Genomic DNA, 72,089 nt, shown 5'->3' on the forward strand with positions numbered 1-72,089 from the left:
GAGGTCATAGTCTGAATTTAATGGTGGAGATAAGTTTAGGTGATAATGGATCATCTATCTCTGGGGTAAGAAAGAGACAGTTTGTATTGTAGGTGAGTGAATGCTGGAAACAGACATAAACACCCTTTACATTCAGTAGGAAAGCTTGTGGCTATGATCCATTATGAGAAAGATGATGAAATAGTGGCTATGATTTTGCAGATATTAATTTAAAGTTTCCAAGCAAAGAATGAACCTGTAATTTGGAGGAGAAAGAAAACTCCTCTCTCATATCAGTGAAAAAGATGGATTAGAGGGAAAGGAAATTAAAAGCCAGTTTGAAGGTTATTAGAATAATGTCAATATGCAATGCTACAGTATGAGTTGAAATTGTGATAGAGAAATTGGGAAGGAAGGAGGCATTGAAAAACATTATATCAGTGTAATGAACATTTGGTGATTGATTAGCTGTGGAGATTAAAAAAGAAAGAAATGACCAAGACATTAACCTAGCATCTAGTTTGGGGATTTGGGTGGTTGTTAAGTCAATCATTTACTACTGTGTATTAAACAACTGAAAAATTCAATGACTTAATAGTCATTTGATAACCTTGTGAATCTGTGGGTCCACTGGAGTTCTGATGGAGGCTGGGCTTGTGTATGTGGTGCTGCTTCTGGTTGGGGCTCATTCCATCACTGCAGACTCATGGGTAGCTGTGAAAACTTCCCCTTACATCTCTTGTCTTCCTTGCACTCTGTTTTGGACAAGTGTTATGATTTAGATCTAAAATTGCCTTGCAAACCACATATGTTTGGATTATGATCAAGCAATGGTTGACTTGCTGTTAGGAGGTGGGTTCTGGGCATTGGAGGCCAGTCCCTAGGTGGGTGACCTTGAAGAGTGTGTCTTCCTCCCTGGCTCCTCCTTTCATTCCCCTCTTCCTGGTCACCATGATGTGAGCAGCTTTCCTCCACCCCTGCCCTTCCACCATGCTGCTGCTGACCATTTGAGGACTGAAACTGCTAAAATGTGAGCCAAAATAAATCTAGGTTATAGGTGTTAGGTATTGTGTCTCAATGATGAAGAAAGTGACTAAGACACTAGGACTTGGTCATCTCATAGCAATGACATGGGTCTGAGCATTAAGTCCTTTGGCTGCAATAGGGTAAAAGGGACAATGTGAAGCTTTGTATATTCTAGCTTCAGAAATGATACTGTGTTTTTTTCTTGCCACTTGCCACTATTACATAAAGTCACATGGCCAAATACAAAATTAAAGGATGAGAAAATTCACTTCATCCATGATAAAACCATGGCAAGAGCGTGGGCATCAGGATAGTCAAAAATGGAGACAATCTATCACAATGTGGTGTCAACATACTTTTAAATGAAAAACTAGCTTTGGAAATAAATCTTTCAGAAACAGAAAATGTTTTGTTTTATTGTATTTTATCTGTGGGTACTGATGAATGAGTTTGGAGCCTGGAGGATCAGCCAAAGGATAATTAAACTTAAATAGCCCATTTTAAATGAAGAACTATAGCTCTCTAGGTTGTTTGCCCTGGACCACTTCCAGGAAGCCCCTCTGCAAATTATTTTCAGCCACTAATACCAGGAAAGGAGGCATGGGAATTTTGCCTGGAGTGAAAAAGCTATCAAGAGGAAATTATTAAGTTCTCCAAATGAAAATTTTATTTATTTGGTGAAATAACAGTAAAGTCATGGTTAATTTACATAGTTGCAAATTCTATCTTACACTTATTGAAATTCCAAGCTCTGTGTTTTTTAGAAAACATTGAAAACACTTAGAATTTCTAAAATATAATAGGTGATAATTTGAGAAAATGGAAAAACAGGAACAATGAAAATAAAATACATAGAGCTTATGTTGTATCTAATTGGATGACAAATAAACATTGTGACACTCCCTCTAAGAAGAACAAGATAAATTCCTGAACTTTAAGAACTTTATATTTGTCACTGGTTGTTGACCAATTTACTTTCTACAAGGATAGCTTTTGTGGCTGGTTAATGAGCTTCCTCAAAGGGAATCTATATTATAGTAGAGTAGATAAAAGGGCACAGAGCACATATACTGCAGATGAAAATGCCACTAAATTCCTTAACATTATCTATCTATCTATCTGTCATCTTTGATAATGATAGAATATATGATAAGTAATGTACAAACCTATGTGAGGAAAAATATACAATACAAAAGGAGATATGAAATAACAGGAAGGTTCTATATCTTTGGTTTTGTGTTTAAAGACTACTGCTCTATAAAAATATTAAATCTTATGGGCTCATATAATAATTTGATTATAAAATTTATTTGGAAGGCAAGAACATTCAAGAAAATTCTGAAAAATAAGAGCAATGTAGTAGAACCAACTCTATCAGATTGAAATGTATTTTAGGCCCTCCATAATTAAAGTAATATATATTGTCTTATGAATGAAGATAGCTAGATTAATATAATACATTGTAAAATTTGGAAATAGTTCCAATTTTATATATAGAAAGTTGGTCTATAATAAAGCACTATCTGAATCAAGAAAAGATGAAATTTTTATTAGCTGATGGTAAGATAACTAGATATCCATATAAGAAAATAAAATTAGATCTAATTCATATCTTCATTATGCTAAATTCTATGTAAGTTAAGAGATGCAAATGTAAATGATTAACTCTCATACATACTAAAAGAGAAAAATAATTTTTTCTGCACTCAGACTCAAAATCCAAAGGAAATAAGAAAAAAAGATTGATACATATTATTATATAAGAATCTATCTAAGAAAATTTTTGTATGGCATAAAAAATAAAAACTAAATAATCTATAAAGACCAATAACAAGGCTGGGCACAGTGGTACATGTTTGTAATCTTAGCACTTGGGAGGCTGAGGCCAGCCTGAGTTATACAGTGAGGTCAAGGCCAGTCTGAACTAAACAGAGAAACCCTGTCTCAAAAACAAAAAACAAACGAGGAAAAAAGACCAATGACAAGCTGGAAAAAAACAATTTGAAATTCACTTAATAGTCAGAAGTTTAATATTCCTAACATAATAAAAAGAGGAAAAAAACCTCAAGGAAAATAAACAAGAAAACTTAAAACTTTATAGAGAAATGGCCTTGAATTAGGAACAAACAGTACACAGGAGTAAGAATAACCCTTAAACATGGGCAAACATGTTCAGCTTTACTCATCGTAAGAAAAATGTAAGTTAATTTCACTGATATATCATTTTAACTGGCTACTTAGAAAAAATCCAGAAATTGACAACAAAATCTGTGCATGGGGGGCAGTAAAGGTTGAAGAACTCAGATGTTATTGATGGGAATTTGAAAGTATCTAGGAAACTCTAATATGCATTTATTTTGTGGCTCAAATATCCTTTTCCTAGAACATACTCTAAAGACAGTAGCAAAAATATACAAGATAAGGGCTGGGGATTTAGCTCAGCGGTTCCAGCACCTGCCTCACAAGTGCAAGGTCCTGAGTTCGATCTCCAGTACCAAAAACCAAAACCAAAACAAAAACAAGATAAAATGTAACTATTGATTTTAGCACATTTGTAATAGCGATGTAAATAACTTTAATGCCTGTGACAACTGGGATCAGTGGAATCAATCATGGCTTATCTACACAATAAAGTACTAGGCATCTATTAAAAAATAAAGAATATCTTTATACATTATTAGCAAGTGATGTTTAAGATATGGTAAGTGAAAAAGGCAACTAGAGAAAGAAATATATCAGTATGTATGTATTTTATTAAAGTTGTAAGGATAAGCCCTGAGAGCAAGCCAAACAGTTTCTGAGGGGAGGGAGATAACATGGATGAGTGGACCGGGATAGAAGCTAGACTTCTCAGAATGAGCTTTATTTGGTTGGTTTGATTTTGGAACTGTGAGTTATGTGAATATACAATAAAGTCATATTAAAATGAAAACAAAATGGTGTGCCTGAAAGCTAGAATTGAGATTAAATTAATAAGCCAAACTATATGTTGAGCTCATGACTTAATGGAGATCTGATACATTTTTTGAAGTCAAATTCAGTTATTTACCTATCCATTCTTATTCCTGGTAGGATATATTCTAAAGCTATCCTAAGGGGAAAAATTAAATGGTTTTCAGTAATACTATGGTTGTTATTGTGAAATTATTGTATATGTACTATAACACACAAATATCCACATATATGTGACATATAAACCAATTGAGCAATTAAAAATTTTTTTTGAAATATTGGGCTTGAACCCAGGGCCTCTGCACTAAGCTCCAACCGAGCCCTTTTCCAATTTTTTTTTTTTTTGAGACATGATCTTGTTAAGATGTTAAAATGGCCAGGCTGGGGTTGAACTTGTGGTCTTACTGCCTCAGCATCCCAGATTAAAAAAAACATGAACCAAGATTCTTCTAAAGTGTTGTGTACTAAAAAGAAGTAACTTCCAGCCTAGAAACGATGAGTATCCCCCCCCACTAAATTGTGGGCTATAAATACTACTTTCCATGTCAAAACAGACTTGAACAACTAGCTGATTCTGGCCGCTGACAGTTTTAGGATGAACCTGAAACATTTTGTTCCAAAAGATATGGGAGACCAGAAGAGCCATGTGACAAGGGCTCACTCCGGAGCCTTAGGGGTTCACGCTTCATGGATGCAGAAGGGAAAACTCAATACATAAAGAAGGAGAAGAAACACAACCAAACATTCTTCTCTTATGAAGTGTGGAACAAAATAACCCTTGAAAGAAACATCAAGTGAGCAGGTCATGTGCCTAGATTGATCTACCAGTTTAGAGGAAATATGAAGAATTTGATAAGTAATGCTATGGGGATGCCATCAGCAGTCTACAATGAATGAAATGTTACAGGATAACAGACTAAGTTTTTAATTGCAAGGAAAAAAAGAGTGATATATAGATTAAAAGAGACTTAAGGCTACAATGAAGTGAGTGAAAATTTTGGATCTTGTTAAATTTCAATTAGAATATAAAAAGCAACTATATATGCATGTATGTATATATATGTATATATGTTTGTGAGGAATACTGAATAAGTTTGAACATTGAATAATGTCAGTAAGAAGTTACTGTTAGTTTTGTAGGTGTAGATAATAGTATTTTAAGAGAGTTAATAGTGTATTGTGAACTGTGTATGAGTGAAATGATATACCTAAGGTTCACCTCAACGTAATCCAATGGTGGGCCAAATGGGAAGTTTACTACAGGTGAAGTTACTATAAGTTACTACAGGTGAAGTAAGAATGGATGATTGTTACAGCCTGGAGATAAAGCATGGGGGTTTGTGGTTCTCTTTACTTTTGTAGACATTTGAAATCATCACTGCAATACTCAAGCTGCCAGATCAATTAAAATGGTGGTTATATTTTAGGGTTTCTTTCAATATAATCAGCAGACAGTAAGTTGACAAGATGGCTTTAAAGTCAAAATAACTACTACAGAATGGTGAAATAATTTGAATGTTGGTAAAGCTCCAACAAATTTTTGTTGTTGTTGTTGTTTTGAGACAGGGTCTTGCTATGTAGCCCAGGGTGGCCTAGAACTCACATCGATCCTCTTGCCTCAGCCTCCTACAGTGCTGAGATTACAAGCATGCACCACCATGCCCAGCTTTAACAAAAGATTCTGCAAAATATCTTGTGTGTCTTATATGTGCCCTGGTTGGTAGTAAAAGTCAGTATAATATAATTTTCAAAAAGTTCTCAGAAAGTCTCTGTGTCTCTGGCATCAAAATAAAAGTGAGACTGGGTGTGGCAGCACACGGCAATAATCTTGGTACTGTGGGAGGCTGAAGCAAGAGGATAGCAAGTGTGAGCCCAGCCTGCAAAAGAAAAAAAAAAGACAAAATTGACTACAGATATGTATTTACTTAGGGAGATAAATAGTTGTTGATTCAGAGAAGCAGCATTGCCCGTGAGCTTGGGAAAAAAGGTTTTGAAGTCAGTGATCCTACTCACAATTCATTCACTATTTCCTATTTTCTAGGGAAGTTAATTCCCTATCAGCTTCATCATCTGTAAATTAGGCCTAAGAATGCTGACCTAATAGGATTGTTGTGATGATTATAGTATTTACACAGTACTTGATGCCTATGAAGGTACAGTAACATGGGTACCTCGGTTCACAAACGCCTCTGTTCCTGAACAATTTGGTTTACAAACAAGCGTTCAGCAAAAATTCGCTTCAGTTGGGATCTGGTGAGGAACATGATCACAGCCAACTTCCCCAGAATCTGAAAGGCATAAAGTTCATGAACCAAGGCACCACTGTCATCAATCATTATAATACAATTATTATTGGTGTTATTAGTTGGTGATGACTATTGTCTAAGAAGCTGAAGTAGAATCCCAAATTCAAAAGAGGAAAGCCAAAAAAACCCATCCAAATTTCCCTGTGGGAGACATAACTTCTGTGTCATCTCTAATAAATGACACTTTGTATTTTTTTTCCTTGCTAGAGAAACTCCAAATGCCTTCTCCTCTAAGCAGTTTTTACTGTCCAAATAGGACACGTTGGAACCCGAGCTGATGACTTTCTGCAGGAGACTTAATTCCGATGAAAATAGCTTGCAGTGCAGTGCAATGAGTTCAATACTACGCTGACTGAGAAGGACCAGTCATATTGCCAGATCTCTGTGTATTCTTTGATTAAAAATGCCACTGGTAAAAAAAGTCTGGCAACCTTGTATTTGTGTCCCTTCATTTGCCTTGTAAATGGAAACACAGAGATGCAGAAAAAGAAGTGCACAGAAAGGAAGGAAAGATCTAAAATGATCAGGGAACGTTTCAAGAAACAATGACTTTGAACCTGGCCAGGAGGCTGAGTGGGAGTTGTCAGAAGACAAGTGGGGAGAGCTCCTCTAGGCAGAGGCAGAGGAACAATGAGAAGATCTGGGGACAGGACCCTAGGGTCGGCTTCCCTAGCTCTCCAGGCATGAGCAGAGGCCCAGGGTGTTGTTGGAAAGTGAGAGTGTGTAGCTGTTATAGGACTTTATTTCCTACGCAACACTGGATGTATTTTAAAGGTGAAAATTACTCATGATATAGTGGTGATTGAGGAGGTACCCAGTGCATGTTTGTGGTAAAAAATACAAGTTGTAGGAGAATAAAATCAGAGAGGCAAGTTAGAAAATTTTAAAAAGACATTCTAAAAAAAGATTTTCTGAGCCTCTGATGAGTGAATAGTAGCTGTGTGGAGGTAGTGACAAATTCAAATTCTAGAGATTCTTGGGAAGGAGGATTGATAGGACTTGGGTACAATTCATAAGAGAACAAAGCTTGTAATTTGGAGGTGTGAACATCCTCTTACTGATCATGATAGACCAGGACTGGGTCAAGCATGCTTTGATAGTGGACATGTTGAATGTGAGTCACCGATACTTCTATTGGCCAGAGGCATGGCCTCACTCACAGGTAAACTGGACATGGGAAATAATGAGGAGGATTAGGTTGGAGACTTTTTTATTGTTTTCAAATAAGGGTCGGGAAAAATAAACTAGGGAAGAGCAACAGAAGGGTGGGATCTGAAGCATAGAGTGTCATATCCAAGAGGACAAACCTAATTCTAGGGATCAAACTTAAACCTGATCCAGGCTGGAGTATTAAGTGTTTTGAGAAAAGCATATTCTCTATTATAAGATACATTCTGAATTCATGAGAGGGTATATGTGAAGAAGTTTATGATATTCTTAGAAGAAACTTAAGAAAATAAAATTCCAAGTAGAAAGAAGGAGGCATATGAGCAAGGAGGCTGTGTCTATTTCTTGAGGTTTCTACTAGTGTTTCATCTCCCAAGAATGCAGATGGAAGCACTAAGATCAAGGGACTGAAAAAGGAGCCAGTTTGTTACCTGGTCTGATCTAAGGAAATACAGGGCAGGGATAATTCAGAGCACATTATACACAATGCTTCTCAGGCCTTGCTCTACCCACAGGCTCTAGATACAAATATTGCTTACTTCCCAACTTTGCTGGCCAGTGTGAGTGAGCCACTAATATATCCTGGTAGGCTCTGCTTATACCAATTTTTATTTTATTATTACTATTTTAAAGGAATAAGGAATCCTGTTTGATTGAAGGTGAGAAATGGAGGTATGAAAAATTGGAGCTGTAACTGGAAAGGGAGGTGGTTTCCAAGTCCTGGAGAATATCTAATGCTAGATTCAGGGGTACTGATAATGTATTGTAGTCAATGGATGCTGTTGAAGCATCCATCATAGGTTGCTTTGGTATTTCTTAGATCTATAGAGAAGTATCTGCAGCAATGCAGCATACCAGTAGACTGTTGAGAGATCTATGTAACTGCAAATCAAGCTGGCAACAAAAGATTGGAACAAAGCTGTTTGTGGAGCCAAGGGCAAAGTTGCAATCAATGACAAACCTTGGAAGCAGAGGCCAAGGGGTAGAAATACTACTGGTTGTAGTCTGATATTCTCAGTTCATTGAAAATCATTGCCTGGAGCTTCTAAATACAACACAAACTTGAGAGCATGCACCATGAGACCATTCTTTGGTGTAAGTATGTCATAAAAAACATTTTTTGATATTTAACCACATAATCCTCTTAGAACTGGTCCAGGATTTCAGGAGAATTTTTCAGTAGAGTGAGCAATATTACAGTGAGACAGAAATGTGTCTACTTAAACAGGTGATAAGTGCTAAATACGCTTTTTGCATATTCCAGTCTTGCAGAGACCTTCTTAATAGAGGATACACCATTTGATTGCCTCAGTTTATAGATAATAGGATAAAAGAAGATATAGTTAATCCATAGACCTTATTTCCCATCAATGTTTTCAGCATTTTAAATCTTTGCTATAACATTAATTCTTGGCTATTTGATGCAGTTTTTGCATCTACATCCTCTTGAATATTAATAATCAGAGAAACAGAGCAGAAAGCAGCGAACACAAAGAACTCAAATTATTTAGAAGCCAGAGCATAAACCAAATGATCAATATGTTGCTCCATGTGGATAGCTATGGAAAAAGTAACTTTGGTGGAAACTCACTACCTTTACATCATTTATTCTTTTGTAGATTTGGCATCTGTCCATGTAACAATCAAATCCAATTGTAAAAACAAGGCTTTAAATAACAAGGGATGATTGCCAGAAAGTTTTAGACTTGATATTAGAATCAACCTTTTGACTTGGATGACCAAGCCCCTACATAAATGTCTAAATAGCATTGCAGTTTAAATACACTTATAATCCAAAGATGGTAACCTGTATGAGGAAAGGTGAGAAGGACGTACTCTAAGAAACCAGCATAGCAAAGATGCAAGAGAGCAACATGGGCAGTCTGCCAATATTGTACAATAAAGAAAATGGTTATGAGATGTGTATAGTTTTTAAAATTAGTGAATAACTGTCCATGAAGGAAGAACATTATGCAGTCAATAAATAATTGAAATTGTACTTCCTCTGTGCTTCTACTGACCTTTCAGTCAGGAAAATGAAAATACTTTAATTAAGTTTATGATCTTCATCAGTTTGTTTAATTGTTTTATAAGAACTTCTTGGGACTAATGTGTCTAAAGTTCTCATCATCACTGGTAAAATATCTGCCAGTTTCAGGAAAGAAAAAAAATAGGATATGTAATTAGAGACAAACTTTATTGTAGGAAATTATACCAAAATGTGTAATTATCTCTTTAAGGATTTATATACAATGATGTGCTTCCAAAGTCAAAAAGCCCAACATCCTAATGTGTCTCTACCACTCTCTTAAATAGGGCAAGATGTTTGATTTCAGTGCCTCAGCTTATCTGTAAGAGGGATTAATGTTTTCCTCACAGGATAGCTGTGAGGATTAAGTGATACAGTACACGCGACATACTTAGGATCATGCCTGGCATTTATGATAGTTACTATATTTATTGGATGATGATAATATTAAATTGAAATTGTAGTGGGCATGGGGAGAAGAATAAGTGAACAGGGTGGACCACAAGATGTACCTGGCACAGTGTTCACCAGCAGTGGCCAATAAGGCATTTTTCTTTTATGTATGAGTAACCAAAGAGTACCAGTTGATTTCACCAGATTTATTAAGCACAGATCTTCCAGTGTCATAAGCAGTAAAAAATAAATCAAGAGCCCGCCGCAGACAGGCAGGTCTGCAGAATCCCTACCAAGGTCGCCACTCACGTGGAACATGCTGAATCAGCCCATGCCCCGGCAGCAATCCACTGGACAACCCCCCCCGCCCCGCCCCCACACCTCTGTACAGCAACCTGATTCCACACTACAAAGATGCAAAGGACACCGGATCCCCAGACCAGGGTACTGGATCCCGCCGCTCCCGGTCCAGAGGTAGGGGCTTCTGAGCCACCATCCCACTGCTCCTGGTAAAGAGAAAGGTGCTTCCTGGCCACCATCCCTCCTGCCGCTCCTGATCCAGCAATAGGGGCTTCTGAGCCACTGTCCTACTGCTCCTGGTCCAGAGGAAGGGACTTCCTGGCCACCATCCCTCCCACTGCCCCCAGCCCAGAGGAAAGAGCTTTCGGGCTGCCTTCTGTCCCACTGCTCCTGGCCTAGAGGAAGGGGATTCTGGGCCACCATCCGTACCACCACTCCTGGCCCCTGTCCCACCTCTCCCAGATCAGAGGAGGTGATCCTTGAAGGCACCAACAGCATCACCCACCACCCACCCCCAGTCGAAATGAGAAAACATGTAAATAAGTCTCAAAACCAGACTTCCAGATCACCTACAGCAACCCCAAAGGGAAATGAGATGGAACACTCTGATAGTCAACCACCTGGACCCACTGAACTGGCAACAAAAGGGGATCTGGAAAAAATGAAATCAGAAATAATTTCTCAGATAACAGGAGAAGTTGTGCCCCTAGAGCAAGACATGATTAATAAATCTAGAGAGGAGCTCAGGAACATGATGGAATCCCAACACAGGAAAAAAATGGAATTCATAAAACAGATGCAAATAGATTTCCAGGAGTTGAAAAGCTCTGTTGAAAGTCTACACAGCAGAATGAGCCAATGTGAGGACAGAATTTCAGATATAGAAGATAAGACTGCAATTAATGACGAGGAAAAGAAAAATTGCTTCAAAATTATAAGGGAACATGAGAAATCAATCCAGCAGCTACTAGATGATGCAAAGAAGAATAACATAAGACAGATTGGAGTCAATGAAGAAACAGGAGAGAGTGCAGATGACATAAAAAACTCTTCACAGAAATAATGGCAGAAAACTTCCCAAGCAGGGGAAAAGAGCTTGACATACAGATAAGTGAGGCATATAGGACTCCAAATAGCCTTGATCAAAACAAATCTACACATAGGCATATAATTGTTAAGATTCCAGAAACTCAACAGAAGAACAAAGTTCTCCAAGCAGTCAGAGAAAAGAAACAAATCACATACAAAGGAAAGCCCATCAGAATCACAACAGACTTCTCAACACAAACCATCAAGGCAAGAAGAGCTTGGAGTGACATATTCCAAGCCCTAAAAGAAAACACCCTCCAACCTAGATTGATGTACCCTGCAAAACTATTTTTTAAAATTGATGGAGAAATAAGATACTTTCATGACAAAGAGCACCTTAGGAACTTCGGGAATACCAAACCAGCACTCCAAAGAATTTTAGACAATATCCTAGGAACAGATATTGAGGATCACAACCCCAGGAAGCAAAGCAGAATGAACCCATCTGGCATGACAAGAAATTAAATGGAAAGGGGGAGAACCCAACAAAAAGAAAAAGTCATGGCAATGACCAGTCAATATGTTTCAGTTAGAACCATCAATGTTAATGGTCTCAATTCACCAATCAAAAGAAACAGACTGGCAGAATGGGTCAAGAAGCAAAATCCAACAATATGCTGCATACAAGAAACACACTTAATTCAAAAGGAAACTCATAGACTGAAAGTTAAAGGGAAACAATGCTCCATGCAATGGGAAGTCGAAAAAAAGCAGGAGTAGCTATCCTCTTGGCAGATCAAGTAGATATTAAACCAACAGTGATAAAGAGAGATGAAGAAGGACACTACATCCTTGTAAAGGGAAGAATCCAAGAGGAAGAGATGACAATCATAAATATCTATGCACCAAATGCTAGTGTGCCCAACTATATAAAACAAATACTAACAGACATGAAAAGTCATATATGCACTAATACAATTGTAGTGGGGGACCTCAACACCCCACTGTCACAAATAGATAGATCAACTAGACTAAAAATAAGTAATGAAATACTAGAACTCAATTGAACTCTCAAACAAATGAACTTAACAGATGTTTACAGAATCTTCCACCCCACAAAATCAGAATACACATTCTTCTCAGCTGCACATGGGTCATTCTCCAAAATAAAACACATACTCACACATAGAACATGTTTAAGTAAGTGCAAAGGAATTGAAGTTATCCCCTGCATATTGTCAGACCATAGTGGGATGAAATTGGAGATCCATAGCAAAAGAAACTCAAAAAATTTCATAAACACATGGAAATTGAACAACACACTTCTGAATAGCCAATGGGTCACAGAGGAAATTAAAGAAGAAATCAGACAGTTCCTTCAATTAAATGACAATGACAATACAACATATGGGAATCTATGGGACACAATGAAAACAGTCTTATGGGGGAAATTCATAGCAGTGAATACGCATATTAGGAAAACAGAAGAAGCCCAATTAAACAACCTGATGCTGAACCTCAAGCTTCTAGAAAAAGAAGAGCAGGACAACACCAGAGCTCATAATTTTCTTATAAGGGAGGAAATTATAAAGATCAGAGGAGAAATCAATGCAATGGAGACTAAGGGAATGATACAAAAAATCAATGAAGCCAAGAGTTGGTTCTTTGAAAGAATCAAAAAAATTGACAAACCTTTGGCCAAGGAAAAAAAAAAAAGGCCCAAATCCATATAATTAAGACTGAAAAAGGTGAAATTACAACAGACCCAGCAGAAATCCAGAGGATCATCAATACCTACTTCAAGAACCTATACACCAATAAGATGGACAACACGGAAGAAACGGACAGATTCCTAGATATATATGAATTACCAAAGTTGAACAAAGAAGACCTAAATATTTTAAACAACCCAATATCAACCAATGAAATTGAAAATGTAATTAAAAAACTATCAACTAAGAAAATCCCAGCCCTGATGGCTTCACTGCTGAATTCTACAAGACATTTAGAGAGGAACTGCTGCCACTACTGTTTAAACTCTTCAATGAAATTGAAAGGGAAGCAATACTCCCAAATTCATTCCTGGAAGCAAGCATCACCTTGATCCCCAAAGCAGAGAAAGACCCAATCAAAAAGAAAACTATAGGCCAATCTCACTAATGAACATAGAGTCAAAAATCCTTAATAAGATACTGGCAAACAGAATGTAGAAGATTATCAAGAAGATCATACACCCTGATCAAGTGGGATTCAACCCAGGGATGCAGGGATGGTTCAACATATGCAAATCAATCAATGTAATACACTATATCAATAGAGCCAAGGACAAAAACCATATGATTATCTCCATAGATGCAGAAAAAGCATTTGACAAAATCCAACATGCATTTATGATAAAAACCCTACAACATATTGGAATAGATGGTCTCTACCTCAAACTGATAGAAGCCATCTATGAAAAACCAACAACCAATATCATACTAAATGGTCAAAAACTGAAATCCTTCACACTAAAATTAGGAACAAGACAAGGATGTCCACTGTCACCACTCTTGTTCAATATAGTTCTGGAAACATTAGCCAAGGCAATTAGATGAGAAAGAAATGAAAGGAATAAGATAGGAAATGAAGAAGTCAAATTGTCATTATTTGCAGATGACATAATACTCTATATAGAAGACCCCAAGAACTCCACCAAAAGTCTTCTAGACTTAATAACCAAATTCAGTCAAATAGCTGGTCACAAGGTCCACATACAAAAATCAATAGCTTTCCTCTGCACGAATGACAGACTCACTGAGAGAGAAATAGGGCAAAGAATTCCTTTCACAATAGCATCCAAAAAACTGAAATACCTAGGAATCAACCTAACAAAAGAAATCAAAGAGCTCTTCTCTGAAAACTATAGCACTCTGAAAAGAGAGATTGAAGATGATATCAGAAAATGGACAGACATCCCCTGCTCCTGGGTAGGAAGGATTAATAGAGTGAAAATGGTCATACTTCTAAAACTGCTATATAGATTTAATGCAATTCCAGTTGAGAACCCAGCAGCATACTTCATAGACATTGAGAAAACAATCCAAAAATTCATTTGGAACAAGAAGAGACCCAGAATAGCAAAAGTAATTCTAGATAACAGAGACATGGCAGGGGGTATCATGATCCCCAACCTCTAACTATACTACAAAGCTACTGTGATAAAAACAGCATGGTCCTGGCAAAGAAACAGACCTGAGGACCAGTGGAACAGATTAGAAGATGCAGAAACAATGCCAGACCTACTCAGCCATCTCATCTTCAAAAAAGGATGCAAACAACCTCACTTGAGGAAAGATAGCCTCTTTAATAAATGGTGCTGGAAAAATTGAGCTTCAACTTGTCAAAGATTAAAACTAGACCTATATCTCTCACCATGCACTAAACTAAAATCAAAATGAATTAAAGATCTAAATATTAAAATCGAAACTCTGAACCAGTTGGAACAGAGGTTAGGTAGAACCCTTGAAGACATCAGTGTACAAAAAGATTTTATGAACAAAACCTCAGTTGCCTGTGAACTAGCACAAACAATCAACAAATGGGATCTCTTCTTATTAAAAGGCTTCTGCACAGCAAGAGAAATCACCAGCAGTGTGAAGAGACAACCCACAATGTGGGAAAAAATCTTCACCTGCTCTTCCTCAGACAAAGGTCTACTATCTCGAATCTATAAAGAATTTAAAAAGATCAGTCTCCCAAATTTAAAGACCCAATCCAAAAATGGGCATCTGAAATGAACAGACATTTCTCACACAAAGAAGTAGAAATAGCAAATAAATACATGAAAATACATTCCACATCACTGGTCATTCGAGAGATGCCAATGAAAATAACACTGAGATTCCACCTCACTCCAGAAAGAATGGCTGCTATTATGAAATCAACCAATAATAAATGCTGGCGTGTCTATGGGGAAAGAGGAACCCTGCTCCACTGCTGGTGGGAGTGTAGACTGGTGCAACCACTGTGGAAATCAGTATGGAGATACTTCAAAGAACTAGGACTGGAAATTCCATTTGACCCTGCTATTCCACTGCTGGGGATTATCCCCAAAGAATTAAAAGAATCATACCACAGTGATATATGTACACCCCTATTCATAGCAGCACAGTTTGTGATATCTAAAACTTGGAAACAGCCCAAATGCCCATCAACTGGAGATTGGATAAAGAAAATGTGATTTTTTTTTAATAAAATGAAGTACTACTCAGCCATAAAAAATGAGAAATTAGAGACATTTATAGCTAAGTGGATGCACATTGAGGTGATACTCTTAAGTGAAATAAATAGGATACACATGTATCAATACCAGATAGTTTTTCTGGTGTGAGAAACTGAAAGTGTAAATAAGGACTAAATGTATATAGGTAATGTGAAATATGAAGAAAAGGGGCAAAGGGGAAGGAAGTGGGAGGGCTAGGGGAAAGGATAGAAGGGAATGGGATTAATATGAGAAAATGGAAAAATAGGAACAAAATCTTTGTAAATAGGTAGGAATGGAGGGGTTGAAGGGAGGGCTGGGCAAGGGTGAAAAATCAGAACCAAGAGAGATTATGTAAAGATGCAAATTTCCAATGATGAATGTCATTATATTGTATACCTTAAATGTACCAATGATTAAAATGAATAATCGATAATGCAAAATAGGAAGAAAAGGTCCAAAGGTGTAGGGGTAGTGGGAGGGGCAGGGGAAAGGAAAGAAGGGAAAGGAAAAATGCTGAGGAATGGAAAAAATGGAAATAAAGTCTTTGTAAATAGGGAAGGGTGGAGGGGGTGAAGGGAGGGCTAGGAATGGGGAAAAAATAAGAACCAAGATGCATTATGTAAAGGTACAATTCCCAATGAGAAATGTAATTGTGTTGTATACCTACAATGTACCAATAAAAGAATTTATTTAAAAAAAAATCTCCATGAAAGACATGGCATTTGGCCTTCAGTTGAATTTGCAAACTATTTTTCCTTTCATATTGCAGTGATCATTTATAGAGACTATATAGATTTAATAAAAACTTCAGAATGTTATGGCTTGTGTCTACATATCCTCCAAAAACCTGATATGTACATAGGTGGGGCTTTTAAGAGTTGGCTGGATCTAGGGTGTGTGATACAGGGATTAAGAATGTGATGCTGGGATTAAGGGTGTGTGATTACTAAATTAGTCCACTGATTGGTTTGGCATAGTTCTGGGTGTGGATAATGAGAAGGACCACCCTAGTTGTGGGTGGCACCACCCGGAGGGTGTAGAGAAGGGGCAGAAAGAAGATAGGCTAGCTGCTGCTTCTTCACTACTTCACTGCTTTTCTGCCTTCTGCCCACTATGAACTGTTTCTCCTCTCTGAGGCCCTTCTGCAGTAATGTTGCCTTAGAGCTAGCCAACTATGAATTGAAACCTCTACAAACTGTGATCTAAAATAAACTTTTCCCTCTTTAACTTTGGGTGTTGGGTATTTTGTCTCAGCAATGAAAAAAGTAACTAAGACACACAATAACTCAAAAAAGTGGATTTTGAGCTCCATTTTTTCCACTGGCAGATAAAAGGACCTATGGTGATTTTCCTAGCCAGTGAAAGCCATTCTGAGCCACTGGAAATGTCTTCTGATTCATAGTCAGTGCTTTTCTTCAAACCTAACACATTTCCTTAAGTGCTATGGACTTGTCGTTTATGAATTTTGACATTTGTCTCCCAGGACCTGAGTTGTAAGGAAGCCCTAATAAACGGCATCACCATATGATGTACAGAAACTACAGGTAGTTCTTTCCTTATTTGCCAGCTATTTCAAAATTCAAAGAATAAGCTTGGAAATTTCCAAATTAGGTTTCAAAGGGACAGAATCAACAAGCTCAAATATATCAATTTCTCATAGAGAAAGAAAACCACAAAAAATATTAATATGCCACGTCCTAAGCAATCAAGAGTTTGGCAATAGATTTGTTCTCTAGTTCTTCCTCTATTAGACTACACTGCTGCCCAGGCAATTGTTCCAAAATTTTGAAGACATTTTGCATTTCACTATAGTGTGTTTTTCCTTCTCAGCATTCATGAAAGTCCAAGGTACAGAGATAAATATGTCTGAGAAAACATCATACACTAACAATGTATTAGTAAACCACCCTAGTGCGAGTGTTTAGGCATTATTTAAATTTTAATAAATGCCTTCTTCAAAATCTTTTGTTCAACTGACTGATCTTAAACAGCTTTGACTCCCTAGAGACTTACCAGCAGAGTGGGTAAAATGTAAATTTATATTTTACTTTTTCCCTGTGGCTCCTGGTAAATTTTTCTGAGAAAACACAGATTATATTAATTTTTACACAGGCAAAACAAGTCCCATGTCCTTTGCTTAATTCTAATTTTGGTTTGTTGGGTTGCTCATTGAAATCATCTCTGAAAAATAACATTCAGCACCACCTACACATTAATGACGGCCAGGGCAGAAGTTCTAAGAGGTCGTGTTCTTGGTTTCATGGCCTATGACAACCAAATACACATTCCCTGGGAACTTGTAATTGCCTGATATTTTTATTTGTAACAATTCCACTTTTGTGGGCTTGCATGTAAAAAATAATCTGAGCAGCTTCTTCAGAAGTTGAGAAAAATCTTCTCTCCTTACAAATGCTCTCTGAAGCAACAGGGATAGTACCACAGGCTTTGAGGCAGATGGTAGCCAATCCAAATTCAGTATGGTAAGCAGGCACCACTCAATAAAACTTTAATTGCTGCATATGGTATCTGCTAACTTGTTTAGAAAATGGATATGCAGCATTAGCTCAAAGCATTTAAATGGCCTGATAGCACTGGACAGCATGTTGGGCTGCCACCTGGAAGACCCAAATTTTACAGCAGATGTAACACTAGAAGAATAAAGCTGGTGCTTGATAGTCCTGGAATGGAGATGACATAGTCAGCACCCAGCTGTTTCCCCCACGCGTGCTGACTCCTATTGCTTTGGTGTCACTTCCACCAAGTCCTGAAATCACTCATGTATTGTATTCTCTTCCCAAAGGGGGGGGGTAACAAAACTATACCATAAGGCTGAAATAAGAAAGGGTTTATGTCCCCACTATAGCTTGGGAAACATGGAAGATGCTTTGAAAGCAGTTTCGGGGAGGGAGGGACGATGAGGATCTGGATAGAGAATGCCCGACATATGTGCGAATTTGTGCCAGAAGATGGGAGCCAAGACAGAAGAGAAGGTTCCTTCTGAGCGTGCTGAAGAGATCCTTGCAATTTATCATTTGCATTTGTCTTGCCCTGGCAGACAGTAACCCTCCACACACACCAGGGAGGTCAGCTTATCAGCCCCTGGCTTTAGACACTGGGCAAGAATGAAACTTATCCTCTCGTAAAACAGGGACTCTTTATCCCCCTCCTGTCAAGTGAGGAGGCAGTGCAAGGAGTAAAAAGAAAACAAAATCTCAAGAGCTCAGGCTATTTAAAGACAGAGGCTATTAAAGGAAGGAACAAAACTAATTGTTTTTCAGGAAGACTGTGGAGGAAGATTCACTTTCGTACATCAGTGCTCTGATCTACCCCATCCCAACTTAAATTAAGAAAACCCACAAATGCACTTCCCAGACACAGTATTGATTTCTGACCTGTAAATTACTCTCCATCAAAAAGGTTTTGGTGTAGACTAGGGGTTTGGAGTAGCCTGGGTACTTCTCAGCTGCAATCTGCATAATGTTTAGTATTCAGTGAGTTAAAGCAGGCAATGAAAGGGAACTGTCAACGCAATCTAGAAGATATAAAGAAATGAAGGGGGGGGGAGCCGTATGCTAATAATCCACTCAGTAATTAAGTGAAGATCGCTGCCAAGCGCCACTGCCACTTTCAAAGGGTAATTTGTACAGGAAATCATAGAGTCATTGTCAAATCATTTCAGGATAAAAGGAAAGTCATCAACTGAGATAAGATAAATGCTGGGTGTCTGGCAGCATGTGCCCTAGGAAATGCCTTTGCTTTTTAATTTTTTTTTCCTTAAAAAAAAAAACCTTGCAAAAGTGGGGCTAGAAAAACTTGACAGGTTGAAATGTACATTTACTATTAATAATAGGGGCACTCTATGCATGGATGCGTTTTTAAATAGGTTACTTGAACAAAAAAATGGTAAAATAAATCAATTAAGAGGACTTAACTCATAACTAGTACACTGTATGTGATTTTTCTGTTCCTCTTCCCCCTTTTTTGAGCCTTGGAGAAGTGCTCAGTCATTTTCATTTTGCTTCTCTCTTTTAGCAAAATTATAGTATTTTAAGAGTATTACTAAACCCTCTGTTCTTTTAGAAAGACAATGCTTCTGTCCCTGGAAAATTAATTTTTAAAAAATCCCAGAAGGAAGAAAATAATCTTTCCCTATTACTTTTCCCTTTTATGCTCTTCAACTCAGTATTTCAATGTTGATGTTTCTTCATTTCACAGGAAATACTGCAAAATTAATGTATGAAGTTTGTGAAGACTGGATCTTTTTTTCTGTAATAGTGGTGAGTATGGTAGTTTAAAAATATTATTCTTAGGGATCAATCTCCACAAAATGAGATGTGCCCTCTATACTTGCCATTCAAATTCACATGCTCCCTCATTGACTTACTCAGACTTAACCTGTGTTAGACAAATGTCTCCAAAAAGCATAAATTGATGTGTGCATTTGTGGGTAGCTATTTTTATACAGCTAAATTGATTCCTTGGATGAAATGTTTCACCCAAATATTTCCTTAAAACTGATGTCTTCTGTCATACTGAAAGGAAAGTTTGTTTGCTCTTGGGAGCAAGATGTCGAAGTTTTTGAGACTCACTATTGAAGGACTCTCCCTATAATGGCACTGCTCCATCCAAAAACCATGGATGGAGAGAAACTAAAATCAAGATAATGGTTCTTCATGGGATGAGTGAGCAGAGGAAATATGTAACGCTTGTTCTCTCAAAGTATCTTCTTTTTGTTTGATTTTTGATTGCTTGGCAAATTTTGGGAGAGACAAGACCGCATAGTTTGTAATATATAATTTATGAATTACTCATTTAAGCAACATATAAAGAGCGCCTGCCTTTGTCCAGGCTCTGTGTTAAGATATTGACCCTCCTAACAGGAACATTATTTTAAATGAGAGAAGCAAATAAACTAGTATATAATCAGTTTACTTGAACACTTTAATTTTCTAGGCCTTTTCTTTATTCATATCCATTTGCATTATAGGATTTATTCGGTTCTCAGTTTAAAAAGGATTTTGACTAATTTATTGCTGAGCTCCTAGGTTTCTTGAGAACAATTATGATCCTGTCAGTGTGTCCATGTCTCTCCCCTCTCTCTTTGTCCCTCTCCCACCTTCTGTTCTTTTCTTCCTTCCCTGTTCTCCTCTCATTTCCATCTCTTTTTTATGAGGCTACCATCCATTCAGCTAATGACCTCCCTATCAATTCAGTTTTACCAACCAACTACAATGTAACAGATACAGTGATGTCAGAACACTAAGCACCTGTGGTTTTGAAGTTATAACTTAATAAGTGAGTAGTGGGAAAGAGGATATGAAATTAAAAAAGAAAACAACTGTCACAGAACATAGTGTTTAGTCGAAGGAATTAGGCAACTACCCTCTAGATAGAGTTTTTAGGATTCATGTAGAACATAGAATTAAGCCTATTGATTGAACAAAATTGTTTATCTGATTCTCCAGGAACTCTTGTCTCTTTTGTTAAATTTCAGTAACATCAATGGAATTGGGGAAAATCTAAAACAGACATACTAAGAAGACTGCTGAGCTGACCATGAGATAAAAAGTTTATCAACTATTCATGCATCATTGTCTGGGACCTTTAATCTAAGGGGAAACAATTTTAACCTTTGTATTCTCAATACAGAAATTGATGAGTTTAATAATGACCCTGAATTGTGATGAACCTTTAAAAATACATATGATTATTATTCATTGTAAGATTGAAATTTTTGAATATTCATTTTTTTTTTCTGAGACAGTCTCTTGCCATATACTTTATGCTGACCTTGAACTCACTATGTAGCTCAGGCTGGCCTCAAACTTGCAGTGATCCTCCGGCCTCAGCCTCCCAAGTGCTAGGATCACAGGTGTGCGCCTCTACACCCTGTTTTGAATATTCATATTTTAATAGTGCTGTCTCTTCCATAAAAAAAAAAGCAGCAACAAAAAGCCTCAATGTGTGTAGATTATATAGTGAATTATCTTTGGTCTCATGCCTCAATTGAACTAATACATTTAGTTTTTACTAAAGTCTGAGAAATGCTAAATTAAACAATTTAAGTATTTTCTTAATTTTACCCACAATTTATCAGAATCTTTAATATATATTATGATTTTCTATGGCAGAATTAAGAGGACATAATATTTTTCAAATATATCTGAGCATAACACCCTCTATTCAAAGAGCATGTTGAGCAGTTAGTGACCTATGAACTCATCACTTCTAATGAAAAATAAAATTAATTAAACTTCTAATTTATTGAGGCTTCAGAATGTTGAACCAGTCTTCCTTTTACATCTACACATCTGAAAAGTAAACCAATTAAAAGTTGGCATTTATTTAAATCTCTTGATTTGAAAGTTTTATTCATAGAGTGCTATGTCCCAGGAATGAACTAAGAAATTCAGATATGCTATTTATTTTATCTGTCCAAAAACTCTATATAGAAAATGAGTTTTTTCGCATCTGAGAAATAAATACACCTGACTTGTTAAATGTCTTTAAAGACCACATACCTTATAACTGGTAAAAGCAGGATTTTAAACCAAGACCCCTGGTGGCAAAAAATACTTTGTTATAGGACTTCCACAATACTTGTTACAGAAGCACCAAAAATTGTTTCAAAAGTGAACTCCCAAACAAATAATTTATGTTTTGGTATATTTAGAAATGATTTTGAACCTAACCTATAGAAAAGGCTCTGAGACACCACTGGAAAGACTGGAACTTAGAATAACTTTATAAATTCTTGCACTTTTTAAATAAGAGAGTAGTGTTAGGCCAAAAACACTGCTACAAAACAAATGGACCCTGGATTTACCAACCCATGCAATGAACTGTTTTATAGTAGACATGTTTTACAACATATTAAAGTTTCTTTGGATGCTGATCTTGAAAATGGCCAAAGGAAGAAATTGCCAGTGGTAGCTGTTCAGCTGCTCAAAAATGTAGATTATGGCGAGGCTGTGGGAAAAAGGAACCTTTCTATATTGGTGGTGAGAATGTGAATTAGTACAACCACTATGGAAATCAATATGGAGATTCTTTAAGAAAGCAAAAGTAGAAATTTCATTTGACCCAGTAATAGCTCTCCCAGGTATCTTTCTGAAGGAGTTAAAGTTGTTCTATGGTCCGACCCGAAGAGTCCAGCTGTCCCCGGCTGAGCTCGGGTGTATTGCGCCACGGGAACCTGCTCCGGGGGCTCAATAATGGGCTGCTTCCATTGCTCTTGGCCTGGCGCGAGGGTCTCCCCTGATCTGAGAATGTCTGCCTCTCCATATGAGCCAGGGACTGAAATTGGTGCGGTGCCTATGGGATCGTGTACAAGGCCCGTGATCCCCACAGTAGCCACTTTGTGCCCCTCAAGAGTGTGAGAGTCCCCAGTGGAGGAGGAGCTGGAGGAGGCCTACCCATCAGCACAGTCCATGAGGTGGCCTTACGAAGGCAGCTGGAGGGTTCGAGCATCCCAGTGCTGTCCGGCTGATGGATATCTGTGTGTGCCCCTTCCCGAACTGACCAGGAGATCAAGGTGACCCTACTATTTGAGCATGTAGACCAAGACCTGAGGACGTATCTGGACAAGGCACCTCCACCAGGCTTGCCAGTTGAAACCATCAAGGGTCTGATGTGCCAGTTTCTAAGAGGCCTAGATTTTCTCCAGACTGACTGCATCATTCACTGAGACCTGAAACCAGAGAACATTCTGGTGACAGGTGGTGGGACAGTCAAGCTGGCTGACTTTGGCCTAGCCAGGATCTACAGCTACCAGATGGCCCTTACACCGATGGTGGCTATGCTCTGGTACCAGGCTGCCAAAGTTCTTCTGCATTCTACACACACAACCCCTGTGGACATGTGGAGTGTTGGCTGTACCTTTGCAGAGATGTTCCACCAGAAGCCTCTCTTTTGTGGAAACTCTGAAGCTGACCAGTTGGGGAAAATCTTTGACCTGACTGGGCTGGCTCCACAAGATGACTGGCCGAGAGATGTATCTTTACCCCAGGTGCCTTTCCCCAGGAGGCTTCGCCCATGCACTCAGTGGGACCTGAGATGGAGGAGTCTGGAGCGCAGCTGCTGCTGGAAATGCTGACATTTAACCCCCACAAGCTGATCTCCCTCCCGAGCTCTGCAGCAGCTGCATAAGGAATAAGGTGACCCAAAGTGAGCAGTGGAGTGGCTGCCACAGAAGGAAGAGAAGCTGCCATTTCCCTTCTGGACGCTTGAGTGGAGAGAACTCTCATTGAGAAGGGGACCTCTGCTATCATCTCTGAGGCTGTGGCACTCCTGCAACCTTTGCAGAGAATATTTTGCCTGCTTAATGACATTTCCCACCCTCCCTCCTTGTGAGGCTTATCCTTCTCATGCCCATTCCTCCACACTAAGGGATATATCTCTTCCTCCACCTTACCTTGATACAGTCTCTTTTATACAGAAAAACAAAACAAGACAAAGGAAAAAGAAAGAGTTAAAGTGATATCACAGTGCTACATGCAACCTTTGTTTATAGCAGCACAATTCACAGTAGCTAAATTATGGAAGCAGCCTCTATACCTATCAAGAGATGAACAGATACAACCAATGTAACACGTATGCACCATAGAGCACTGCACAGCCATAAAGAAGGATAAATTTGAGACATTTGTAGGAAAAATGGATGATTGTGGGACCATATGCTAGGTGAAATAAATCAGCCACAGAAGGTTAAATATCACGTTTTCTCTTATGTAAGAAACCTAAAATCCTAAAATATAAATAACTTAACAAGTAAAATTAAAAAAGATGGCAAAAAACAAGGAGGTAGATTTTGTGGAGATGGGATGGGATCTCAGGAAGGAGAAGGAGGGGAGGGAAGGAGAGGAAGGAGAGGATGTTCAAGATGAGACAGGCATATACATATATATACACATTCCCCAAGGTAAATGTAATGATTATGTATGACAAACATATACTAATTATAAAAAAGTAATAAAAAGGAAAAAGAAAAATGGCTTGATGCTTAGAATAAAGCCTACTTCATTACAATGTATTTTATTTCTTAACACAGTCTTGCATTCTTTTTGCTAATGTGTTTTTCAATTCTAGTGGCCGGCTTATTATTTTTTGCATAACTATTCCTGAATAATAGATATGAAAATTTTAATCATCAAGATAAAATTTACTTTATTAAAAAAAGAAACAATAATCTTTCCAAAGACCAAGGGAAAACTACTTTTTTAGAACATTAAGGTCAATGTTCTTTATCCCAGCTAGCTCTCTTGGAAAACATTGTTAGAAATCATTCTTCAGAGATAAATTTTACTATATATTTTAAGAACCATAAACATTTTGTTAAGTTGTAAAACAAATTTATCAAGAAATACAGGTAGGTATGGTTAGTGAATATCATATCAGATAAGCCAAAAGTTTGCTACATTAAGCAAATATTTTTGTAGTTCATCATTCTCTACTATGTTAACTAATAAAATTAAGGAAGCCAATGATCTTTTGTCTGGTTGAAATGTTTTTGTATTTCTGGAAAGTAGTCAAATGATTTCTTGGAAAGTATGGAGATAGTTTTTAAGGATGGCTGCCACAATTCCTCTTCCCCCTAAACACAAGCCCTTTCTCCCATGCATCAAGGGAAGACTCTACTCCTCTCTTGTTGGATCAAATGTGGCCTTCGGGCTAACCCTGATCAAGAGAAAGTAGAGAATGGCATTTGCCAGTCTGGGGCCCTACCTTTAAAGGGACCAGAAACTTCTTCTTCCTGGGGAACTCAACCACCATAGGGAGAGGAGAAAGGTGGGGAAAGGAGCAGAAAGGGAGTGGAGGGGAGGGAGGAGAGGAGAGGAATGAGGAGAGGAGAGAGAGGTACCATGTGAAGAAGCATTGAAATGTCAGATATGCAGGTGATATGGGTTAAGCTTTTTCAGATGTTTCAGCTCAGCCTAGTGCCAACTAAAGCCAGCTGAGCTAGTGATTTCAGCGTATTCCAGATAAGGTAGAAGAATGGCTCAGTGAACTCCTTCACAAGCTCTGGATCTACAGGATCATAAGAAATGATGACAAAGACAATGTTAAAAGACTTACAGACTGCAGAATGATTTGAATTCTTAACTATATTCTGTTATTTGAATGAATGTTCAAGATCCCCAAATGAGATTAAAATATAATTAACCAAATGTACATTACCAAAGGTACTGCAAGTTACCCAAAATAGTCTTTTTTTCTACACTTACCCTTATATGGGAGGTTTTAGATGAAAGAAATGAACAGGAAAAGAACTTGGATATTATTAATCCTGGTATTCCAAACCCAAATGCCTACAAAGATTAGACAGGTAACACTGTTCTGAATTTATCCAGGTGTAAAAATGTAGGGAGTGAAAAATGAATTCTGACAAAATATTAGAGACACATTTCAAAATGTTAAAACTTTTTGCACCTTTAAAAAATAAACTATGAAATTGGTCTTCTCTAACTGGCTTTAATGCCGAGAACAAAACGTCAAGCTATAAAATCAGCAAATTCACGCAGTGTTATCCTTAGTAGGAACATGTTTATCTCCTAATTTAACTAACTTTCCATTAGATTAAAAACATCTCAGTATTATATCACAGCTAAAGTTTTTCAAAGAACTGTAAGGAAATGCATTTAATTTGAATTAATTATGACCAGTTTTCTTAGACAACTAACGTGTAAGCAGTCAGCTTTCTGAAGCATAGATGTGTTGGTAGATGACAAGCATATTTGAGAACAGTGATTTTTAGAAACTAAAAATCCTAAGCAACTGCCACAGTGTTCCTAAATAATTGCAGTTTTCCCAACAGAGAATTTTATTTAGTGTGGATGCTTTGCAGTCAGCGGAAGATCAACTGGCAATGTGACTTGCACTTCTTCATCAGTAAGTCATGACTCAAATCAGTAAAGAAAAAAGCTCTCTATTTTTCCAAACTTCCCTAGACTCACAGACTTCTTAGTCCATGGAAATAACTTCTGAAGCTGGTTGGTACTAGTGGTTCAATCATAGCCCTTCTCATCTAGAAATTAAAATGATGTCCCTAAGCCTCTTGGAAATTCAAGGATTCCAGCTAGTGCCCAAGATTTAGAAACTATTCGTTAGCCCAGCACTTTTCTTTGTTTAAGTAGAAAATGGTGAAAATTGTTTCGCTTAACCTTAATTAATATTAAATAAGAGTAGGTTTTAAATAGCACCTTTAATTCTCAAGGTATCATGGAAGAGGTTTACAAAGTAATGAGTTAAAATAGTGGGAGCAGCACGACTATGCTGGCAAATGGATCGGCCATTATGTGCCCAACAATAGCTCATGCACGTATAAGTAATTAATGTCCTTCAGATGTACTTTGTCATACTTACTTTCCACAGTGTTAAATTATTACCCTAATTTTTATTCCTAAGTCTTTCCTATTTATATGGTATTGAATTATTTCATTGAGCATATTATCATTTATTTTAAAAAATCACTATCATTTCAATTACTCTTGAAGGAGCTTTCTAGTTCATTGCCCTGCATACAATCTTATGGACCACTTCTTGGGTGTTATAAAAAAATTAAAAATAAGAATGGTATAAAATTAAAAACCCAAGTAGAATGAAATCTGTTAATTACTTTGTGTCTCTACTACTACAAAGCTAAATAGGTCTTTTGAAATTTAAAGCAAAATGTGTGGTCTGTCTGTGTGTAAAATGTTTATGATTATTTTTTCATTAGGCTATAACATCTCTATTTTATTATGCTTGAGATTTGACACACTGTATCTTATAAAAGGTATACAAATTGGATCATTTATTAAAGTATTTTTAGGGAATGCAATATGAGATAGTTGGAAGGGAAGCCACCAAATGTTAAGGATTCATCTTTCAAAATGGATGCAATAGATTTCTGCAATCAGTGAACAGCCAAGGTTTCACAAAGGTGATCACCAAATGCACAAAGTTGAAAACAAACCCCAATACACAGAACAATAAATATTGTGGCAGTGAATAATTATCGGTTTTACGAACCCTAATCGTTTTATGGTTTATCTTAATAACAGTTAAATATGTTCTTCGAATTCCTTTATCTGTAACAATATTTGGATTTTTCCCCCAAGCTTCTGATGGTGATATTTTCCAAATCAAGCGAAGGAAAAGAAAACTCAGTCATGAGAAAACATAAAGCAATCTGTAAAATGATAAAGCTTTTCCCTTCCTCCCCCCAACTCTGCTCCCCACGTCAAATGTAGACCATATGCCAAGGCCACTCCTTAACTGTAACTGACTGTTGTTACTGTAGTAATCAGTCTCTGTCAGAGCAATTACTTAAAATCATCCGTCCTGGTTGTTTTTCACAATCCATAGCACACTGAGCAGAACAATGCCGCTGACAATCCGCATGGCGCAGATGGAATTATCATACCTCACGCTCCGCCTGACTGACAGTTACCTGCAGGAAGGGGGAAGGACCCTATCATCTGGAGGGGCAGCTTGCTTGTTGCCAAAGAGGGGCAGAGGGAGCCCTCCCGGCACCTTTGTCATCTAGGGAATCAGCAGACACTTCCTCCTGGCATGTGCAAAACAAACAATGACATTGTTCTCGGGAACAGGCAGTGGGGTAGGCATTATCCATGTTGAAGCTCTAGTTTTATGATATTAAACAGGTTAATCAATAGGTGTTCCAGCTTCTGCAAGACCCTCATTAGCAGGCCATATGGATTGCAATCCATTAGCTCCCTTTGCCTTGAACCCGATCAATATTTCTATGAACAATCGCAAAGTACATTATTTAAAAAAATTCTTTTATTTCCTAACCAATAGTAAGTGTGTGTGTGTGTGTGTGTGTGTGTGTGTGTGTGATAACTGTGAAGTGAGGGCTTAGGAGGTTTATAGAATCTAACACAGTTGTATCAAATCGTACAACTAGAAGGGTATTTGGAGATGCATGTTTTTGGACAAAAGTCCTTTTAACTAAGCAAATATTATCTTTCCTTATCCTATCTTTTATTGAAAACCAACCAACCCAGCAAAGATGGGAAGGGAAATCCTTGGGGGACGCAGAATTTTACTAGGGTGGAAAACAGAATAAAAAAAAACCAGCCTTTTTCCTCAAATGCTGATATTCCTAAAAAGACCTGTCTTTCTCGGTGGTGCCGGCTTCAATCAGCCTGCTGGGAACCTGCGGAGTCAAGCAGCTCGGGCGGGGGCATCTGCTTTAATGAAAGTCACTGCAGGCTTTAGGCTTCATAATCTTAAAAGCTAGAAATGTATTCATATTCAATCTCTGTGAATTCAGCTCAAAATAATTAGAGAAAGGAAGGGGGGATAACTTCTGAATTTCCATCCTTTGCTCTTGAACTATCTATATACCAAAAGAAGCAGAGGGGCGCGTGAGCTTAATGAGGATAAGTTTATAACATAGAGACATTTTGATACATAACACCTCCATACATGTATATTCTTTTCATAAATTTCTTTGACTGACAAGATTCAAAATGCTAACAGAGAAGGAATTCATTTGTTTCAGTAGGGAGTAAAAGCAAATGAAAAGAACTGAATTCTTAGGGAATGCTGATGATGAAACTTACACTTATCATAAACATCAAGGGGTCACCAGCAGGGCATATTTAATCATTTTCAACCAGTTATTTGGCTGGAAGGTACCCTTCTGCTAGACTTCTTAAAAGTATTGCCTTATTTGAAGTTAGGCCTTTTTTTTTTTGGTTACCGGCGATCGAACTCGGGTCCTTGAGCTTGCACAGCAGGCGGCGAAACCACTGAGCTAAATCCCCGGCCCTGAAGTTAGGATATTAAGGTTATAGAATACTCCTGGTTAATCAGAATTTACTGCATAGTTATTCAGAAAATGGCCCAAGACAGAAGTTCCTAAAGCGGCAACACCAAAGATAGGTTGTTTGGCTTTCTTTGTTTCTTGGATATTAGGGGATTTTAATGTGAAAAAAAGTACAATTATTTTAATTTTGAACTCAATTAAATTTGGGGAATGCAGCTGGGAAAGCACTTTGTAACTGGACCTCAGAGGTTCTGAGAAACCCTATTCTTCATAGGTAGGAATGACCCTCTCTCTGCACAATTAGGAAGAGGGCGGGTGAAAGGAAGGACTCCCTGCACTGACTAGGACTCAGTGGCCCACTGGGACAAGAACAAATGGAGGCTCACAGTCCACCCCATTACAGCTGCCACTAGCTACATGTGGCCGTCAGGCACTAAAACATGGCTAGTCTGCATAGAGACTCACTGTAGGAATAAAATACCAGATTTTGAAAATTTAGGGAAAAAAAGAATGAGAAATATCACATTGATAATTTTTTGATATGAATTAGTTCTTGAAGTGTTAAAATTTGGAATACACTGGGTTAAATGCAACCTTAGATTTCATTTTTGTTTCTTTTTACCTTTTCTTTTTTTTAAGTGTCCCTAATTGGATGATTTAAAATTCTATACATGGCTCACATTGTATTTGTATTGGATAGCATGTTTGTATAATCCATGTCCTATGCTGGTCACTTCAGATTTATTCTTTCTTTGAATCTTCATAGCAACTTTATGAGAGAGCTATGATTATTCTCTAATTATTGACAAAAACCAAGGTTCAGTGACATCAGGGAGCTTTTAAGTAAGAGAATTGTGTAAAGAGCAGATTCGTCTAATTTCAAAGGTTCCTCTTTTTCTGGAGAGTCTTACTTCTTTCCCTGTCCTGTTGCTGATTCCTGTGAATTAGAAAGAGAATAAGGCTTGGGTTCTTAATGCATATGTCTTTCACCTTTGCCAAATCTAGTGTTTCTCAATGGCCAGGCTATTGTCATATAAGGCAGGAAATTCTAATTTAGATGAATCTGCTGCAAGATTGTTAGCATCCCTGGCCAAAATCTACTAATTGCTTTCCCCAAACTTCTATGACTGTGATAATTTAAAAAACATTCCTCTTCATTCCACGCCCCCACCCCCCACCCCAAGGTATGGTATCATGGTGTTCTGGAAACATTGATCTAGGCCAGGGGCCTGCAAACTGTGGCTTTAGAGACACATTTTGATTCTGTAAATAGAATTTTCTTAGAACATGGCTGTACCCATTTATTTTTGCTTTTGAACTAAGTTGAGGGCACAGTTGAGTAGTTGAGACAGAGAGATTATATAGAATGTAAAGCTGAACATATTTACTATCTGATTTTCTAAAGAGGAGGAAATGGACCATTAAGATCCATTCCCATATATTATTCTATTATTTAGTATCCTTGATTTAGAGTATGCTTGTTTTTCTTTGGTTCCAATCCTTTGCATTTTGTACTTCTGTGTGCCCTCTTCCCTCTTCCACAGACCTGAAAACTTCTAAACTTGCATTTGGGGTTCCTAGCTGCTTCTGGTTGGAAACCTGCATTCCATCTTGGACATTGCTACTTATTGCTTGTGTGTTCCTGAGAAAGTCCTTATTTCCCCTTTTTAAAGCTCCCTCTTATCACTGTTATGGAGGGCTAAGAGTTCTTAACTCCATAATTGTACTAAGATGAAAGGACCTGACGTTATTAGAGTCCTAAGTAATACCTGGGATATACCCAGGTTTCTCTTCTTTCCCTGACCTAGGTCCAAAATCAAGACTGTCAGGTTCTCCTTTCATAGTCATGGATGAAAACTTCTTATCTCTTCCCTTCATCAGTTTTATTGCTATTCCTAGTGTTTCTTCTCTAGCTTTCAAGAATGTCATGATAACATGCTAGTATTTGTCTTACTAAACACATTTTTCCCCATCAGACAGGTCAATGACCACTAGTATCAGTGATCTAATGGAAGGGTCACTGAAATAAACTCTTGGGCAAAGAAGAGAGCACTGAATTCAATTTGTAGTTGACCAGATGCTTAGAAATCAGAGGTGCCATGTTGTCTTATTGCTTAAAGCAAGTAAATAACCTTGCAAAAAAGTTCAGAATTAATTGGAGTTGAAATAATTATAGACGATGATAAGCCAGCCACCAGAGAAATGCAGTAGTCAAGCTATGTGGTAACAAATGCATTGATTAACATATGTCAGGACAGCACAGAATGTAGCCGAGAAAGTGAATTATGAAGGTGGAAAAAAAATCACCGGCTTCAATAACAGCTTTTAGTTATAGCTCCGTTCTTTATTTCTAAGATGGGAAAAATTTCATTCTGAATTGTTTTGTGAGAATGTTAGCCCAAAAGACAGAATGTCACATGGCTAGCTGAGCCACTGATTTAGAATAAATAAATGCATTGGAACATCTGAGAGATGTACTTTGATTCTGTGATCAGCTGATTACTGAGCCATCCCCAGCTCCTGTATTTGAACAAGGTTCAGGAGGGTCATCTCTCTGCAAATGAGGACCTCTTTACTCAAAGCATAAAATGATCTATTACAGCTGAAATGCCCTTAGGTTTAGAACTTCAGGAAAACCACTTCACCTGAAGTGAGCCTGGTGAGTACAAAAGCACTGGCACGTGGCCCACTTGTGACCCATAACTGAAAAGGGATCCTGGAGCAATGCATATTTGCATGGCATTGGAGTTTTCAAAGCCTTCCTCTGCATTAACTCATAGTGAAATGACCGGGTGGATGGACTGATTGAGAGAACAAGAGCACTCTACCGAACTGGACCTCCTCCCACCCTCCCGAGTTTTTCCACAGAATTTAGGACATGACTCAGTTTCTTAACACATTGGGGAAAAATTTCTTCAAAGAAAGGAGTGATGTGTGAAATTAAGAAACAGAAGGAGCATAAGGAAGACAATATGGTAACACACAGTTAAGTTTCCAAGACTTGAGAATATATCTCTTGCAAAATATCCCTGTATGCTAAAGTGCATTCTGTTTATTCTAGCTTGGTGGCTCAGCTGGTCATGTAATATGTTAGCAAATGGCAGACTGAAAATGTAGAGCAAGGTTGGACTAACAGGGGTTTCATCAAGAGGAAATGCTGGGGCTTGGTGGTAGTTTGTACAGTCCAGGGGGCATTAGGGATTGACTAAAAATGCACAGTGGGGAGAAAGAGAATGGAAAACAAAGAAGACAAAATAGCTCTTCAGACTTAATCAATAGTTAGCATCCATAGCCCCTCACAGAATCTTCCGTATTATTAAAACATAAATAAATTGTCTGCAAATTGCAGCTTAATTGGGCCTCTTATTATCATAGCCAGTGTGGGCTGACCTTGGAACAGAAGTGTCCCAGTAATTGAACACTCTTTCGGATCCAGACTCTGCTAGTGAAAGGGAGGATGCTGTTCAACACACAATGCATTCAGGTAAGAAAATGCCACTTGGCTCGAGCAGTTTCTAAAGAACCAAGCAAGCCACATCATTTTATAGCAAGTGAACTCATTACTAGAGAGGTGATTATCCACATCTTTTATTTTGCAAAATAGTCTTATAGGCATTTGATGGAATGTGCCCTCATCTCTCTCCTGCTGTTTTACCTTCTTTTATAGATTAGGAAACTGAGGTTCAATGACTCAGAGAGGCTTTCCAGGGTCACTAGTAATTTAACAGAAAAATTTCAAAATATCACACAATCGCAATAACAGAAGGATTTAAAAATAGCCTTCTGATACATTTGCAGAGTGAATTATACCTGCAAGGGTTCTTTTTGGCTTGAAATATAGATGCTTCTCTCTACCTTCTTTATCCCAATCTCATTCCATTTTTAAAGTAAAAGATTTTTTAGGGAAAAAATATTTCACACCACTTAGGTAATGAAAATTCTATTTTAAAAAGCCTATAAATCAAGAAGAGCATATTTCAGATATTTTAATTAATTTTTGCATGTCTATAATTGTATTAATTTAAGAAAAATAGGTATATTGCCAATGTTTATTTTTCAGAGTTGACTTAAAATCTATTTGATAGTTAGCATCTAATTATCAAATCCACTATATTAGAAAAGATAGTAGATTGTTAATTGTTTCTTTTAAGATAAATGTTCTGTAACCTGTCTTAGCAGTATATCTCAATGGCCATATTTTAAAAGTATGAAACTGTTTTGAAATTTCCCCAAAAGACCTGAATACTCATAATCAAGCTCCATGATGTTAGCACTGTGTGTCATCTGGTAACCAAACAGTTGACTCTCTGTACATCTAAGTAAACAAACAAACAAATAAATGGAATTATTTTTGTAGGCCTAGGAATCATTCTGACAAATTTTAGTCTCCTTGCATTTGTGCTAAGAGCCACTGAACTAAAATTTTATTACATATCTGGATTCTCAAATTATGTATATCAAATCTCTTAAATTCTTATTATCTATTGGCTGAGTAAGAGCTATAGGTTTGAAAGAGAAGATTGGCTAAATTTTTAGAGCTCTACTGTCAAAAGCACAAAATTTAAAACCAAACTCAATTGAATAGGAATATAGTTCACAAAGAGAAAAAAATTACTAGAAAGGAAAAATATGGATTATAAGATCTCTTTTAGAATAAAATATCCCAGATACAGGATTCTGTATATTTTGATATTTTTGTATATTCTGCATATTTTGATAGCCTTATGACTATTTAAAAATTTTTGTTTTTAATACACCCCAATCTGAATCATCTTGAAAATTAGTAACATACTAATTTTCACATTTTACTCTCTTGTGTCCTTCCTCTCAGAACATTCAGTGGTTCCTAGAGGCTCACAGACAATCAAGTTCCTGAGTGGTTCACTGTTGAAAGGCCTTAACTTTCTGGTTCTCGGTTCCTTCGAAGATGAATCAATCTCTCTCTCTCTCTTTCTCTCTGTCTCTTTCTCTGAGTTTATGTGTATGATGGTACAACTAGTCCATGCATTGTTCCAAGTGTATCAATAGTCAACATTTCCATTGTCTAAAATGCTCTTCTACTTTTGCAAAGAGTATTCTCTTATCTTCAAAGACTTGTTTAATTCCTAATTTTCAGTGAGGAAGTCCTCCATAGAGAACTATCCTTCAACAATTGGTTCAATTGAAATCATATGATTTCTTTTACACATAACATTCTTTTAGGACCTAATGCATGTGACACTATCTTATCATGTCGCTCAATCTTTGTACAATCAGATTCTGTGTATATGAAAAACATTACATTCCTGGGATTCTGTAGTTCATAATATCTGGTGGCATCAATGATGATTGTTAATGCTGAACACTATGTGCAAATAAACCAAGTGGTCTAAGAACCTTGCAAGAATTACCTCATTGAAACCTCACAGTAATCCTAAGAGGTAAACACCATTATTATCTCCACTTTAAAGATGACAAAACTAAGACACAGAAAAAGTAAGTAATTTGCTGTGTGCCACCTAGTTGGTACGTGATGGAGTTGAGACTTGAGCTCAGGTGGTTCAACTCCAAAATTGTATCCACTTAAGTAATGGCACTTAAGATGGTTATTAAAGGAAAAAAATATGAAAATTTATAATTAGGAGCTAAAACTTCGTAGTATAAGAGGTGAGCAAATCTAAACTATAAAATATTTGAGTTTAAAAAGGAATTTCTTTGAAGACTAAAGTTTTAGGAATTTAATTTTCTTGAATGGATAAAGATGTGTTAAAGTGCGCAAATTGTGTTAGGAGTTGGCTCACTATCCACATAACTCACATTCCCAAACACAATTCCTCACATAGTTGCCCACTTCTCCATAGAAATGTCCTCTTCCTCCCTCATTTTTGTTCAGGTTTCTACTACTTCAGGAGAAACACAAGGAAACTACCAGAGACCTAGAAATGATTGACTTAATATTGAATATGTCCAATCTATCTCTTTTTCAAAATGATAAGGATGTCTTCATATAAATACAATAAAGAGAAGAAGTGAGCAAGATTTTGCTTTTTTCCTTCTTTTTTTGAATAACATGTATATTGGATGACTTATGTCAACCTGGTCCAAACATGAATATATAAATTTACTGGTAAAATGAAAGCTGTCATTCATGAGGCATATTAGTAGGGTGAGAATTAAAAATATATTTGAAATTTTCTATAAATTGTTTATCGTGTAAGTCCTTAAGATGTAAACTAATAAATAACATCTATTAACATTTAATATTTTAAATTTTATTATAGATCAAATAATCAATATTTCCTTTAAAATGTAATCATATAAATTGATAGATATCACAACTTGTTTGGGAAGCAATAAAACATTTGTACCTTGTGACCATTAATACCACTTATAGGAATGTATCATTAGGAAATAATTATAAATGCAAAAAAATTGGAAGCAAGAATGTTTACCGCAGCATTACTTATGCACTGAAAAATAAAATCTCCTTAAATATCCTGAATTAGAGGAAGTAAATTATAGTACAGTTGCACAATAGAATATTTATGTAGTAATTAAAAATGAAGAGTGCTTTAATGACATGAAAATGCTTTTAATAATCAGTAATGTTTAGCAAAATGCAGCACATAAAATTATATATACAGTGTGATTACAAATATTAAGTGAAGAATAGATAGGAAAGAAATTAGAAGAAGATGTGCTGACATATGAATAGCGAAAGAAGAAATCTGTAAAAAAAAGACAAGAAATAATTATAAAACAATGTTTCTAAAGGTGTTACTGCACAAAATGATTATGGGTGATCTATTACTTTTTTCTTTGTATACTTAACACATTTTAAATGTGGGCTTATTACTTCTATTACCAGAAAAATCTTTGTTTCAAAAATATTAATGATAATTTCAATACAGTTCAGGGAGAAGAGGTAACAAAATATGAGTTCTGATGTTTTATTTTTTGAAATAATTAGTGACATTATTGATGGTCATATACTTTCAGGGACATGGTAAAGCTGAAAAGGTTTACATGTTGAATAGTAAACTTAAGACTGTATGTGGGTAGCATCTGGATTTTTTTGAGTCACTCTTCAAAGGTTTCCAGTGTGTTTATTAACAACTAGGGGCCTGAGGATTTAGCCTAGTGGTTCCACTGCCCGCCTCGCAAGTGCAGATCCCGAGTTCAATCCCCAGTACCAACAAAACAACAACAACAACAACACAACAAAAAAACAACTAGGGATTATGTAACAATTTCTTCTCAAAACATAGAGATGACTTTGTGCAACTGTTTTATGAATAAGTATCATCAGATTAGTTTTGAATATTACCTATGCAGCAGGGACCTAAATATTTAACTACTAAAAAAAATTACACTATTGCCTCAGTAGTATTTGAGTCTTTATTTTTGGATTAACAAAAAATATTTTCACATAGTTGTAGAATTCCAATACATTTCTGATTAACAACTTTATTCAGAGAAGAATTAATTCAAAAAGATTTTTTAAACCAAACCTAAATATCTCCAGAAACTCAGAGAATAGACTTAAAGAGAGGATGGACTTGTTTATCTTTCTGAGCACCTGAGTGGAGTGCAGGCTGTCACAAACATCTTCTGTAACGATTTTATCTCTGCACAGTTGCAATACAGAGAAATCTATGTGTAACCCATGGTGCCTCTTTTCCATCCTAATATGCAACTAATGGTTTTGGTTCCACAGAGAAGCAGTGAAAATAGATTTTTACACGAGCCTTTGAAACTGCTTCTCAAGCATGTCTTCACATGGAAATATATGGAAATGCAAATAAAATTTGTGGGCAAGATGTTCTTCTCAGTATTGTTTATGAAATATAAAAAGGTGAGGGATCCAAATACTCAACATAGGGAGAAGTAAAGTCCATAAAGACTTCAAATTATCATTAATCTATTTATGGAGTTTTATTGAAATGGGGAAATAATTTCAATAAGTAGAAATGCAAATAATCTTAAGCCAGAAAATAAAATTATTGACAATAGTTAATTATTCAGTAAGCTCTCAGGTCTCTTAGTCTCCATTTCTTAATAGAAGAGCAACATTAACTTTGTTTAAACACTTTAACACTATGGTAGTATTCTAATGTCTTCTGATGGTCTGAATGTTTCGATCTACAATTCTCAATAATAAAATGACTCCACATAACAATTGCAAAGAATTTTTGCAGATCAAAATTATAACTCAAATTGATGCTAATTTAAAAAAAACTGCATGCACACATGTCAGAAGAGGACAACTTGTCTTTGTCTACAAAACTCATCTTATGGGTGAGAAAACAATTTCAGCTACTTAGAGAAGGAGCCAAAAAGATTAGCCAATCACTTCTTATCTCCCTGCTCAGGTTTCATTCTCTGAGATAAAGAGACACATTCATCCAGAGGTATCTGTTAACATTTCTCAAACTGAGAAGCTGTTCCTTCAAATCTACTGCTTTTTAAGTCTGATTTAAAAATAATAAAATAAAATAAAATAAAATGAAACTGAACCCCAAAAACTAAGTAAAGTGAAATTACAAATGTATCACTTGATTATTTTGATTTATTTTTAATTACCCTTTCTACCTTTGTCTTAATTGGACAAAGGCAGTATAAACTTGTCCTGTGCAATTAAGAGTAGTTAGTTATGTGCAAAAAAATGAAGTCCTATTTTAGATCTTCCCCGAACTAACTCCTACTTCAGTGTGTTACATAAAAATTAGAACAAGTATAATATTTGAAAACCTAATGAGTTTTAGTAAAAATATCCTCACAGAATGAAGTGCTGAGAAATTTTATACATTAAATTTGTAGACTATTAAATTTCTTTTGCCTCCCAAAGCAGAATTTGGGAAAAACTAGAATATTTTGAACTCAATACTCCTTGAGCTGTCATCTCAAAGATGTACTTACAAAAATCTGTGGCGGAAGTGTATGGAGCTTTTATTAGAAGATGCTAAAAGCATATTAGAAATAATATGGCAAAAGAAATTTTCTAGTTAAAAGAAATCAGATTATGCTTAATGAAATCAGGCAGCAACTCTAAAGTACTTTTTCTCATTTAGCTTTTTTGGGAATCAGTGTTTGTAAAGTTCCTTTTAGTGGTTTTCTAACAATTCTGTTTTCTAACCCAAAATATATTATGAGCAAACCTGCATACAACAGAAAGGAAAAGAAATTAGCATGTTTGAGTATCTATTCACGCTGGGTGTATGTATTATATCATTTGATATAAACAGAGAAGAAATTGCTATTGCAACTCTAAACACCGTGTAAACATAAGAGATTCAGTGCTGACCACAAGAGCAATAATTCATATATCCCCACTCTATCGTTCAGTTATGTAAAGAACCCCATTTGAAAAAAAAATGTATATATATGAGGCATGATCAAAACATATAGTGAATGCTTACATTAAAAAATGGTGTTATAGTTAAGGACACATTGCCATGAATCCTCCCTCAAAATATTTACTCTTTCTACAAAGCTACTTATTCCATCATTTTTGCCACTTTCTGAGGCACTTCTGGAAGTCTTCATTCATGTGTGTCTTTAGTTGCGTTATCATGGCTGTCACAAAGCTCTGAGTTGATTTAAAACATTTACCTTTCATTGTGGTTTGTGTCTAGATGTCCCCCATAGCCTCATGTGGTCATAGGCTGTTTTGGAGGTAGCTGAATCTAGTGCGTGATTGATTCATGGTGGGGCTAGGCCTGAGGGGACTAGGTAGGATTAAAGGCGGGAGTGCTACCTGCCCTAAGTAGTCTGAATAAGATAAAAGGGGCAGAAAGATGCTCTTAAGGTCTCTTGTTGCTTTTTTCTGTTTTCCACTGCCATGAACTGTTTCTCCGGTTGCCATTGGTAACTTTTGTATGCCACGTTGCTTTTCCTCTGAGATCCCTGCCTTGGAGTCAGCCAATTATGGACTGAAACCTCTATGAACTGTTGGCCAAATAAACCCCTTCCCCTTTAACTTTGGGTTTCAGGTATTTTGTCTCAGCAATGTAAGAAAAGTAACTAACACAGCTTTCATGGTCATTTTTAACTTTGAGGAAGAGTCAAAAGTTGCATGATACTAGATGTGGCGAATAAAGTGGATGAGAACGCATGGTAATGTTTTCACAAGCTTGCCTTTCCACAGACTGGCACTTCGCAGTGGCATCCATTGCATTTTTTTTTTTTTATCATATATCATGAAGACATTCACAAAAAAGACTTCCAGAATGATTTCAGAAAGTGGCAGGAATGATGAGATAAGTGTGTCTTTTACTGTATTAAATTTTTTGAAATTTAAATATTCATCTTATATTTCTTTTCTTTTTCTTTTTTTTTTTTTTTTACAATAAGTAAAGCTTTATTTAATACATCTCTCAAATTATATGCCACTGCTATCCAAGAGTTTAAATTAGCACTGTATACTGAATTCCAGAAATTAGATATATTTATCATCAATTTATATACCTAATATTTGTATAGACTTCCCCACAATTTTGCCACTTTCCAAGTGGGCTATTCTTCTTACTTCTCAGATATTCTTTCAGGGTCACTGTTCTTTTCCTTTTCCTTTTTTTTTTATTATTAAATTCTTTTATTGGTACATTGTAGGTATACAACACAATTACATTTCTCATTGGGAATTGTACCTTTACATAATGCATCTTGGTTCTTATTTTTTCCCCATTCCCAGCCCTCCCTTCACCCCCTCCACCCTTCCCTATTTACAAAGACTTTATTTCCATTTTTTCCATTTCTCAGCATTTTTCTTTGCCCTTCTTTCCTTTCCCCTGCCCCTCCCACTACCCCTACCCCTTTGGACCTTTTCTTCCTATTTTACATTATCAATTATTCATTCTAATCATTGGTACACTTTAGGTATACAATATAATGACATTCATCATTGGAAATTTGCACCTTTACATAGTCTCTCTTGGTTCTTATTTTTCACCCTTGCCCAGCCCTCCCTTCAACCCCTCCAGTCCTCCCTATTTACAAAGATTTTGTTCCTATTTTTTGATTTTCTCATATGAATCCCATTCCCTTCTATCCTTTCCCCTAGCCCTCCTACTTCCTTCCCCTTGGCCCCTTTTCTTCCTATTTCACATTACCTATTATACATTTAGTCCTTATTTACACTTTCAGTTTCTCACAAGAGAGAAACTATTCGGTATTTATTCATGTGTGTCCTATTTATTTCACTTAAGAGTATCACCTCAATGTGCATCCACTTAGCTATAAATGTCTCTAATTTCTCATTTTTTATGGCTGAGTAGTACTCCATTTTAAAAAAACCCACATTTTCTTTATCCAGTCTCCAGTTGATGGGCATTTGGGCTGTTTCCAAGTTTTAGCTATTACAAACTGTGTTGCTATGAACATGGGCGTAAATATATCACTGTGGTATGATTCTTTGAATTCTTTGGGGAAGATCCCCAGCAGTGGAATAGCGGGGTCAAATGGGACTTCCAGTCCTAGTTCTTTGAGGTATCTCCATACTGATTTCCACAGTGGTTGCACCAGTCTACACTCCCACCAGCAGTGGAGCAGGGTTCCTCTTTCCCCACAGCCCCACCAGCATTTGTTATTGGTTGATTTCATGATAGCAGCCATTCTTTCTGGAGTGAAGTGGAATCTCAGAGTTGTTTTCATTTGCATCTCTGAAATGATCAGAGATGTTGAACATTTTTTTCATGTATTTATTTGCTATTTCTACTTCTTTGTCTGAGAAATGTCTGTTCATTTCAGATGCCCATTTTTAGATTAGTTCTTTAAATTTGGGAGGTCTGATCTTTTTAACTTCTTTGTAGATTTGAGATAGTAGACCTTTGTCTGAGGAAGAGCAGGTGAAGATTTTTTCCCACATTGTGGGTTGTCTCTTCACACTGCTGGTGGTTTCTCTTGCTGTGCAGAAGCTTTTTAATAAGAAGAGATCCCACTTGTTGATTGTTTGTGTTAGTTCACAAGTAACTGAGGTTTTGTTCATAAAATCTTTTCCTACACCGATGTCTTCAAGAGTTCTACCCAACCTCTGTTCCAACTTGTTCAGAGTTTCTATTTTAATATTTAGATCTCTAATCCATTTTGATTTTAGTTTAGTGCATTGTGAGAGATACAGGTCTAGTTTTAATCTTTGGCAAGTTGAAACCCAATTTTTCCAGCACCATTTATTAAAGAGGCTATCTTTCCTCCAGTGAGGGTGTTTGGCTCCTTTATTGAGATGTGATGGCTGAATGTGTCTGGCGTTGTTTCTGCATCTTCTAATCTGTCCCACTGGTCCTCAAGTCTGTTTCTTTGCCAGGACCATGATGTTTTATCACAGTAGCTTTGTAGTATAGTTGCAGGTTGGGGATTGTGATACCCCCTGCCATGTCTCTGCTACCTAGAATTGCTTTTGCTATTCTGGGTCTCTTCTTGTTTCAAATGAATTTCTGGATTGTTTTCTCGAGGTCCATGAAGTATGCTGCTGGGATCTCAATTGGAATTGCATTAAATCTATATAGCAGTTTTGGAAGTATGGCTATTTTCACTATATTCATCCATCCTACCCAGGAGCAGAGGATGTCTGTCCATTTTCTGATATCATCTTCAATCTCTCTTTTCAGAGTGCCATAGTTTTCAGAGAAGAGGTCTTTGATTTCTTTCGTTAGGTTGATTCCTAGGTATTTCAGTTTTTTGGATGCTACTGTGAAAGGAATTATTTGCCCTATTTCTCTCACAGTGAGTCTGTCATCGCTGTAGAGGAAACCTATTGATTTTTGTATGTTGACCTTGTAACCAGCTATTTGACTGAATTTGGTTATTAAGTCTAGAAGACTTTTGGTGGAGTTCTTGGGGTCTTCTATATAGAGTATCATGTCATCTGCAAATAATGACAATTTGACTTCTTCATTTCCTATCTTTATTCCTTTTATTTCTTTCTCTTGTCTAATTGTCGTGGCTAATGTTTCCAGAACTATATTGAACAAGAGTGGTGATAGAGGACATCCTTGTCTTGTTCCTGATTTTAGTGTGAAGGATTTCAGTTTTTGACCATTTAGTATGACATTGGCTGTTGGTTTTTCATAGATGGCTTCTATCAGTTTGAGGTAGAGACCATCTATTTCAATTTTTTGTAGGGTTTTTATCATAAATGCATGTTGGATTTTGTCAAATGCTTTTTCTGCATCTATGGAGATAATCATATGGTTTTTGTCCTTGGCTCTATTGATATAGTGTATTACATTGATTGGTTTGCATATATTGAACCATCCCTGCATCCCTGGGATGAATCCCACTTGATCAGGGTGTATGATCTTCTTGAAGATCTTCTGCATTCTATTTGCCAGTATCTTATGAAGGATTTTTGCCTCTATGATCATTAGTGAGATTGACCTATAGTTTTCTTTTTGATTAGGTCTTTCTCTGCTTTGGGGATCAAGGTGATGCTTGCTTCCAGGAATGAATTTGGGAGTATTGCTTCCCTTTCGATTTCATTGAAGAGTTTAAACAGTAGTGGCAGCAGTTCCTCTCTAAAGGTCTTGTAGGATTCAGCAGTGAAGCCATCAGAGCCCGGGCTTTTCTTAGTTGATAAGATTTTAATTATATTTTCAGTTTCATTTGTTAATATTGGGTTGTTCAGAATATGTAGGTCTTCTTCGTTCAACTTTGGTAATTCATATATATCTAGGAATCTGTCCATTTCTTCTGTGTTGTCCATCTTATTGGTGTATAGGTTCTGGAAGTAGGTATTGATGATCCTCTGGATTTCTGCTGGGTCTGTTGTAATTTCACCCTTTTCATTCCTAATTGCATGGATGCGGGCCTTTTCTTTCCTTTTTCTGACAAGGTTGGCTAAAGATTTGTCAATTTTGTTGATTCTTTTGAAGAACCAACTCTTGACTTCATTGATTTTTTGTATCTTTTTCTTAGTCTCCATTGCATTGATTTCTCCTCTGATCTTTATAATTTCCTCCCTTGCATGAGCTTTGGCATTGTCCTGTTCTTCTTTTTCAAGAAGCTTGAGGTTCAGCATCAGGTTGTTTAAATGGGCTCATTCTTTTTTCCTAATATGCATATTCACTGCTATGCATTTCCCTTGTAAGACTGCTTTCATTGTGTCCCATAGATTCTGATATGTTGTATTGTCATTGTCATTTAATTGAAGGAACTGTCTGATTTCTTCTTTAATTTCCTCTATGACCCATTGGTTATTCAGAAGTGTGTTGTTTAATTTCCACATGTTTATGAAATTTTTTGAGTTTCTTTTGCTATGGATCTCCAATTTCATCGCACTATGGTTTGATAATATGCAGGGGATAACTTCAATTCCTTTGCATTTACTTAAACATGTTCTATGTGTGAGTATGTGGTCTATTTTAGAGAATGACCCAGGTGCAGTTGAGAAGAATGTGTATTCTGATTTTGTGGGGTGGAAGACTCTGTAAACATCTCTTAAGTTCATTTGTTCAAGAGTTCGATTGCATTCTAGTATTTCATTACTTATTTTTAGTCTAGTTGATCTATTTGTGACAGTGGGGTGTTGAGTTCCCCCACTACAATTGTATTAGTGCATATATGACTTTTCATGTCTGTTAGTATTTGTTTTATATAGTTTTGTGCACTAGTGTTTGGTGCCTAGATATTTATGATTGTCATCTCTTCCTCTTGGATTGTTCCCTTTACAAGGATGTAGTGTCCTCCTTTGTCTCTCTTAATCAGTGTTCATTTGAAATCTACTTGGTTTGCAAAGAGGATAGCTACTCCTGCTTTTTTTCAGGTTCCCATCGCATGGAGTATTGTTTTCCACCCTTTAACTTTCAGTCTATGAGTTTCCTTTTGAATTAAGTGTGTTTCTTGTATGCAGCATATTGTTGGATTTTGCTTCTTGACCCATCCTGCCAGTCTATTTCTTTTGATTGGTGAATTGAGACCATGAACATTGATGGTTATAACTGAAACACATTGACTTGTCATTGTCATGACTTTTTCTTTTTGTTGGGTTCTCCCCATTTACATTTAATTTCTTGTCATGCCAGATGGGTTCATTCTGCTTTGCTTCCTGGGGTTGTGATCCTCAATGTCTGTTCCTAGGATATTGTGTAAAATTCTTTGGAGTGCTTGTTTGGTATTCATGAAGTTCCTAAGGTGCTCTTTGTCATGAAAGTATCTTATTTCTCCATCTATTTTGAAAGATAGTTTTGCAGGGTACATCAATCTGGATTGAAGGCTGTTTTCTTTTAGGGCTTGGAATATGTCATTCCAAGCTCTTCTTGCCTTGATGGTTTGTGTTGAGAAGTCTGCTGTGATTCTTTTGGGACTTTCCTTTGTATGTGATTTGCTTCTTTTCTCTGACTGCTTGTAGAACTTTGTTCTTCTGTTGTGTTTCTCGAATCTTAACAGTTATATGCCTATGTGCAGACATTTTTTGATCAAGGCTATTTGGAGTCCTATATGCCTCACTTATCTGTATGTCAAGCTCTTTTCCCTTGCTTGGGAAGTTTTCTGCCATTATTTCTGTGAAGAGTTTTTTTTATGTCATCTGCACTCTCTCCTGTTTCTTCATTGGCTCCAGTCAGTCTTATATTATTCTTCTTTGCATCATCTAGCAGCTGCTGGATTGATTTCTCATGTTCCCTTATAATTTTGAAGCAATTTTTCTTTTCCTGGTCACTAATTGCAATCTTATCTTCTATATCTGAAATTCTGTCCTCACATTGGCTCATTCTGCTGTGTAGACTTTCAGTGGAGTTTTTCATGTCCTGGAAATCTATTTGCATCTGTTCTTTGGATTCCATTTGTTTCTTATGTTGGGATTCCATCATGTTCCTGACCTCCTCTCTAGATTTATTAATCATGTCTTGCACTAGGGGCACAATTTCTCCTGTTATCTGAGAAATTTATCTGATTTCATTTTTTCCAAATCCTCTTTTGTTGCCAGTTCAGGGGGTCCAGGTGGTTGAGTATCAGAGTGTTCCATCTCATATCCCTTTGGGGTTTCTATAGGTGATCTGGAAGTCTGGTTTTGAGACTTATTTACATGTTTTCTCATTTCCACTGGGGTGGGGGGCTGTTAGTGCCTGCATGGATTACCTCCTCTGAGGTGGGAGAGGTGGGACAGGGGCCAGGAGCAGCGGTAGTGATGGTGGCCCCAAAGCCCTTTCCTGTGGGCTGGGAGCAGCCGCAGGGATGGTGGCTGGGAAGCCCCTTCCTCTGGACCAGGAGCAGTGGGTTGGTGACTCAGAAGCCCCCACCTCTGGGCCAGTAGCTGTGGGAGAGATGGTGGCCCAGAAGGCACTTCCTCTGGGCTAGGAGCAGCGGGACAGAAGGTGGCTCAAATGCCCTTTCCTCTGGGCTGGGAGCAGCGGGAGGGATGGTGACTGGGAAGCCTCTTCCTCTGGACCAGGAGCAGTGGGACGACGGCTCAGAAGCCCCTACCTCTGGGCTGGGAGCAGCGGGACTCAGTACCTTGGTCTAGTGGTCTGGTGTCCTCTGTGTCTTTGTAGTGTGGAACCAGGTGGCTGCCTGTCTGCAGCAGGGTGATTTGGCTTCTTCTGAGCGACTCAGGAGCTTGGTAGGACATGCACAGACCTGCCTGTCTGCAGCGTGCTGATTCGGCGTGTTCCGCGAGACTCTTCATCTTATATTTTGATAACCACCCCCACAAACATACACACACATACATACACGGTGAGTTTGGGAGGGAGCAGAAAGAAGAGAATTAACATTTAATAAGCACCTCATTTTCATTTTTTCAGTGGATATTTAGTCAGAGCTTACTCTGTGTCAAGCGTCTTGTATACTCTAGGGATAGAGTAGGCAGCAAAGTCATTGTTCTCTTGGGGCTTATAATTTGCTCAGGTGACACAAATATTAAACAAGTCAACAAACACCATAGATAGGAATAAATGCTAAGCTAAGACTTAAATGATGGTAGTTAATACGGAGATGCCATCTGGATTGGATGGGTAGGGATAATTTTTTTATGGAGACGACAATGTGCAATGTTTTATTTTTTATTTTATTTTTATTAGTACATGCTTTTAGTACATAATAATTATTTTCATCATGGGGAGTTGGTATATAACATATCTTAATTCTTTTTACTTCCCTTTCTCTTCCCATCTCACTCCCCTCTATCTCTTGATCTTCTTCCCATTTGCAAAATATCTGTCTCCCTGCACATTTTCTTTCATCTTTGCCACAACACCAGAGAGGATGACACCCTTTTTATTTTGCAAAATAAAGTAAGGCTAAGTACATGGCAAAGCTCACATAGCTGTTACATGTTCTTCCCCAAATTCATGTTGGATTCTCAAAATTTTTAAATACAGTTTCATGAATCCTGGAGTTTTTTTTCTTCTTTTCAGGATTCTAAGTTTTAAAAGAAAGTACAGCTTGTAGGGAGGAAGCAAAGTGGGCCTCCTATTCTAATTACAAGATAATGCCAGGAAAATGTGGTGGTATCTTTCTTTTATTGAAGCAAAATAATTAATGGGAGGAAATGATGCTTATCACTACTCTTAAACTTTTCAGCAGATATCTTCCCCATGGTAAACACTTAAAACAAAGATCCATTTTTCTGGCTGGCTGATTTGTTTGTTTGTTTTGAAAATCTTTGCCTCTTTGGAAAGCATGTTTGTCCTAGAATGTAGGAATTTTTGCCAAAGTCCCACACTGAGGACTGCTCCTCAGGATGGCCTCGTACAGAATGTGTGAATTTCCATCATCAGCTAAAATGTGAACTTGAACAATAGACAGTTGGCTCCCCTCCAGTCCTAAATAAAGCTGTGTAAAAGCCATATACAATTCTCCTTGGAACCACAGGGGAGGGGAGCCTGGAAGCTTACAATTCTGATGTGGTTTAGGGGCTCTCTCCTTAAGAAATTCACCTTTGTCACCTATTGCAGGGAACTGTGGGGACTCCTCTTTTCCCCAAGTGACCTCTACTTACACTGTATTGTGGGATGCAATAACAATGAACATTATGTTTTCCCTGCAGGCTCAGTGGTAGCCTCTACATTTCCAAGCCTCGAATCTCTTCTGGGAATTACTATCCACTTGGTTCTTTTCAAAAATGAGCTCAGCATACTTTGGTGCAACCTCCAGATTACTCTGCAATTGCTCCTTTGTTTTTTGCTTTTACTTTCTTCTTCCACCAGATACCCTCACATTTCAAAGTTCAGTACTTTACCAACTGCGTTCCTTTATCAAACCAAGCACCAACCAGTTCATGGAACATTTTCTTCGCATTCATGGAGCAATCCCTTATTGTAGAGTTTCAGTTACTGTGGGATGGGGGTTGTTCAAAGTGAATTGGACCAGGATTTTATCCCAAAGGCTCTTCTGGTCGCTACCTTTTTCTCAATGCTCACCTTGTGTCTTCAACTTTCTCCAGGTTTTCTTCATCTGATGGTCTACTAGTTTCTCACATTTCTAACCACTCTCCTTGTTCACTCCCTAAACCTGTTCTTGCCTTGCAGTTTTTCTGCTTCCTGTCAATGGTGCCATCCTTTTAGTTGTGCCTCCCCATTGCCAAGTCTTCATATTTTGGCCATTGTCCCTTCTTAATTGTGACCACTCATCATGATACATCAGCTTGTCTGGAGTAAGAAACACTGGGGGATTAGTGAAGCACAATTCTGGGTGTGTCTGGGTGGGTCACAGAGGTGTGAGGTGAGTCCTGGCCCTGGTCCCTGGCCCCTTCTTCTCTGGCACTTGTCCCTTGCTCGGATTCTTGCCTTCCATGAACCAAGCAGCTTTGCACTGTCATATTCTTCCTCCTTGATGTTCCCACCTTGGAGCCAGTTGACTACAAGCTGAAAAACCTCTGAAACTGTGAGCTAAATTACACGCCCCCCCCCCCCAACACACACTTTAAGTTGTGGGAACTGGATATTTTATCCCAGTGATGAAAAACTGACTAATACAATAATGTTTGGTGTCATCTTCCCACTCCAGCAGCAAGAGCCTTTATCATGGGCCTTAAGGAGGTAGGAGATATAGCAAGGACAAATAAACAACGGAAAACCATGGGATAATTGAGAAACCAAGCTAGGCTAGGTGGCACATGCCTGTAATCTCAGCACTTAGAGGAGGCTGAGTCAGAAGGACCACAGTCAATTCTAGGCCACCCTGAGATACGTAGTGAGTTCAAGGCCATCCCAAACTAGACCCAGTCTCAAAAAAAGAGACCCCCCCCATTACCCCCCCCCCCCCAAGAATCGAGAAACCAGACAGAGCAGGGAGGAGTATATCAAAATATCAGAAAACTAAGAGATAAAGTTCACTTTGTCCTCACCAAGATGCCCAGGCATGTACAAACCCAAAAATACATGATGCTAGCCTGTGTCCAAGCTTATTTCCATTGCAGTTTTGATCTCCCTCCTTCAGTGGACTTTGGACTCCATGAAATTTCTTCTAAAGACCTTGCATGGTCAGAAACTCTCCCCAGCCGCATTGGGTGGACCAAGTCAGCTACCCTGTTGGGCTATGACTCCTGTCAATCTGTCATGACTCCTGTCAGGTATAGATCCTCTCATAATCCCAGGGCCTTAAGAGGTGCAGTACCTGCCCCATTAGGGCTGTGGGCTCTTCTCAATGGTCCATTTCCACCCTGTGAAATGTACATTCACTTACTCTGTGTTTTGTTTTTTTGTAAATCTTACTCATTACTCCTTTTGAGTGTTCTGCTCAATTATTTGTTTGGGACACTAAGAACCTGAAACAACTTCTCCGAGATGCCCCTATTCAATAACACGAAATCATCAGTTTGACTGATGCAATTCTCTCTTAATTTGTATTCCTGCCTCTGACTGGCTTGTCTTCCATTTACCCTAAACACATGCCACTATCATCTTTATCTTTCCAGAATACTTTGTTTTCTATCACAAAACCACTGATAAACCTCTGTGGCTGTACATTAGCTTGGCCTTCAAGGTCTCCCATATTGAGCCTGTTTACCCTCTAAAATTTCCTCCCAGTCATCCTTGCAGGGATGTTTTATGCCAGCCAGATTGGCATAAATCAGTTTTGCTCTTTTCTTTATGATACCTCCCCTCACAACACACACATTGTCTTTTCATTCCTATGTGCACACAAATAGCTTAATTCATAGTTCTTGGCTTGTTCTTCTAAGTCTTCCTAATGATACCAGCTATCAGTGCTTCCTCCCTTCTCTCAGCTCCTGTGGCTCTTACCCTGCCCTCCTTTGGATAGCCATAGTTATGGTCCTGTGATTCTCTGTTACCTCCTTCCTTTTTGCTCAGTTTCCCAGCCATGTGGAGTCTTTCCACTTTCTAGAACACACTGAGCATGCTCCTGTGGGGGTAGGGCAGTTGTTTTTGTGGTCCTCTCTGCCTAGGAAACTCCTTCAGAGAGGCATTAGAATCACGCCCACACTTCCCCAGGCTTTTGCACAAATTCCATCCTGATCATTTTAGATAAATGACCAACTTCCATCACTATCTTTCCCTTTATATTGCTTTGTCTTCATAGCACAGTTAGCATTTAGCATTATATTATTATCTATTTGTCAATCTATTCAATAGTTCCCACAATAGAATGAGGACTCCCATGTGGACAGAAATTTTGCCTACTGAATATATTTTTCTGTCACTAATGCTTAAGGAATGGCTGACCCATAGTGATGTTCAGTAAATATTTATTGAATAAAGTGAATAACTTTTATACTGTGCTTCCTGTAGCACTACATTGTTAGATGCATTCTGCTTCTCAGTTCCCTTCCCTCCCATGGCCTCCACCTCTCCACATGCTCCTGCTCATGTGCCAGCTCCTCTTCCTTCTTAATTCTCTGAGTTTTTATCCTGCATACATCTCCAGCTCTCTCATCCTCTGGAATGATTTAAAGTACCATCAGTTCTCCTTATTTGCTGTTTCATATTTGCAATTTTACCTATATTTACTGAAACTTATTTGGAACCCCCAAATTGATACTGGTGATTATAATGCTTTTCCAGTTCATTATGGTTGTGCACAAAGTGGCATAAAATGAGAATCCCCTGATGCAAGTGTTCCCAGCTGAGGTACCTTCCTGCTTCAGCTCTCATTGCAGATGAAACTGCATTTTTACAGCCCGTTTAACTAACATCATGTGTTTTGCATTTCTGTGGGTAGCTTTTGATGATTTTCCTGTTTAAAATGGCCTTCAAATATAGCACTGCACTGCTGTCTAGTGCTCTAGCACATAAGGCTGTGATGCGCCTCATAGAGAAAAGGACACATTAGAAAGCCTTAGCTCAGGCAGAGCTATAGTGCTGCTAGCCTTTCAGTGTTAATGAATCAAATGTCTATTTGGTAAACTGTCATAAACAGAGATGCATATAAAACATGGGTCAATTGATGAAAATGTTGTGACAAAGGGGCTCCCTGGAACATAACCACGTACGGTCCCCAGAAGTTCTGTCTTATTATTTGTTAATTCATTCTTTTTTTCTGGGGATGGGTGGTAGAACAGGATCTCAATGGATTCAGAGTCTCAAACTCCTGATCTTCCTGCTGTAGCTTCCCAAGAAGCTGCTATTTCAGGTGTGAGCCACTGCATCTGGCTACATTATTTGCTAATTTAATGTTCACATTGCATTTAGAGAACATAATCATAGCAAAGAATACAAATCATCTACACCTTCTTTTTTTTTTTCACTTGGCCATAAACTCAAAAACTCCAGACCCCACTCAGAGTGATAGTTTCCCAAGTGCCTTGCTCAGGTTTCCCCAGCTCCATTGCCATCTTTTTTGCTTTCATTCTGGCCTCAGGTTATAGATCTCAAATGATTCATCTGATCCTGTCACTCTTCTGACTTTGTCCTCCCATGGTTCTCTGTTTTGCCTAGGATCAAGAAAACTTTATGACTGAGAACAGAGCCCTGAGATGATAGCTCCAGCTTTATCTTCCAGAATCCTCCCAAATCCTATCCTCCTACCAGACCTGTCACCCTGCTCAAATGCCAGGCTTATCTGGATCTCCGCACCTTTACACACTCCCTGCTGTATGCTCAAAGGCCCCTCCACTCTTAGTGTGCAGAGCTCTTAATTACCCATTAAGAGGAGATTCTGGTGTCACCCTTGCTCCATCAGTTGGTTGCTTCCACATCTAACACCTCCTTAGATTTGCATTATGTGTGTTCTAGTTTTTGTTTTTGCATGTTTGTGTTTTACATTAGAGTCCAGCAACTTCCTCAAGGACAGAGGCCAGATAATTCTTCTCATATGGGCAACTAGCACCTGCCCCCAGCACCTCTGGAATGCTTAGAGTGCTCACTGAGTGAGCTGAAAGAAAGAACATTTGTGAGTGATGCTGGGTTATATATTTGCCCTAAAGAAACATTTCTTTTGATCTGGATAAAAACAATTCTGTTCCTAAATTATTATCAAATAAAATTATTACTATCAATTCTCTTTATCCTCAAAATTAGTCATACATAAAATTCTCTGAGAATTTACCAGATGAGGCCACAATCATCAAAAAGCCTTAGTTTCTTGAACACAAAAATGGAATAATATGCCTAAATATGAGGGTTAGGGTGCAAATATAATGATACAGTACTTAAGAATTCTTTTTGGTGAACCACAGTAACACATACCATAAAAGTGGAAATAATTTGACAATTCTATTTGTAATATGATCAATATACTGATCTCCTTCATCCTAATATTGTAGCTGCTTCATAACTTGGCTCAGAGAAACAATTCTGCCAAAAAGACATAGCCTGTGTTTGGTTTTGCAGAAATCTCTATATGCTGAGCATTTCGTAGATGTTTTACACAATGACAAATAGTTATTCACAGACAGATGCTGGCCATGTGTTTCCCAAGATCAATGGAAAATGCTAGCAAATGGAAACCTGGAAGGAGGCAGAATGGATACTTCCTGAAGCAGCACACCTCCCCGCAAGAAACCTCAGAATCTTTGTGAATCTTGACAGCAGTGCTATGGATGTGCCAGGGCGAGGGTGTGGCTCTTTGCAGCTGACTGCAGTATAACTCAATTAGGGAGTTCTTGGTGGCTGGGCATCTGGGTTCTAAAATGCTTGTTTATGTTCTCCAGATGGTCATGGCAAGCAGAAAGGATATATTTTAAAGGAAGGAATACAGAGTGGTGAAAAGAGTTAGAAAATTAGCTAAGCTGTTTTTGTCGGTTGTGTCTTATTATAATCTGATTTTGTGGATAAGCTAATAAGGCACCTGTTCCAGAAAAAAATGCTTTCCACTTATTAGAAGTTCTCAAACATTCTGAATTGTTTCCTCTTTGTCAAGGAAGCTGTCCTTGACTAGGCATATGTGATCTAAAGAAGATAATAAAAGAGCAATTTCTTTTAGGGTAACAAAAATGCTGGGATTGTGCAAAAATGATTAGTTTTCATAAGCATATCTTACTACTGGGGACAAATTATTTTTCTAATGTGAAAGGATGGTAATTAAAGATTGTGCAGATATTTTCATTGGAGATTAGATGAGATAAAACTAAACAACAAAAGGGAGATTTAGTTATTTATTGTCTTTTTGAGACAGGGTCTTGCTATGTACTTCAGGCTGGCCTTGAACTCACTATGTAGCCAAAGCTGCCCTCAAACTCAAGGTGGTCCTCTTGCCTTAGTCTTCCAAGTGATAATATTACAGGTGTGCACTGCCACACCCAGCAACATTTTTCAAAAATTAAAACTTTATCAATATACTATGAGCATGCAGTTTAATAGGGCAAATAGTGCCACAAAGCTAATAATTAAGTGGAGCAATTGGCAGTTCTGTCCCTGTGGCCTTTCATTACCAGTCAGACCCCTTCCAACTGGCAACTTTTTTTTTTTGAGTTTTTGAAGCTTCCCTGGCATTTATATACTCACGTAACTAAATAATGTGTATGCTACCATCTTTGTTTTACATAGCTTCTATTTAGCTTCTAAACTTAGTTTTCTCCCACTGAACCCTCTGCTTTCCCCATCCTTCCAATATAGTTGTATTGTAATTCTGATTGAATTATCATTCATTGTTTATCATTCATTATTATTCTGATGCAAATATTATTTACAAGTGAGTATTGTCATATGATTATGTTCTCTTTCTTAATTTTTGCTACTAAAGTAAATAATTTTTTTAATTGCAATTCTCCCCACAATGTTCATTAGCTTCTCAACATCATTTTCTTTAACATTAGAACATTTTTAGTTACTTTTTTTTCTCCTTAGACAAATCCTCCTTTGGAAATTCCTAATTATATTGCTTCTAATCTTTGCTAACAACTCAAGAATTTGTTGCTATTATTGCTACTTTATATTTTCCCCTTAATTATCTATATTCACTGCCCCTCTTACTAACTTCAAGTGAAAGTTTTTGTTTTGTTTTTTTGAAAAAGCAAGCAATTTGAAGGTGTTGACCTTTCTCTACGAGACATGACTTGCTCATGTGGAGATGTGGCCACTGAGATGACAAATCGAGCAACTAAACCACTAGGATTCTCCTATACCAGCTTTACCTCTTCATTAAACACACACACACACACACACACACACACACACAGAGAACTAAAATACATGATTTCTTTTGTATTCGTGATCTGAAATTTATCTCACTTGCAATGAATTTTTGACATCTTGAGATGCTAGTCAAAATTTTAAGTTCTCACTCAGGCTACAAACTCACATTATTTGGTTCAACTTCTATTTTAAAATAAAACTACAACCCAATAACGTATTGGCTAATTCATATAGCTAGAAGAGAGAGCTTTGAATGCACTAACCACAAAGAAGTGACAAGTATATAAGGTGTTGGATATACTACTTACTCTGATTTAACCATTATATAAAGTGCACATGTACTGAAATACCACACTCTACCTCATAATAGGTGTAATGATTGTCGATTAAAAAATAAAAATAAAATAAGGGTAGCACTAAATCAAATTTTATTTACAGAAAACAAATGGGTAGTCACAAGGTTTCTAAGCAGACAAGGAAAAAAGGGGAAAGGAGAACACTCAGTCCACGAACCCCAATACTATAAAATAAACACACATGTGCTCCTATATGGAGCGACTGTGGGATTTTGGAGCAGTACAAACAGGCACAAAGCTTTTCTAAACTGCCTGGGTTGATTACAACAGAGGAAACCAGGCTGGATTCAAGGAACTTGTGTCTCCATTATTCAGGAAGCTTCTGCCCCCAGTCAGCTGTATTAGCATTCACTTCTTGGGTTCCCAGGTGAATAGTGTGGATGTAATTACATTTTGTGTAATCTTAGTGAAACCGAAAGAGCAATATACTCAATTCAAATGCAATGGGAAAAATGCTATCTTTATGATAGCATGGGTCTTTGTTCCTCTTCTGAGGTGCTTTCATCCCCTGCATCAGAAGAGGGAGGTGAGATTTCAGCTGAGTACGCCTACTGCTAGAGAGGTATTTGAGAAGAGGTCGTGCTCTCCCTGTAATGGGTCTCTCTTCAAACCCCAAGCAGTAGCACCTCCAAGTTTGCTCCTTAAACCATTCCTAAATTACCCTGCCCAGGTTATGCAGGTGGATATTGTTGTGTAGTTCCTGCAAGATGAAAAGGAAGCTCAAACCAACCCAAGCAGGTTGTGTCTGCCCTGTAATATGTAAGAAGCAAAACTCAACAAAACAGGTGCCTGTGTTAATTGCTTCTCTCAAGGGGGTGGGCTGGGGGCAAGAAAATGAGCAAGCTTTAAAACTGCAGTCAGAGGAAAGACCTTGAGCGACAAGGTTAGCCAAGAAAGATTAAAAAAAAATCATACAGTTAAAAACCTCACCAGTTGAATGGGATGACAGATGAATGATGGATGCAGGTGGGAAAATGGGATTCCCTTCAAAGGGAAGAGTGTGATTCGCAAGACAATGAGGAAACTGGAGGTCCTGGTGCGTGGCAAGGAGAGCTGATAATGCCTGTCTGTGTGCTCATTGTATTGTCAGAGCTGCTGAATTAAATCCTCTGGTGAGCTGCTATAAAAGAAGGCAGAAACCAGGAGGAGCTTCCCATTTTGGTATAAATTTAGAGGAATTGTAATTGCTATTGTGCTACTGTTTAAGGTCAAGTTTCTATGAAAGGAGGAACAAAACAAGTAAAACTATGAAGAGCAAAGGCTTTTGAGCCAGACACATTGAGACCCTACTCTACTAGTAACTAGTTATGGAGCTTGTTTTAGCACCATTAAGCCTTGGTTTTTTTTTAATCTGTAAAATGGGAATAGCAATTCCTTTCCCACATTTTAATAAGGAATAGTAATAATGGGGTTAAAGTAACTAGAGCTGTGTCTTGACCTGAATAAATGCTCCAAGAATGGGAGGTATTGTTTGAATATTAGAAATAATAAAATAATACATTGGATGGAGATTTTAAAATATGTTAGATCTTAGACAGCCAAGGTGTCCTATTGATTGTTAGGATGAATGAGTGAGCCCTTGGTATGGCGGAGTGAATGTTATGAATTATACTTGAAAAACAAACTAACAAATAACACATAAGCAACAACAAGAATAAATTCCCCCATACCAAAAAAAAAAGTTTGAGGAGATCGTTATATTTGTCCTGGTTTGAGCACTGCACAGTGTTTACATATCTTAAAACATCAAAATATGTCTAATTTTTGTGTCAATTACTTTCTAAAATTTCAGTAAAATACTAAAATGAACAGAAACATTTTCTAGTTTAAACAAATTTGTGGCCATTAGAAAGATATTAGAACCACTATTCTGGTTCAAATATTTATTCTTGGGAACCACATGACTTAAATAGTCCCCAATCTAATAATTAATATAGTGCTTCACACTCCATGAGTGGATGAATGAATGAAACGAGCCTGTGCTGAATGAATGGACTTTGTTAAAGCCTCATGGTGCCAGGTTAACTTTTCTGAATCGTTATCATCACACCGTTGTGCTCTTGGTCCATCACCAAGCACGCTGTCTCTCCAGGGTGCATGCGGGTCTCCAGTAGTCCCAGGCAGCAATGATAGATTGCTTAAAATGAAGAGGAAGAAAACTCCCAAATGCAACGAGTTCTCTCTACTTTCTTTTCATCAGTAGAAAACACTCTCAAAACATCGCCTAGGGAAGAGATCAAACTGCATCACTGGCATCACTTTTAACAAATGTATCATTCTCCTCTTAAAATCAAATCCTTTCTAATTGTACAGCTACCCTGTTCAGAAACACTGAGCTGCTGGCTCTTCTATCTCCTCTCCCACCAGGGCTTTGTCCTCCCATTCCTTAATGTGTAAACTTGACAGTCAGTAAAACTGGTTGAATATGAAGCTGTCCGAAATTTCCACAAATAATTAAAGCATAAAAGTAAATAATAAATGACCGGTAAGAGAGAATGTGCCTTTTCTCTCCGTAATATGCTCAGGGAAAGAACTCTGGAGATCCAAGATAACTCAAAGTCCTACTGTCGGCTTCCTCACACACATATACATCATTGCTTCATTTGTGTTCCAGTAATTAGTGCCTTAAAGAAAAGAGTAACATTTTTGTTTTACCGGAATGTCTGTGGAGACACTCTAGGTTGTCTTCTTTTCCTTTAAAGGAAGAATGAGGCATTTATGTTAGAGTAATCAAAATGCAGTTTTGGAATTTAAAAACAACTATCCCATAAATATTGTGGCCCAATTCAGGATGGTCTCTTTCTCTGGTACCTCTTCCTTCCACATTTCTTTCCTATTTTGCATGTATTGCTGTTCACAATAGTAGAGAAAAATAAAATGGAATGGAAAAGGGAGATTGGCAGGTAGGGTGGTGGGGAATTAGCTAAGCTTGTAAAGAGATTTTGAAAGCTCTATGCTATTTTTTGTTGTCATTTTAGCTCAGAACTTCAGAGTAGGGGGCAAAGTGTCCTGTGGGGGTATTTTCTAGGGGGTGTAGAGGGAAGTGAGTCACATGATTTCCAGAGAAACTGAACAGCTTCCTGGTTGAAGCAATAATAATAATAATAATAATAATAATAATAATAATTTATTCAGGATATATTTTGTTTGTTTATTTCCCTGGTCCTTTTGTACTGAAAACTCTACTAAGGCAGTGATCTTATTTGTTTTCCTCATTAATATGTTTCTAATGCCTATATGATAAGAGGTGCTTAATGTATTTACTGGGTGAATAGCAATAACTAGTGCTTATGGATTAATGTCTTTGTGTCAGGAGGAATTGTGAAAATTTTGCACACCAGCCTGTTCAGTCATGTGTGGGTGACCACTATCACTCCTAATATTCTGGAGGAGAGGGGAGGGTGCAAAGATGGGGTGCAGACCTCAATAACTTGCCAGTGTCACTGCCTGGCCAGCAACAGAGCTCAGACTCAGGCAGTGGTGCTCCACAGCCTGTGACTAAACATCTGTAGTTAATAAACACCTGCAGGCTGATCAGAAGACATGGAAAGTGTTTCCCTACTCTGCACGGTCACTCAGTCACTCGTCACTCTGATACCAGATATACGAGGGTTTTCATGACACACCAGGCAATTCTTCAGCAGAGCCTCTAATTCACTTCTGCTCTGACCTCTACATGGAGAAGACACCAGATGCCACAGGCTGGGTGCCACATACGCGTCCTCCACTTCCGGTACCAGTAGTCAGCACAGGTGGCAGCTGTGCTTCTGGCCCACTGGGTATTAACAAGTTCCCACAACATCCTCTTCAGGCTCGAATCATTTGCTAGAGTGGCTCACAGAATCCAGAGAAGTACTTTCCTTATATTTACCAGCTTAGAGTAAAGGGCATTACAAAGACATGGCTGAACAGTGCGATGGAAGAGATGCACAGGTCATGTGTGTGGGAAGGCGCATGGGGCTTCCATGTCCTCTCTGGGTTAGCCACCCTCTGGAAACTTTCATAGGTTCAGCCGTGTGGAAGCTGCTCAGGATCCAGATCTTTCAGATTTTAAAAATTGTGTTTAGAACACCTAGGATGGGGGTGGGGGACAAAGGGGGTCAAAAAAGAACTAAGAAGTATTATATACATTTACCCCACGAGAAATATAATCATTATGTACTGTAAACATGTGGCAATAAAAAATAAATATTGAAAATAAATAAATAATAAATGCATAAGATGTTAAAAGAAAAGGCTATGCTTCCTCAGGAAATTTTAAGTAAAGAATTTTTTATGAGATAATCTTACTGCTTCCTTTTCTATTCAAGTGACTTTTATTTCTTCCTCTCACCTAATTGTTTCAAGTTTGCTACTAGTTGAAGAGAAGTGGTAAGTGAGTATTCTTTTCCTGTTCCTGATCTTAGAGGAGCAAGACAAGCTTTCAGTTTTCTGCTGTTGAGTATCATGTTCCTTGTGGTTTAACATATATGGCTTTTATTATATTGATGCATTTTCTATGCCTAATTTTGTGAGAAGTTTTTTTTTATCATAAAAGGAAGTTAAATTTTTTCAAGGTTTTTTTTTCTGCATTTATTGAGGTAATCATATAATTTTTATCCTTCATTCTGTTAATATGGTGTATCATATTGATTGATGTCCCAAAGTTGAAACCTTCTTGCATTCCAAGATAAAGATACACCTTGGATATAATATCTGATTCTTTTATTGTGCTGTGGGGTTTGGTTTGCTAGTATTTCATTGAGAATTTTGCATTCAGACTCATCAGAGGTGGTGGCCTGTGATTTTCTTTGTGTTTCTTGAGTCCTTGTCTGTTTTGGGGAAGACCAGCCTCATAAAATGAGTTTGGCAGTTTCTCCTCCTCTTCAGTTTTTTGAAATACTTTGAAGATTGGTAATAGCTATCCACAAAATGTTTGATAGAATTCACCAATGAAATCATCTGGCCCTAGGTTTGTCATTTCTTTTTCATTAGTATATACTTGTAGTACTTCCTTGTGAAGAGTTGGTACATGTACTTAACCATCTTAATATTTTTATACTCTCTTCCTGTCTCTCCTAACTCTTAGTCCTTTTCCCATTTGAAAAATATCTATCTCTTTATTTCCTAATATCTATTTTTTAATTTTGCTCTTTTTTATAGCTTGAGTTTCTCATATAAGAGAAGACATGTAACATTTATGCTTGTGTATGTGATTTATTTCACTTAACATTATGGTTCCAAGGTGCATCCATTTTTCTACAAATGACTCATGTTTGTCATTTTTATGGCAGAGTAGTACTTCATTGTGTATACATACCACATTTTCTTCATCCATTCATCTCTTGATAAACATATAAGCCACTTCCAATTGTGCTGTTAAAAACATGAGTACGCATGTATCACTGTAATATGATGTCTTTAACTCTTTCAGGAAGATACCTGGAAGGGCAATAGCTGGGTCAAATGAAATTTCTGGTTTTAGTTTTCTGAGGAATCTCTATAGGTTTGTCTTTTTTGGGAGATTTTTAAAAAATTATTATTACTGAGTCAATCTCCTTATTCCTTATTAGTTTGTTCAGATTTTCTATTTCTTTCTTTTTTCAAATTACTTAAATTTTTTTTGGTACATTGTAGGTATACAACACATTTACATTACTCATTGGGAACTTGAACCTTTACATGATGCATCTTGGTTCTTATTTTTTCCCCATTCCTAGCCCTCCCTTCACCCCCTCCACCCTTCCCTATTTACAAAGACTTTGTTTCCATTTTTTCCATTTCTCATCATTTTTCCTGTTCCTTCCTTCCTTTCCCCTGCCCCTCCCACTACCCCTACCCCTTTGGACCTTTTCTTCCTATTTTGCATTATCGATTATTCATTCTAATCATTGGTACATTTTAGGTATACAATATAATGACATTCATCATTGGAAATTTGCACCTTTACATAATCTCTCTTGGTTCTTATATTTCACCATTGCCCAACCCTCCCTTCAACCAACCATCTCTCCCTATTTACAAAGATTTTGTTTCCATTTTTCCATTTTCTCATATTAATTACATTCCCTTCTTTCCTTTCCCTACCCCTCCCACTTCCCCTTCCCCTTTGCCCCTTTTCTTCCTATTTCACATTATCTATTATACATTTTATTCCTTATTTACACTTATCTCATACTAGAGAAACTATTCGGTATTTATACATGTGTGTCCTATTTATTTCACTTAAGAGTATCACCTCAATGTGCATCCATTTAGCTATAAATGTCTCGAATTTCTCATTTTTTATGGCTGAGTAGTACTTCATTTTATAAAAAACCCCCACATTTTCTTTATACAGTCTCCAGTTGATGGGCATTTGGGCCACTTCCAAGTTTTCATTATCACAAACTGTGCTGCTATGAACATGGGCACACATATATCACTGTGGTATGATTCTTTGAATTCTTTGGGGAAGATCCCCAGCAGGGGAATAGCTGGGTCAAATGGGAAATCCAGTCCTAGTTCTTTGAGGTATCTCCATACTGATTTCCACAGTGGTTGCACCAGTCTGCACTCCCACCAGCAGTGGAGCAGGGTTCTTCTTTCCCCACAGCCCTACCAGCGTTTGTTATTGTTGATTTCATGTTAGCAGCCATTCTTTCTGGAGTGAGGTGGAATCTCAGAGTTGTTTTCATTTGCATTTCTTGAATGACCAGTGATGTTGAACATTTTTTCATGTATTTATTTGCTATTTCTACTTCTTTGTCTGAGAAATGTCTGTTTATTTCAGATGTCCATTTTTGGATTAGGTCTTTAAATTTGGGAGGTCTGATCTTTTTAAGCTCTTTATAGATTCGAGATAGTAGACCTTTGTCTGAGGAAAAGCAGGTGAAGATTTTTTCCCTCATTGTGGGTTGTCTCTTCACACTGTTGGTGGTTTCTGTTGTTGTGCAGAAGCTTTTTAATAAGAAGAGATCCCACTTGTTGATTGTGCTAGTTGATGGGCAACTGAGGTTTTGTTCATAAAATCTTTTCCTACACTGATGTCTTCAAGAGTTGTACCTAACCTCTGTTCCAACTGGTTGAGTTTCTATTTTAATATTTAGATCTTTAATCCATTTCAATTTTAGTTTAGTGGATGGCGAGAGATATAGGTCTAGTTTTAATCTTTGGCAAGTTGAAACTCAATTTTTCTAGCACCATTTGTTAAAGAGTCTATCTTTCCTCCAGTGAGGGTGTTTGGCTCCTTTATCAAAGATGAGATGGCTGAGTGTGTCTGGTGTTGTTTCTGCATCTTCTAATCTGTTCCACTGGTCCTCAGGTCTGTTTCTTTTCCAGTACCATGATGTTTTATCACAGTAGCTTTGTAGGATAGTTGCAAGTTGGGGATTGTAATACCCCCTGCCATGTCTCTGCTACCTAGAATTGCTTTTGCTATTCTGGGTCTCTTCTTGTTCCAAATGAATTTTTGGATTGTTTTCTCAAGGTCCATGAAGGATGCTGCTGGGATCTCAATTAGAATTGCATTGAATCTGTATAGTAGTTTTGGAAGTATGGCCATTTTCACTATATTGATTCTTCCTACCCAGGAGTAGGGCATATCTGTCCATTTTCTATCATCTTCAATCTCTCTTTTCAGAGTGCTATAGTTTTCAGAGAAGAGGTCTTTGATTTCTTTTGTTAGGTTGATTCCTAGGTATTTCAGTTTTTTGGATGCTATTGTGAAAGGAATTATTTGCCCTATTTCTCTCTCAGTGAGTCTGTTATTCATGTAGATGAAAGCTATTGATTTTTGTGTGTTGACCTTGTATCCAGCTACTTGACTGAATTTGGTTATTAAGTCTAGAAGACTTTTGGTGGAGTCCTTGAGGTCTTCTGTATACAGTATCATGTCATCTGCAAATAATGACAACTTGACTTCTTCATTTCCTATCTTTATTGCTTTTTTTTTTCTCTTGTCTCATTGAAATGGCTAATGTTTCCCAAACTATATTGAACAGGAGTGGTGATAGTGGACATCCTTGTCTTGTTCCTGATTTTAGTGTGAAGGATTTCAGTTTTTGACCATTTGATATGATACTGGCTATTGTTTTTTCATAGATAGCTTTTATCAGATTGAGGTAAAGATTGTTCCAATTTTTTGTAGGGTTTTTATCATAAATGTGTGTTGGATTTTGTCAAATGGTTTTTCTGCATCTATTGTGATGATCATATGGTTTTTGTCCTTGACTCTATTGATATATGTATTACATTGATTGATTTGTGTATGTTGAACCATCCCTGCATCCCCAGGATGAATCCCACTTGATCAGGGTGTATGATCTTCTTGATGATCTTCTGCATTCTATTTGCCAGTATCTTATTAAGGATTTTTGCATCTATGTTGATTAGTGAGATTGGCCTATAGTTCTCTTTTTCAGTTGGGTCTTTCTCTGCTTTGGGGATCAAGGTGATGCTTCCTTCCAGGAATGAATTTGGGAGTATTGCTTCCCTTTCAATTTCATTGAAGAATTTAAACAGCAGTGGCAGTAATTCCTCTCTAAATGTCTTGTAGAATTCAGCAGTGAAGCCATCAGGGCCTTGGCTTTTCTAAGTTGATAAGTTTTTAAATATGTTTTCAATTTCATTGGTTGATATTGGGTTGTTTAAAATTTTTAGGTCTTCTTAATTCAACTTTGGTAATTCATATGTATGTAGGAATCTGTCCATTTCTTCTGTGTTTTCCGTCTTATTGGCATATAGGTTCTGGAAGTAGGTATTGATGATCCTCTGGATTTCTGCTGGGTCTGTTGTAATTTCACCCTTTTCATCCCTAATTGCATGGATTTGGGCCTTTTCTTTCCTTTTTCTGATAAGGTTGGCTAAGGGTTTGTCAATTTTGTTGATTCTTTCAAAGAACCAACTCTTGGCTTCATTGATTTTTTTGCATCATCCTCCTAATCTCCATTGCATTGATTTCTCCTCTGATCTTTATAATTTCCTCCCTTGTATGAGCTTTGGGGTTGTCCTGCTCTTCTTTTTCTAGAAGCTTGAGGTTCAGCATCAGGTTGTTTAATTGGGCTCATTCTGTTTTCCTAATATGAGTATTCAGTGCTATGAATTTCCCTCATAAGACTACTTTCATTGTGTCCCATAGATTCCAACCTGTTTTATTGTTATTGTCATTTAATTGAAGGAACTGTCTGATTTCTTCTTTAATTTCTTCCATGACCCACTGATTATTCAGGAGTGTGTTGTCCAATTTCCATGTGTTTATGAAATTTTTCCAGTTTTTTTTGCTATGGATCTCCAATTTCATCGCACTGTGGTCTGATAACATACAGGGGATAACTTCAATTCCTTTGCACTTACTTAAACATGCTCTGTGTGTGAGTATGTGGTCTATTTTAGAGAATGACCCATGTGCAGTTGAGAAGAATGTGTATTCTGATTTTGTGGGGTGGAAGATTCTATAAACATCTGTTAAGTTCATTTGTTCAAGAGTTTCATTGAGTTCTAGTATTTCATGACTTATTTTTTTTAGTTAATCTATCTATTTGTGACAGTGGTGTATTGAGGTCCTCCAGTACAATTGCATTAGTGCATATATGACTTTTCATGCCTGTTAATATTTGTTTTATATAGTTGGGTGCACTAGTGTTTGGTGCATAGATGTTTATGATTGTCATATCTTCCTCTTGGATTGTTCCCTTTACAAGGATGTAGTGTCCTTCTTCATTTCTCTTAATCAGTGTTGGTTTGAAAGCTACCTGATCTGCAATTGGATTGCTACTCCTGCTCTTTTTAGGGTTCCTGTTTCATGGAGTATTGTTTTCCACCCTTTATCTTTCAGTATATGAGTTTCCTTTTGAATTAAGTGTGTTTCTTGTATGCAGCATATTGTTGGATTTTGCTTCTTGACCCATTCTGCCAGTCTATTTCTTTTGATTGTTGAATTGAGACCATGAACATTGATGGTTATAACTGAAACGTATTGACTTGTCATTGCCATGACTTTTTCTTTTTGTGGGTTCTCCCCTTTTACATTTAATTTCTTGTCATGCCAGATGGGTTCATTCTGCTTTGCTTCCTGGGGTTGTGATCCTCAATGTCTCTTCCTAGAATATTGTGTAAAATTCTTTGGAGTGCTTGTTTGGTATTCACGAAGTTCCTAAGGTGCTCTTTGTCATGAAAGTATCTTATTTCTCCATCATTTTTGAAAGATAGTTTTGCAGGGTACATCAATTGAAGGATTGAAGGCTGTTTTCTTTTAGGGCTTGGAATATGTCACTCCAAGCTCTTCTTGCCTTGATGGTTTGTGTTGAGAAGTCTGCTGTGATTCTGATGGGCTTTCCTTTGTATGTGATTTGTTTCTTTTCTCTGACTGCTTGTAGAACTTTGTTCTTCTGTTGAGTTTTTGCAATCTTAACAATTATATGCCTATGTGTAGATTTTTTTTTGATCAAGGCTATTTGGAGTCCTATATGTTTCACTTGTCTGTATGTGAAGTGCTTTTCCCCTGCTTGGGAAGTTTTCTCCCATTACTTCTGTGAAGGTTTTTTTTTTTTTTTATTATGTCATCTTCACTGTCTCCTGTTTCTTCTTTGACTCCAATCAGTCTTATATTATTCTTCTTTGCATCATCTAGCAGCTGCTGGATTGATTTCTCATGTTCCCTTACAATTTTCAAGCAATTTTTCTTTTTCTAGTCCTTTTCTTCTATATCTGAAATTCTGTCCTCACATTGGCTCATTGTGCTGTGTAGACTTTCAGTGGAGTTTTTCATGTCCTGGAAATCTATTTGCATCTGTTTTATGGATTCTATTTGTTTTCTATGTTGGGATTTCATTATGTTCCTCAACTCCTCTCTAGATTTATTAATCATGTCTTGCACTATGAGCACAATCTCTGCTGTTATCTGAGAAATTATTTCTGATTTCATTTTTTCCAGATCCTCTTTTTTTTGTCAGTTCAGGGGGTCCAGGTGGTTGAGTATCAGAGTGTTCCATCTCATTTCCCTTCGGGGTTGCTGTAGGTTATCTGGATGTCTGGTTTTGAGACATATTTATGCATCTTGTCATTTCGACCCGGGGCAGGGGCGTGAGTGCTGTTGGTGCCTGCGTGGCTCATCTCCTCTGAGCTTGGAGAGGTGGGACAGTGGCTCAGAAGTCCCTTCCTCTGTGCTGGGATCGGCAAGATGGACAGCGGCCCAGTAGCCCCTTCCTCTAAGCCAGGAGCAGTGGGACGGTGGCTCAGAAGCCCCTTCCTCTGGGCTGGGAGTGGTGGGATGGTAGCTCAGAAGCCCCTTCCTCTAGGCAGGATCAGATTTTCTATTTTTGATTCATTTTTGGTAGTTTGTATATTTCTGGGAATTTTATCCATTTTTTTAGATTATCCAATTTGTAATCACATAATTATTCACTATCCTTTGTATTTCTATGGTATCAGTTGCAATATTTCTTTCATTTGTGATTTTATTTAAATCTTTTCCCTTTTTTCCTTAACCTATTTAAAGTTTTGTCAATTTTAAAAAGAAACAGTTTCATTGATTTTTTTTCTGTTGCTTTCTCATCTCTATTTCACTTTTCTCATGCTCTGATATTTGTAATTACTTTTGTTCTGTTAACTTTTAGCTTAAATGTGTTCTTGTTTTTTTAGAACCTTGAAGGTATGACAATAGGTTATTTTAGATCATTCGTATTTTTTACATAGGCATTTGTTACTAACTTTCCTCTGAAATTGTTTTTTCTACATTCCATAAGCTTTGAAATGTTTTGTTTCCATTGTTGAATGTCTCAAGATATTTTTTGACTTCTTTCATTTATTTATTTTATTCATTTATTCATTTATTTATTCTTTCCTCTTGTTACAGTTTTGATTTCAAAGTCTCTTTGGTTTGATATAAATTCAGATGTCATTCCTCTTTAGGTTTTCTTTTGCATAGAGTATCTTTTGCTATCCTTTCACTGATAGCCTCTATGTGTCTCTAAAATTAGAAAAAGTCTCTTGTAGGCAGCATGTAGTTGGAAATTATGTGCCTATTTGTTTTTTAATCTCTTCTGATAAGAGAATTTAATCTACATTTAAAGTAGTTATTGGTAAGAAAGCAGTTACTTTTTTTTTTTTTTTTTTGAGACAGGGCCTTGTTCTTTAATGCAAGGTGTCCTTGAGCTCACTGTGTAGCCCAGGCTGGCCTTGAAGCCATGGAAATCCTCCTGCCTCAGCCTCCTGAGTGCTGGGATTATAAGTGTGTGCCCTCACACTCAGTTTAGAAAGCAGTTATTATTGACATGTTTGTTGTCTTACTATTTTGCAGTTCTTTTGTTTCTTTGTTCCTCTCTTGCTCTCTTCTCCATGACTTGATTTTCTATAGTGATATATTTTGCTTCTTTTGTATATCTACTACTATAGAATTTGCTTTATGATTACCATTAACATGAAGCTTCCATAAAAATCTTAGAATAGTCTATTTTAACTTTGTTGTCATAATGAAACTACATTTTTACTACCCTACCAATATTTTGTTTTTCTTGTCACAATTTCTTCCTTTTATATTATCTATTCATTAAAAATTATTTTAGTTATAGTTCTTTTTCAATATTCTTGTCTTGTTACTTTTATACTAGAGCTGCCAGTGAGTAATACACTTTCATTCCAGTATGATAGCATTTTGAATTTGACTGTTTACCCATACCAGTGAGTTTTATACTTTCATGCTTTCACAATACTAATTAGTGCTTTTTAGTTTTTAGTTTCAGCTTGAAGAACTCTTTAGCATTTCTAATCAGGCAGGTTTAGTGTTCATGAATTCCCTCAGCTTCTGGTTACCTAAGAATGTCTTTATTGCTCCATTATTTCCAAAGGGCAACTATGGGAAATAAAATATTCTTGGTTGACATGTTTCTCTTTTGGCACTTTTTAAAAGTATAGTGTACTGTTCCCTTCTGGACTGCTGAAAAATCCACTCCTTTGTATGTAATATGTATCTTATCTATTGCTCCTTTTAAAATATTCTCTTTATCTTTGATTTTAACAATTTGATTGAAAAATATCTAAGTGAAGACTTTGGGTTAAAACTGTTGGTAGCACAATTCCAAATAGCTAAATTTTAGAAGCAACCTATATGTCCATCAATAGATGAATGGAAGAAAATACAGTATTTACACATAATGGAGTACTACTCTGGAATAAAAATAAACTTGAGTTATTTTTGATTAACTAATCTAAATTCTCCTTGAGCCCATAATTTAAACTTAAATAAATCAGGCACACAAGCTTAAATATCACATGGTTTCTCTTCTATTACAAACCAAAAATATAAACAAATGGCAAAATAAGAGATAGATAATAGGAAGCAGGTTGATAGATCTTTCAAAAATGGTAAGGGAAATCAAAAGATTGAGAGAGGAGGGAGAAGAAGAGAGGATAAGTAAAGGAAATAAGATGTGTTATATACATGCACCAACTCACAAAGAATGTAAACATTATGTACAACAAACATAACTAAAATAATTTGAAAAAAGCAGTTTGAAATTATAAAAACAAACATATATAATAGAAAATTTAAAAAATATTGGGGCACCTGTGAGCCTCATATACTTAAATGTTCAATTTGTAAAGTTTTCAGCCATTATTTCTTTCAATAAGTTTTCTGACCTTTTCTCTGTAGTTTCTATATTTAGGGATTCCATAATCCTCAAAATATTTTTCTTGATAGTGCCCCATAATCTCACATAAACTTTCTTCATTCCTTTTTTCCCCCTTTCTTTTCTGACTGCACAGTTTTGGTTAATTATCTTCCATTTTACATATTCTTTCTTTTGTTTGATCAATTCTGCTGCTCAAGTACTCTATTGCATTTTTCATTTTATTCATTGTATCCTTCAGCTCAGAATTTTACTTGATTTTTTTAAAAAATGATTTCTATGTCTTTGTTGATCTTCTTGTTTTGTTCATATATTATTTTGTTGATTCCCTTGTCTATCTGTAGTTCTCTTATGGCTTGATTAGATCCCTTGAAATAATAATTTTGTCAGGACAGTTCATAGATCTAAGTTTTTGTGGGTCAGTTACCAGAAAATTAGTGTGTTCTTTGGTTGATGTCATATTTTTTTATTCCTTGAAGTCTTTTACAGCCATCTTCATATTGGAGAAACAATCACTTTCTCCAGTCTTTACTGACTGGTGCTGAGAAATAAATACTTTCACTAATCCAGCTAGGTGAAGGATTCTGAGGCTCTCTCCATCTTATTCTATAGATGCATCCAATCCAGCTTCTTGTTTGACTTTGAAGGTTGGATTTCTAAAAATTTCGTGTCTTCTTCCTATATTTCAAAAGCAGGCCTGGTACTGAGGATCTCCTATTTGTTTTCTCTGTGAGAATGTCTTGAAATATCCAAGTCTGTCTGCCTCCTCTTAATCCCATAGAGTTAAGCTGGTAGGCAGTATATTTTCAAAAGCTACTGTATATGCAAAGGCTCACAGCTGTTGTCCAGTGAATGAACATGGAAAGCCAGCCACCAAGATTGTGCATAAAGCATGCAGAGTACTGGGCGTGCCTATAGGCCAGCTGAGGGGAGAGGTTGTATGAAGGCATTCCAAATAGCTTGGGGGCAGGCTTCCTATTGTGTGCCTTTGTTGAATTTTGAGTCCTGGCTGCTATGGTTTTCTGTCTCTCTTCCTTGCAGCCAGACTTCTCTAGCCACTCAGCCATCTTGAACCCTTGAGTGTTCTGGCTAGAATGCAAAAGACGTGGGCCTCTTTATCAGTGTCCTCAACAGCTGGAGAAGCCAAGCTTACTATGATTTTACTTTCCTTCATGGAAGAAATATCATACCGAGGGAGTCTTTCTTGGTACTGGATAGTGCACTTTGAGGGATATATGACATAGGTAAAGTGAAGTTATTCTTCTTACCCTCTTCATTGCATGTATTCTCAGAGGTTTTTGTTTGCTGGTTTTTGTTTTGTTTTTTCTGGTACCGGGGATCGAACTTGGGTCCTTGCACTTGCGCAGCAGGCAGCGAAACCACTGAGCTAAATCCCTGGCCTCTGATTTGTTTTTTACTTTGATTTTTTTCTCCAAGGCATGCTGGAAATTTCCTGCTGGATTTCAGAACCCTTTCAAAGGTGCTCTCATCTATAGGTGTCAAAATTGGTGCGCCGTGGAAAAATAATGATGAAAATCCCTATTCTGTAATTTACTGACATCATTTCCTCCAAGATGATGACACATTCCTACTATTTGCTATATATCTGGCAGAACCTCATTGTGAAAGGGAGATATTTCCTTGCCCACTGGCTTGAAGCCATTGTATATGAATTGCTTTTTTCTAATGGAGCATGGGGAGAAATGACATAGGCAGTATTGGTGGAAAGGATTTAAAAGTCATCTCATGAATTGTCCCTGCCTCTTTTCCTTCACCAAGAGGTCATGATAGAGATTGTTCCTTTTAGCCTGATGGCTGTCTGATTATAGTTGCAATCAAGACAGCAGGGAAAAGAATGAGTCCTCTTGAAATAGCTCTGGATTTCCTTGTATATTGTATAAATAGCTTTTCAATTTACAAAGAAATGAAAACACAAACAAAAATGTCTTTCAAAATTTTGGGGTTGTATTATATTAATCAAACTGGAGACAATTGACATTTTTCCAATATTGAGTCATCTAGTCATTAACTATGAGTTTTTTGTAAACCTCAATAATACTTTACAGTTTTTTTCCCCACATCTTTTGGTATTTTTGGTGGTTTTTAAATTGTGAATTTAAAATATAATATTTCAATTCATAGTGAGTATACAAAATTTTACTGACTTTTAAAATATTGATATCTAGAAATTTTATTAAACTTGCTTTTTCAAAAATATCTTATCCATAAATTATTCTATAGTTTTTGTGTGTACAATCTGCTTCTCCCTCTCTTGCCACACATACAAAATGTTGAACAGTCTAATTTAGGTCAGGTGTAATACTTAATATAACAAAATGCTAAATCAGAATTTCTTAGTCACTTTTGGAGATGTTTTTCAAAATAACCATTTCTATGACTCATCTGTTTGAATAGATTTGGGCTGCAGCTTGAGCATCTATTTCAAAAAATTTCCCAAATTTATTCTGATGTAAAAAACATGGCTGTTCTATATCAATTAGAGGATGTGAATTATAAATTAATTTTCTGTATAATTTAAGGCCTAAATATATTTCATTTTCAACTGTCTGAATAACTGAGGCAAAAATATTCATTATTTTGGGCATGTTTGCTTGAATTTCCTTTTACTTTTGATTTGATAAGGGTATGCTATAAAATCAATCAATAGAAATTTAAATATTAGATTTATTTGTAAAAAGAAAAAAGATGTAAAAGTGGGATTCTTTGAATCTTGTAAAGGGATTGTGATAGAGGAAACTAAGAAATGAATGGAGAAGAGGAAGCTGAGTGTTCTCTCTCTTGGCTAAAATCTCCACAAACAACAAGCTACAATGAGTAAATCATTTTTAAATGGATGAATCTGGGAATGCAGATGTTTGGAAGCAAGATACTAGCTGGTAATGTGTTGTAGCCCATCATCCAGGCCCTTCCTGAGGGAAATGATCGCAAAGCCAGACTCTGCTTTCTAAAGATCCTCTAGAAACCAATCTTGTTGTCACCAACATCACAACTTTGTTTCAGCTGGCAATTTACCAACATCTGCTTGGCAAGGACTTTTTCCCTCGACTCTCAGATAGATACTTTCCTCATTTTGAGACACTGAACCCAGCACACAGCAAGAAGAGAGTATTAGAATCACATCAGCTATATCCCAATACATTTTTAGGAAAACCTCCAATCTTCTTATTTAAAATATTATTTCTACCTTCAAAATTTTGGCAGTATGAACTATCAGTGTGTGTATCATGGTTTGGAGTAATCCAAAAGAGTAAAAACATATACATATACAGCCACCTAGGCAGCCCTTCACAGTTCTTTTGAGTATTGCAAGAAAAATGGGTTAAATGTCATAGTTTAAAATGCAAATATAAAAATGTCACTTTACTACTCAAAAGGTTTTTAGGGATTTAACAAATGAAATGAAGTGTGTAGCAGATGAAATGTTTATTAAACATAACAAATCATCAGTAATATCCCGTTTTGGCTAGAACAGGTTCAAATATACCTTTTCAATTCTTTGACCACTTTTATGATTGTCAAACTGACCCAATCATTTGCTGAACACAAAATTGCATTTATTAAGGAAGAGAGAGTATTTCTTTGGTGGCTTACAGTCCATGTTGGACAGATAAATCATTTTGGCATTACACAAGCCAGCTGTGAGATAATTAAGTCATTAGAATGTGAGGCTTCTTGGCTTCCCTTTCCCATTTTTTACCTTGTCTCTTCTTGGATGCAGTAAGCATGGATCTTGTTTCATGTCCTTCCTTTGACTGTTGTTCTTTACATTGCTTCCTCCTCCCTGATGTCAGGACATAGCATCCCTTCTTATTGAGGAAAAAGTGTTGAGAACAATTGCTAGTAAAGATTCATAAACAAAATCTGAGATTCCTTTAGAGCCCTGCAAATATATCTCTCTTGTTCCCATATTATCTGAAATTGATCTATCTATGTATAACTTCCTTAGACTATAAATTCCTCTGGAGTAGGCATATGTTTTATTCATCATTGTATTCCTAGCACCTAATACAATAGGTGAGGAAGAAATGCTCTTTGAATAAAACCGAACTGAAGGTAATCTAGTAGAGCTTCTGTATTTTATAGATAAGGAGAGAGACCCAGAAGGTGAAGTGGTTTGCCCAGGTTTCTGAAATAGTTAATGGCAATATCCTTCTACTTTGGTAAAGAATTTAAAAACCCACCATATTTTATTTATTTATTTATTTAGTCACAGGCTATTTGCTCACTCTGTGTTGTATGGGCTCAGCCAGGCAGGAACACATTAAGCATATGAGGCCACTTGGAGGCATCATAAGATATTTTGGGCAGTGAGACCATCATTTGGCTGGTGATCCTTGGCTCTCCACATTTTGTTCTCGTGGTCCCAGATGGTGGCATAACTTCACATGCCCAGTGCCTGGCTAAATGATTTTGCCCAAACTCAGTATTAAGAACATAAAATGATGCAATTTGGGTGGGATAAATAATTTTAGTATATGT

General features: G+C 37.2%; 1 pseudogene; it reads left to right on the top strand.

Moving 5' to 3' along the window:
* Positions 1-22,568: 22,568 nt before the first annotated feature.
* Positions 22,569-23,597, top strand: LOC147824108 (cyclin-dependent kinase 4 pseudogene; annotated as a pseudogene).
* Positions 23,598-72,089: the final 48,492 nt, after the last annotated feature.

This window comes from Heterocephalus glaber, unplaced genomic scaffold (genome assembly GCF_053883595.1).
Source record: "Heterocephalus glaber isolate CG9 unplaced genomic scaffold, H.glaber_assembly_v1.0 deba00001554, whole genome shotgun sequence".
Lineage (NCBI taxonomy): Eukaryota > Metazoa > Chordata > Mammalia > Rodentia > Bathyergidae > Heterocephalus > Heterocephalus glaber.